The sequence below is a fragment of the Meles meles genome, chromosome 11 (assembly GCF_922984935.1).
Source record: "Meles meles chromosome 11, mMelMel3.1 paternal haplotype, whole genome shotgun sequence".
Classification (NCBI taxonomy): Eukaryota; Metazoa; Chordata; class Mammalia; order Carnivora; family Mustelidae; genus Meles; species Meles meles.
In genome coordinates, this window is record NC_060076.1 from 12,005,618 (window position 1) to 12,066,565 (window position 60,948).

The window sequence follows — 60,948 nt, forward strand, 5'->3', positions numbered from 1 at the left end:
TCTCTTGTTCTTTTGTTTGTGGTGATTTTTTCCGCCTTGTCATTTTGTCCAGATAAGAGGATATGAAGGAGCAAATAAAATGCTAAAAGGGTGGCAAAGACCCCAGAAAAATGCGCTGTAACTAAATGAGAAGAGACCCCAAATTGTGGGGGGGAGAAAGGGGATAAAAAGAGGTTCAGAAAAAAAAAGAAAAAAAATTAAAAAATAAAACAAATAAAGAAAAAATATAAAAAAGAAAGATAAACTAGTCAAAAAACGTTAAAAAAGAAAAGGGTAAAAGTTTTTAAAAATTTAGCAGAAGAAGAAAAAAGAAAAAAAATTGAAAAAAGAAAAAAAAAATTGAAGTAGCCGCAAGACTAAAGAATCATGGGGAGAAAGCCATGAGTTCCGTGCTTTGCTTTCTCCTCCTCTGGAATTGCGCTGCTGTCTTAGGAATTGAACCTACTTTTCCTTGATAGATGAACTTCGTCCTGGCTGGATATTTTGTTGATCTTCTGGGGGAGGGGCCTGTTGTAGTGACTCTCAAGTGTCTTTGCCCGAGGTGAGATTGCACCGCCCTTACCGGCGGCCGGACTAAGTAATCGGCTCAGGTTCGCTTTTGGGAGCTCTGTTCCCTGAACGCTTTCCGTAGAGTTCCGGAGGACGAGAATGAAAATGGCGGCCTCCTAGTCTCCGGCCTGGAGGAGCCGAGAGCCTGGGGCCCCACTCCTCAGTGCACCCCCAGAGGACAGCACCCAATCACTCCCATATCCCCAGCCTCTAGCCGCGCTCCGAGCTCACCCAGCCCGCGACCAGTTCAAGGTAACCCCGAGCTGAGAGTTCAGTCCTCGGCTCTGTCTCTGCAGCCGGCTTCTCTGTTCTAATACCTGCGAGCTCTCCGACACTCTGACACCCCCGATCCTTCTGTGACCCTGCGGGGCCTGGGGCCACGCTGACCCCGCGTGGGCTTCACCCTGGTTTAGCCTCTGGAGCAATGTCCCTCAGTGGAACAGACTTTTAAAAGTCCTGATTTTGTGCTCCGTTCCTCCGCCGCTTGCCGGGAGCTGGCCCCTCCCCCCGCGGTCTATCTTCCCGTCGTTTTAGATTCACTTCTCCGCCAGTCCTACCTTTCAGAAAGTGGTTGATTTTCTGTTTCTAGAGTTGCTGTTCTTTTCTTCGATCTCCCATTGGATTTGTAGGTGTTTGCAATGTTTAGATAAGCTATCAAGCTGATCTCCTGCTACCTGATGTAGTCTCAGCCTGCTACTTTCCGCCATCTTGACTCTTCCCTGTTGTATTTTACTCTTATAATATCTTATTTCTTATAGTCTTTATTCCTTCTTTGAGATACAAAGTATTTTAAACATAGTTTATAATTCCTAACAGATTAGTTACTTTTATGATGTTTAGGGGGAGATAATTCTATTACTTGTTTATTGCTGATTATCTTCATAATAAATGGGTTTTGTGTCTGTTTAGTAATTTTGAATTGTGAGTACATCTTTTTGGTTGGTTTTTATTTGTGGGATTCCCATATGGTCTGCAGCAACATTGGGAGAAGTTTTATGTTTGCTTCTAAAAGGTACCCCAAGGATTTTACCAGTCTGGGAATGATTTTTATGTTAGTTTGTCAGTTTGAGGGGTCTAGGATCATATATGTCTTGTAAATAAGTGTATCCATTCCAGGTGCTGTCCAGACCCATATCTGCACTCCCATGGGAGACCTTTCCCCTCCATGAAGTACAGGATGAGAAATACGAGTTTTCTTTGGGTGTCCTGTAGACACTGGTATATATTCATTTTCCTGTTTGTGTATATTCTTTCACAGAGAGCTTACCGTTTCGATTGTCCTGAACTAATGTGGTGGTGTCTACCTTTTGCCTCACATAGGCCTACATTCTCCCCTCCTGCTCCACATGGGGCCTCTAGACAATGAGGACTGATGGTATACCCCTCCCACCTACCTGTTACCACCACTGCATACATCACAGTAGACAGTTGACTAATTGTTTTTTTTTTTATTATGTTCAGTTAGCCAGCATATAGTACATCATTAGTTTCTGATTTAGTGTAGTTTCCTTTACATTCTTAAACACTCATTTATGAATTTAAAAGGATGATTATTATATCTCCTCAACATTTCTACCTATGTTGCATGGGAAAGTGCTTAGTACCTCATATTTCTGCAAGCTAAAACTGTCAAAATAACATGTGATGATCTCCAGAAATGTGAGAGGTTACCATGTTCAGAAAACTAAAAAAAGAGTTGTCTAGTTTTAAACATACTGTGTAGGTGTCTCAGCATGAACTTGGTAAGATAGGCTAGTTATTGACAACAAAAGTTCTTCATAAGCCAGATGAAGCTACTTGGATTCTATTCTGAAGGCCCCGACTCTTTATTTATTTATTGATTGATTAAAAAAAAATTTTTTTTTCAGCGTAACAGTATTTTTTGTTTTTGCACGGCCCTGACTCTTTAAATAGGGAAGCATATGTCGAAAGTTTTCTTCTGGAATCAGTATGGAAGATCTACCAAGGGAGATAAGTAGAGAAACTAGTCATAAGGCCATGAAGTTAGCACTGGTCAGAGAAGCTGAATCTTAAAGTGTGAGTGGATTAAGGGCAAAGGATGAATATAAGGGGAAATGTAGAAGTCAAGGAGTGATTGAATATGAGAAGATGAGGGAGAGATTCCCCCCAGCTTTTGCTTTGGGCAATTAGATGGATGATAATGATGATGCCATTAACCAACAAAATGGAATAAAGAGTAAAGCCAAGTTATTTTATGACAACTTGAAGCAGTTTCACTATAAAAACCAAATACTTATAATGAACCATTTCTTTATATGTTACATATTAAATGGTAACATTATGTTCCTTACAGGTTCAGAGAGATGAAATCACAAGGACTGCAATGGGATGAAGTATGAATTGAAGATGAAGAGTTAGAGCCAGGGAGTATAGGAGTTTTTTCAGGACGTTTGCCATTGGAAGGAGAAAAGCAGCAGTAGGATGAAAAGACATTACTGAATGAAGGGTTTATAACTGGATGAGGGACTTTCTTAATGTTTATAGATTATAGAAAAGGAGCCACTAGAGTGGGTGAAAAGGAAGAAGTAGGAAGAAAATGCTATAGTAAATTACAGGAGTGAAGTCATAGACTTAGCAGAAGGGCCGTGGTGGTCAGTTGAATTGAAGTCTTTAGGGAACTTGAATAACATAAATAAATCAACTAGAACTATTATGATCCTCAGCCCTATTACCTATGACTGCTTTTTTGATTGAAACTCTCTTTCAGGCAGGCTTATTGTCACTTATCATGGGCTGCTCCCCTAATGCTTCACATTTTCCAGTCTTCTTACTCCTTGGGTTCTCAAGAGCTAGAATCTCTCCAGGTCTCCTTTTCTTCCTGTTCCTGGCTATTTACCTGGTCGCCATAATAGGGAACATGACTCTAGTGCTACTTATCTCCCGGGACTCCAGGCTCCACTCACCTATGTATTATCTGCTCCGTGGTCTCTCCGTCATAGACATGGGGCTGTCCACTGTCACCCTGCCCCAGTTGTTGGCCCATCTGGTCTTTAATTACCCAGCCATTTCTTCTGCCCGCTGCCTGGCCCAGTTCTTTTTCTTCTATGCATTTGGAGTTACAGATACACTTGTTATTTCTGTCATGGCTCTGGATCGTTATGTGGCCATCTGTAATCCCCTGCACTACCACTCAGTGATGAGTCGCCAACTCTGTGCCTGCCTACTGGCCTTGAGTTGGGTGGTGTCCATAGTGCACACCATGCTGCACGTGGGACTTCTCTTGCCTCTTTACTGGGATGGGGATGCTGAGGGCAATGTTAAACTTCCCCACTTCTTTTGTGACCACCGACCACTTCTGCGAGCCTCTTGCTCTGACATACATTCCAACGAGCTGGCCATATTCTTGGAGGGTGGCTTCCTCATGCTAGGTCCCTGTGCCCTCATTGTACTCTCCTATGCTCGCATTGGGGCCACCATCCTACGTTTGCCTTCAGCTGCTGGTCGCCACCGGGCAGTCTCCACCTGTGGATCCCACCTCACCATGGTTGGCTTCCTCTATGGCACCATCATCTGGGTCTACTTCCAGCCTCCTTCCCAGAACTCTCAGGAACAGGACATGGTGGCTGCTGTGATGTACACTGCCATTACCCCTTTGGCCAACCCTTTTGTGTATAGCCTCCGCAACAAGGATGTCAAGAGTGCCCTTCACAGGCTGCTTGGACTGGGGAGGGTGGACTCCTGATGAGCCTGCTGAAGAGCCATTTTGTTTGGTGAAGGAAAGAAGTGGGAGGGTTCAAGCATGGCTGGTTTTGGAGAGATGAGGGAAGCATGACCTGGCTAACTTATGGAACTCCAGATTCGACTCTTATTGTTGTGGCACCTGACAGAGCAGTGAACATGTGCCACATGTGCTCAGGGCTCCCATGTCAGCCTGTCTGAGGAACCTCTTCCCCAGACCATTTATCTTCAGTTATCAAAGTGGATACAAATGAGTCACTAGGCCTGGGAAGTTGAATCCCACAGTTTTGAAGAAGTGTGAGAATATTACTGTGAAATCTGAACTGAAACAGAGACAGTGAATTTAATTATGGTCACGTCTAACTCGGTGTGCTTGCTCATAGGAAGTGTGCTGGTGTGTGTCAGAAAGTTAGGGGAAGGGAGCAGGTTAGGTAAAATGGGATGGTAGTTTTATACCTGTTCCATTCAGTGAGCAAATATTGGCCCAAAAGTGAGTGTGAAAGATGCCATGATTCTGTTATTCTGTATCTTAGCCTCAGTTTCCATGGACTTGTCATAGTGTGAGCATCTTATTCTTTTTTTTCTTAAAGATTTTATTTATTCATTTGACAGATAGAGATCACAAGTAGGCATAGAGGCAGGCAGAGAGAGAGGAAGGGAAGCAAGCTCCCTGCTGAGCAGAGAGCCTAATGCGGGGCTTGATCCCAGGACCGTGAGATCATGACCCAAGCCGAAGGCAGAGGCTTTAACTCACTGAGCCACCCAGGTGCCCCAGTGAGCATCTTATTCTGATGTGTGTAAATTCTATTTCATATATTTTAAATTAATTTTCTTTACATTTTCAAGTAAGATATACAAAGAAAATGCAAAGCCAAAACTCTGCTGCATAAAACGAGGAACAGTGAACTATTTCAACAATGAAGAAGACAAATTGGCTGTGCTTAGCTTGTTGGGAGCTGGACATTGACTTCTATTTTGCCAGCTCTTATGAGGTTTGCAGTGATAAATAAAAATATTTGTTGAACTCTTTTTTATTGAAGTGTAGTTGACGCACAATTGTTACAGTAGTTTCAGGTATACAACATAATGATTTGATAACTATGTTTTGCTATGCTCATTCAATTCTCAGGTGAGAGCTACATCTCTCACCATACAACTCCATTACAATACCATTAACATTTCTTTTTACTAAGATATAATTGAAATATAATGTTGCAAGTTTAATAGTATGTTGATCTGATACATTTATGTGTTGCAATATTAGAGTAGTCCCCTTTACTTACCCTCAGGGGTTATGTTCCAAACCCCCCAGTGGCTGCATGAAACAGTAGATAGTACTAAGCCCTATATATACTATGTTTTTTCCTATACATACATAACTATAATGAAGTTTAATTTATAAATTGGGAAGATTAAGAGATGAATAACAAATAATAATAAAACAGGGAACATTCATAACAACATGCTGTAATAAAAATTATGTGAATGTAGTCTGTCTCTCTGAAAATATCTTATTATATGGTACTCACCCTTCTTTGTGTGATGATGTAAGATGATGAAATACTTACATGATGAGATGAAGTGAGGTCAGTGATGTAGGCATTGTGATACAGGATTACACTGCTGTTGACCTTCTGATAATGCATCAGGAGAGGACCATCTGCTTCTGGACTGCAGTTGACCACAGGTAGCTGAAACTGCAGAAAAGGAAACCACAGATAAAATGGGGACTGCTGTACCACCAAAGTGTGAGATACTACTTCTACCATGTCATGTAATTTTCCTCTTTTTTGTGGTGGGAAAAATGAAAATCTAGGCTCTTAGCAACTTTGAAGCTTATAGTACATTATTGTTGCTTATTATCATTACACTGTGTATTATTAGATCTCCAGGACTTATTTGTCTACTAGGTGCAGGTTGGTACCCTTAAATAACATCTCCCCAACTCCCCTATTCCTCAGTCTCTGGACTACAATTATACTCTGTTTTTATGTGTTCTCTGTTTTAAGTTCTCACGTATAAGTGAGATTGTCATTGTCTTTGTCTGACTTATCTCATTTAGCATAACCTCAAGATCCATCCATGTAGTCACAAATGGCAGGATTTCCTTCTTTCTCATGGCTGAATAATACTCAATTACATATATTATGTGATATATATATATATATATATATCACATCTTTTAAAAACATTTTTCTGTTGACAGACACTTAGGTTGTTTCCATATCTTGGCTATTGTGAATAATGCTACAATAAAATGAGAGTGGGTTATCTTTTTGATAACTTTCTTTCATTTCCTTTAGACATAGACCCAGAAATGATATTGCTGGTTCATATAGTAGTTGTATTTATTTATTTATTTATTTATTTATTTATTTAGTTTAAGAGAGAGAGCGATAGTGCGAGAGGGGCAGGCAGAGGGAGAGGGAGAGAGAAAATCTTAAGCATGTTCCATGCTCAGGGTAGAGGCCAACCCAGGGCTCAATCTCATGACCCTGAGACCATGACCTGAGTCAAAACCAAGAGTCAGACACTTAACTAACTGAGCCACCCAAGTGTCCTATATGTTTTATTTTGATATTTATTTATTTTTAATTTTTAAATTTTTTATTAAACATATAATGTATTATTAGCCCCAGGTGTACAGGTCTGAGAATTGCCAGGTTTACACATTTCACAGCACTCACCATAGCACATTGATTATTCTTTTTTGTTTGTGCTTTTGGTGCCATAGCCAGAGAATCATTGTCCAGACCAATGTGAAAGAACTTCTTCCCCGTTTTCTTCTAGAAGTTTTACATTATCAGGCCTTACATTTCTGTCTTTTTTTTTAAAAAAGATTTTATTTATTTATTTGACAGAGAGAGATCACAAGTAGGCAGAGAGGCAGGCAGAGAGAGTGAGAGGGAAGCGGGCTCCCTGCTGAGCAGAGGGCCCGATGCGGGACTTGATCCCAGGACCCTGAGATCATGACCTGAGCCGAAGGCAGTGGCTTAAACCACTGAGCCACCCAGGCGCCCGACATTTCTGTCTTTAATCCATTTTGAACTAATTTTTGGGTGTGTTGTAAGATAAAGGTTCAGTTTCATTTTTCTCGGTGTGGCTGGCCAGGTCCACCAACACTATTTGTTGAAGAAATTCTTTCTTCCCCACTGAGTGTTGTTCATGTCCTTGTCAAACATCAGTTGACAAAGTTAAGTGGGTTTATTTCTGGTCTTTCAGTTATATTGCATTGATCTCCAGATCTGTCCTTTTGTAAGTACCACATTCTTTGACTGCTATAGCTTTTTAAAAAACTTTTATTTTTTAAATTATTTATTTGCTTGTTTGTTTGTTTATTTATTTATTATGTTCAATTAGCCAGCATATAGTACATCATTTTTTAAAAGATTTTACTTATTTATTTGACAGAGAGAGAGCACAAGCAGGGGGAGTAGCAAGCAGAGGGAGAAGGAGAAGCAAGCTCCCCATGGAGCAAGGAGCCTGATGTGGGGCTCAATTCCAGGGCCCTGGGATCATGACCTGAGACAAAGGCAGATGCTTAACCAACTGAGCCACTCAGGTGCCCCTCATTAGTTTTTGATGCAGTGTTCAGTGATTCATTAGTTGCTTATAACACAGTGCTCATCACCATATGTGCCATCCTTAATATCCATCACCCAGTTACCCCATCCCCCCACCCCCTTCCTTCTATAACTCTCAGTTTGTTTCCCAAAGTCCAGAGGTGTTCATAAAAACAATTCTTTTAATTTCAGGTGTAGGACTTAGGAACTCATCATTTACGATACTTAGTGCTCATCACAAGTGCCCTCCTTAATACTCATGAAAAAGAAAAAAAATAAATTTAAATTTCATATTAAAACAAACTATTTTAATATTATCAAGTGGCCAGTCAATGTTGAAATTTCCAGTTGTCTCATAAATATAATAAAATGTTTTTGTTGTTTTTAAAAATTAGGACCCAAATAAGGTTTACATACTGTGATTGGTTATTTGGTCTTTTCAGTCTCTTTCTTCTTTCTCCCCCCATCCTTTTTTTCTTCCTCTTTCCCCCTACTCTCCTCTATCTCTAGCAATTTATTTGTAGAAGATAATCAAGTAATTTTCCTGCAGAATTACCTGCAGTCTGGATTTGTGTGAGTTCATCATTATATTGCAGTTTAATGTGTTCCTCTGTGCTCTGTATTTTCCGTAACCTGGAAGTTGGATGTAGAAGCTTTGTCAGATTCATGTTTGGCTTTTGGAAATGAGCGACAACTCCATAGGTTGTGTGGGAGAGGTAATGTCTGGTTAGGTCACTTCTTTGGTTAAATTAGCAGCCATTGCTATTCAATGTCTAGATCTATTCATTAGAGCAATAATTAGAGCAGAAGTATATGTGTGTGGAAGGGGAAAGAAATCAGGTGGAAGGAGGAAAGAACAGTCTAAAATCCAGGAATGTTTGCTCAGAATGAAACTGATAGAAGAGAATCACATTTATGGACATTGGGGAGGGTATGTGCTCTGGTGAGTGCTGTGAAGTGTGTAAACCTGGCGATTCACAGACCTGTACCCCTGGGGATAAAAATACATTATATGTTTATAAAAAAATAAGAAATAAATAAAAATTAATAATAATAATAAAAGAATCACATTCATTTGACAATGCATAAGCCTATATCCATTGTGGAAATATGTCACTTTCCCAAAGTAAGGAAAGCTGTTAGAAAGTCAAACAGATCCTCTGCAAACAAAAATAAATGTATTACATTTTTTGAGGAAGTTGATATTATTTTTTTCCCCATTTTATTTATTTTTTCAGAGTAACAGTATTCATTCTTTTTGCACAACACCCAGTGCTCCATGCAAAACGTGCCCTCCCCATTACCCACCACCTGTTTCCCCAACCTCCCAGCCCTGACCCTTCAAAACCCTCAGGTTGTTTTTCAGAGTCCATAGTCTCTTATGGTTCACCTCCCCTTCCAAATTTTTTTTTAATAAACATATAATTTATTTTTATCCCCAGGGGTACAGGTCTGTGAATCACCAGGTTTACACACTTCACAGCACTCATGATAGCACTTACCCTCCCCAATGTCCATAGCCCCCTCCCCCTCTCCCAATCCCACCTCCCCCCAGCAACCCCCAGTTTGTTTTGTGAGATTAAGAGTCATTTATGGTTTGTCTCCCTCCCAATCCCATCTTGTTTCATTTATTGATTAAAATCTCTTTCTTTCCACTGAATTCTGATCATATTCATCAGTTAATAATTTGGTTTTCTAGTGTGACTAAGCTGCTTTTCCGCAGGTTAATGGAGGAAAGTACTGGTTATGCATCCAATTTATAGTCATTTCCACATATCTAATCCATATCAATAAGCCACATGTCATTATTACTTTATAGTAGGACAAAGACAATTTGCATATAATTTCAGATTTTTCAGGGTGGTGCTCCACTTCCTGCTGCTGTTTTTATACTTAAAGTGTTGTTCAAATCAGGTATTCTGTGGATGATAGTTCTAAAGTAGATAAGCAAAATGAGTAGATGAAATTCAGTGAAGGATGCACTTGGGTGAAGGCAGGAAATTTGGAACTCACTGGAGAGCAGAATAGAAACATAGCAGTGGTCAAAGTTGTCCCACTGATATCTCATAAAGCCTCGTGACTTGAAGCTAATTCAGCTGGGTTAAGATGTTTGGATTAATAACAAACAATAACAGGAAGGATAGTTTAGGAAAGCTGGCTTCCTGAAATGATGAAATGGGAATCAATTTCCTCTTGGGATTTTTTCTTGCTCAACTGTTGACATTATACAAAGAAGACTATGGTTTCCCAAAGGGTCGACCTTCCCTATAGACACAATTGTTTTCTGAAGCTCTAGGGTGACATCTGGGTATAAGGAAGGAGAAGGAGCAGACTCCAGAACTATAGTGCCAGCTGATAAAGGAAGGTAGACGGGCTCAGCCCATTGTAACTGCTATTTCATCTGAATACAGTTGGAGACTCCTGGGGTTGGTAGAGTCCCAGAATGAGTCCCTGTAAGTGATGCTGCTTCTTTGGGATGAGCAACCATATAGAAAAGCTTTTATGGAAAATGATGAGAAGACGATCCTTAATTTGTGAGTTTTATGAGAATATGGTGAAGAAGGAGCACAGCTCTATTCATACTTTCTATCTTGAGTGTGTGGGGTTAGATACAGAGAAAAGGTGAGAGTAAGATTATACTCTGCCCTCATAGTAAATAGAAGGGGCACAGAAAATAATCATAATCCTCAGAGTCCACAGTTTCTCATGGTTTTTCTCCTCCTCCAGTTTCCCCCAACTCCCTTCTCCTCTCCATCTCCTCATGTCATCTGTGTTATTCCTTATGCTCCACAAATAAGTGAAACCATATGATAATTGACTGTCTCTGCTTGACTTATTTCAATCGGCATAATCTCTTCCAGTCCCGTCTATGTTGATACAAAAGTTGGGTAGTCATCCTTTTTGATGGAGGCATAATACTCCATAGTATATATGGACCACATCTTCCTTATCCATTCGTCCATTGAAGGGCATCTTGGTTCTTTCCACAGTTTGGTGACTGTGGCCATTGCTGCTATGAACATTGGGGTACAGATGGCCCTTCTTTTCACTACATCCGTATCTTTGTGGTAAATGCCCAGTAGCGCAATTGCAGGGTCATAGGGAAGCTCCATGTTTAATTTCTCGAGGAATCTCCACACTGTTCTCCAAAGTGGCTGCACCAACTTGCATTCCCACCAACAGTGTAAGAGGGTTCCCCTTTCTCCACATCCTCTCCAACACATGTTGTTTACTGTCTTGTTAATTTTGGCCATTCTGCCTGATATAAGGTGGTATCTCAATGTGGTTTTGATATAAATCTCCCTGATGGCTAGTGATGATGAACATTTTTTCATGTGTCCGTTAGCCATTTGTATGTCTTCTTTGGAGAAGTGTCTATTCATGTATTCTCTCCATTTTTTGACATGATTATCTGTTTTCTGTGTGTTGAGCTTCAGGAGTTCTTTATAGATCTTGGATATCAGCCCTTTGTCTGTACTCTCATTTGTGAATATCTTCTCCCATTCCGTGGGTTGCCTCTTTGTTTTCTTGACTGTTTCCTTTACTGTGCAGAAGCTTTTGATCTTGATGAAGTCCCAAAAGTTCATTTTTGATTTTGTTTCCTTTGCCTTTGGAGACATATCTTGTAAGAAGTTGCTGTGGCCGATGTCAAAGAGATTACTGCCTGTGTTCTCCTCTAGGATTCTGATGGATTTCTGCCTCATGTTGAGCTCTTTTGTGCATTTTGAGTTTATATTTGTGTATGGTGTAAGAAAATGGTTGAGTTTCATTCTTCAACACATAGCTGTCCAATTTCCCAGTACCATTTATTGCAGAGACTATCTTTTTTCCACTGTATATTTTTTCCTGCTTTGTCAAAGATTATTTGACCATAAAGTTGAGAGTCCATATCTGGGCTCTCTACTCTGTGGACTCTGAGAAACAAACTGAGGGTTTTGGAGGGGAAGGGGGTAGGAGGTTGGGTGAGCCTGGTGGTAGGTATTATGGAGGGCACATATTGCATGGAGCACTGGGTATGGTGCATAAAAGTGAATTCTAGAACACTGAATAGAAATAAAAAAAATAAAAAATTTTAAAAAGGTATAAAAGAATCATAATCCTCTTTTAGAAAATGGTGTGATATGGTGCCAAGAAGATCAAAGAATAGAATTAGAATAAATATTATAGTAAAGGGAAGCAATGGAATGAATGGAAGAGTTATTAGTTTAACACATAAAAAAGCAGGATTTTAAATGAAAATATCAAGGCTTAGATGGAGAATATAGTCATGCAGTCAGAGAGGGAATGGAAAGATATTTCACAGTTCCCAGGTGCAAGAAATGTGTGGCAAAGGCCCTAATTTATTTTGTGAGAATTTGGAAAATACATTTTTGAGACAGAGAAAAGGAGGTTCTGTTCCTGACCTTAACGGAAAACTGAAAGCTTTTCCGTTAAGGTCAGGAACACGGCAGGGATGTCCATTATCACCACTGCTATTCAACATAGTACTAGAAGTCCTAGCCTCAGCAATCAGACAACAAAAAGAAATTAAAGGCATCCAAATTGGTAAAGAAGAAGTCAAACTATCACTCTTTGCAGATGATATGATACTATATGTGGAAAACCCAAAAGACTCCACTCCAAAACTGCTAGAACTTGTCCAGGAATTCAGTAAAGTTTCAGGATATAAAATCAATGCACAGAAATCAGTTGCATTTCTGTACACCAACAACAAGACTGAAGAAAGAGAAATTAAGGAGTCAATCTGATTTTTAGATCTCAAATTCAAACTTTGTGATTCCTCATCACAGGGGAACAGAATAGAAATAGAATTTAGACCAAGAAGGCATTTAATAGAGCATATTCCTAATATTTAGATATTGATGAAACAGTGAATGATCTCATATCTTTTGGTTCTTCCATCAAAGAAGAAAGATGAGAATAAGAAGGATTAAGGCTTAACACCCTAGCTCTGTTCCTTCTCAATGATTTTAGATGTCTCAGAAGCACCAGGTGGGAATGAGGAAACCTGAGATGCTTTTGTTTCAATCCAGAGGTTTTTCCAGGGGATCTTCTTTTTTTTCCCCCCTCTCCCATTTCAATTTAGTTTATGGCTCAAGGTGTTCAAAATCTGTATATGTGTATATCTTAATACCTTTCCTAAATGGACTATTCTTTTCTCTATCTTCCCCTAGCATCAGCATCCTTGATCCCTCAAAGCTGTCTAAACAGGACTTCTAGAGCTTAGACTCTGAAGAGACTAATGTTGAGATACTGGGAAATAGAAAATATACAGAAACGGGTCTTGAAGAAGTCAGCCAACAAGAGCACTACCACTGCTTAGTACCCTTTTTGCATATAGTTAGTTTACAAACACAGTTTTGCTTTTCTTCAAAGAAAATGGACTCTATATTATTACGTTCTTCCCATAATGGATAAATCTATATGCTTTTCCAATTTTTCCTTCTTGGAGATCATTTTTTTTCACCCTTTCCCCATGAAGGGGCTTATCCCTTCTCTCTTCCTTCCCATCCTTTCTTGTTCACCTTCATCTATATCTCCCTGGGGAAGTCTTTGTATGGCTACTGCCTTGAATGAGTAATAGGATTGCAAGAGGGTATAGTTTGATCTATATCCATGGACATAGAGAAGGCTACAGGAAGAAATAAAAACTAACAGACACTGGAAAATAAAAGTTTTTGTTATCTTTTAATAAAAGCTCCTGTTCCATGATCTTTAAGTAAAGAAAATCACCAAGAGAGTTGTCCTTAAAATAGTTTTAATTCTTTATCTGAATATTAGGAACACTCTCCTTTAGTGGGTAGAGCATTGGAGCATCAAAGAATAAATATAAATGTAGCACATCATTTGGCTCTGCATGAAAAATATTTATGTAGTTACTGATGTAAATGTAGTCTACTAATTTTTAGCTTTTACCTGGAAAATTAGCTGTGGTTACAACTCAATTTATATTCTTCAGTTTTGACAATGTATAAATCAAGACACAGCTTTCCAAAGGTTGGGAGGGGGTGCAGGGATGAGGATGAGAAGTGGAGTCTGAAGTCGATGGAATAAGAACGTGTTGTGGTGAGCACGGGGTGTTATACACAACTAATGAATCATTGAATACTAAACTAATGAGGTATTATATGTTGACTAACTGAACGTAATAAAAAATAAAATAAGTAAAAAATTTTAAAAATTAGAAAAGATAAGTACAAAAACAAAAAATGTATAGATTTAAGTATACCATTTAAAAGCAGAAAAGCAACTAATTTAAGAACTAAAATAACCATCAAAAATTGGGGAAAGGAGGAGAGAAGAATGGGGATAATGTGAACAAGATAAAAACCTCATCTTTCATAATAGCCAGAAGATAAATTGATAAAACTGGTATATAGATTCATAAACAAAGATGTAGGGACTCCTGGGTGGCTCAGTTGTTTAAGCGGCTGCCTTTGGCTCAGGTCATTATCCCAGCGTCCCGGGATCGAGTCCCGCATGGGGCTCCTTGCTCAGCAGGGAGCCTGCTTCTCTCTCTGTCTCTGCCTGCCACTCTGTCTGCATGTGCTCACTCGCTCTCTCTCTCTGACAAATAAATAAAATCTTTAAAAAAATTTAAAAAAAGATGTATATGATTTAGAGGCATAGAGGTGTGAACCACTGGAAGAGATAAAACTAAACATAAAGCAGACTTTTAAAAGTCCTGATTTTGTGCTCCGTTCCTCCGCCGCTTGCCGGGAGCCGGCCCCTCCCCCCGCGGTCTATCTTCCCGTCGTTTTAGATTCACTTCTCCGCCAGTCCTACCTTTCAGAAAGTGGTTGATTTTCTGTTTCTAGAGTTGCTGTTCTTCTTCTCTTCGCTCTCCCGTTGGATTTGTAGGTGTTTGCTGTGTTTAGATAAGCTATCGAGCTGATCTCCTGTTAGCTGATGTAGTCTCAGGCTGCTACTTCTCCGCCATCTTGACTCCTCCCCCCTCGTACCCGAATGTTTATAGCAGCAATGTCTACAATAGCCAGACTATGGAAAGAACCTAGATGTCCATCAACAGATGAATGGATCAAGAAGATGTGGTATATATACACAATGGAATACTATGCAGCCATCAAAAGAAATGAAATCTTGCCATTTGCGATGACGTGGATGGAACTAGAGCATATCATGCTTAGTGAAATAAGTCAATCGGAGAAAGACAACTATCATATGATCTCCCTGATATGAGGACATGGAGAAGCAACATGGGGGGGTAGGGGGATAGGAGAAGAATAAATGAAACAAGATGGGATTGGGAGGGAGACAAACCATAAATGACTCTTAATCTCACAAAACAAACTGGGGGTTGCTGGGGGGAGGTGGGATTGGGAGAGGGGGAGCGGGCTATGGACATTGGGGAGGGGAGGCGAACCATAAGAGACTATGGACTCTGAAAAAGAACCTGAGGGTTTTGAAGGGTCAGGGGTGGGAGGTTGGGGGAACAGGTGGTGGGTGATGGGGAGGGCACGTTTTGCATGGAGCACTGGGTGTTGTGCAAAAAGAATGAATACTGTTACGCTGAAAAAATAAATAAAAAGGGAAAAAAATAAAATAAAATATACCCACTTATGCAAAAAAAAAAAAAAACATAAAGCAAATTTAGGGACAGAGACTCTGCTTTTTATTGTATGTTCCTTTTACTCTACTAGTTTAACAATTTTTCTCTCATTCATGAAAAAATATAGTATTTCACCAAATAGTAGCTTCTTTGGTATACCATGTACATCTGCCAACAGGGAAAACCTGAACTGAAAGGAAACAAGATTTACATCCACTGGCAGATTACATTATTTATTGAAAATTAATCATTAATAGTATTAATGATGATGTTAATCATTTTTACTCTCATCCCAGGTAAGTTCAGTTGACTTAATGGAACAAGAATTCCCCTACCAAAGGAACAATAGCTTCTGGACATTCAAAGTTAGGACCAGATCTTCACTGTAGGGCTCCATCAAAGATGCAGAGACTCGGACATCTACCTGGAGCCTTGACATAGTTCCCTTTTCTTTCCAACTCTGACAGTCAGCAAATTGTGGTGCTTATGTCTAATAAAACTATATAGGGTTGAGTCCAAGTTTTGTCTCTCAGAGCCTATAAGACCTTCAAAAAGTAGTCTCTTTGCTTTAGCTCTCTCATCTGTAATATAAAAATAGTTTGTATCATACGGGATTGTTGTGACAAATGTATGGTGTTTAGTATGCTCTTCAGCACATTGCAAACACCAAAGATATTCTGTGTTTAGTGATGCCTTCTTTGGTATACAGCAACCATGTGTGATTTCTCCTGCTTACCTTAATATATATCACATCAAGAGATTGTAAGTGGTCAGCAAATGAGCCTGAATAAACTAAAGAGTGTGGGTGGGTACTTCAGTGGATAGATAGAAAGATAACGACAAGGGAAAGAGTTGAAAGAAAAAAAGCTCTTTTGAAAACTGGGGGCATCCATGCAAGAAAAGATGTTTCCTAAAGGTTATCTCAGAGTAAACTTCAACATTATTTAGTCCTAACACTTGCTGTTGGTGGGTAATATTGATCCTGTGTATGGCCACTAGAAACAGGACAGAAGTAACTGAATTTGTCTTATTGGGCCTGTCCAGCTGGCCAGAGATGCAGCCAGTTATTTTTGGGATTGTCCTTGCCATGTACCTAGTGGCCCTTATGGGCAATGCCCTATTAATAATTGTTGCCTTCTCAGACCCCAGGCTTCAGACCCCAATGTATTTCCTGCTCAGTCAGCTTTCCTTCATTGACATGTTTCTGACAACCATCACTGTTCCCCAGATGCTGGTGCACACACTGTCTGCGAGTAGAACCATCTCCTTTAATTGCTGCATGATCCAGCTGTTCTTTTTTATGGCTGTGGGCAGCATGGAAGGCCACTTGCTGGCTGCCATGGCCTATGACCGCTATGTTGCCATCTGTGACCCCTTAAGATACTCTGCCATCATCAGCCGTAACCTCTGTCTGCGCATAACCTTGACTTCATGGGTGGTCGTCAGCCTCAACAGCCTCCTTTATAGTGTGTTGGTCACCCGCTTAACCTTTTGTGACAACCAGGTCACCCACTTCTTTTGTGATATCACACCCTTGCTGAAGCTCTCCTGCACCCGACCAGTGGTCAACGAGATGCTAATATTTACTGAGGGTGTAGCTGTGGTGGTCAGCCCCTTCTTCTTCATTTTAGGTTCCTATGCCCACATTGGCATTGCCATAGTCCGCATGCACTCAGTTTCTGCCCTGCGCAAAGCCCTGTCCACATGTAGCTCCCACATTCTGGTTGTGCTGCTTCTGTATGGCTCTGTGATCCGCATGTACCTCCGGCCATCTTCCAGCTATGACTTGGACCAGGATCGCCAAGTTGCCATCTTTTACACAGTAGTTACCCCTATGTTAAACCCACTAATCTACAGTTTGAGGAACCAGGAAGTTAAAGGGGCTCTGCGAAGGCTTTTCAGGAAACTCTGCATCTCAGAAAGCTTCCAACCTGGTTCCCAGGTGAATAGGAAATGTCAGCACGTCTCCTGAGCTTAAGGAGTTAAGGTCTAACTTGAAAATGCCTCAGATAAATGGGTTACATTCTTAATAACTGGTATGGTTCACAATCCTGTGGAATAATTTTCCTTGTTGGCTTCCTCCTGCCTGGATTTGGGAAGAAATAAATAAATAAATAAATAGTTCTGATCCTCATTGACTGACCTAGAATCTCATCATATTGGAACTGGACAGATATTTTTTTCTTTTTTTTTTATTTGTTTATTTTCAACGTAATAGTGTTCATTGCTTTTGCACCACACCCAGTGCTCCATGCAGTACATGCCCTCCCTATTACCCACCACCTGGTTCCTCAACCTCCCACCCCCCCCGCCCCTTCAAAACCCTCTAGTTGTTTTTCAGAGTCCATAGTCTCTCATGGTTCATCTCCCCTTCCTGTTTCCCTCAACTCCCTCTCCTCTCCATCTCCCCATGTCCACCGTGTTCTTTGTTATGCTCCACAAATAAGTGAGACCATATGATACTTGACTCTCTCTGCTTGACTTATTTCGCTCAGCTTCATCAAGATCAAAAACTTCTGCACAACAAAGGAAACAGTCAACAAAACAAAGAGGCAGCCCACGGAATGGGAGAAGATATTTGCAAATGACAGTACAGACAAAAGGTTGATATCCAGGATCTATAAAGAACTCCTCAAACTCAACACACACAAAACAGATAATCATATCAAAAAATGGGCAGAAGATATGAACAGACACTTCTCCAATGAAGACATACAAATGGCTATCAGACACATGAAAAAATGTTCATCATCACTAGCCATCAGGGAGATTCAAATTAAAACTGCATTGAGATACCACCTGACACCAGTTAGAATGGACAGATATTTTTATTGATTTACTTTATTTTTTAAAAGATTTTATTTATATATTTATTTAAGAGATTGAGAGAGAGAGGGAGGAGAGAGAGAATGGGTGGAGGGTCAGAAGGGGGGTGAGAGAGAGAATTTCAAGCAGACTCCACACTGACCATGGAGCCTGATGTGGGGCTCCATCTCATGACCCTGAGATCATGACCTGAGCCAAAATCAAGAGTCAAATGCTTAACCAACTGAGCCACTTAGGCACCTCCTGAACTGCTGTTTTTAGATCACCAAACCTGAACCTCTCATCTTTTAATACTAATATGGGGCATAGGGGATTGCTAAGCCAAATTATACATCAGTGAGGCCTGTAGAACTTTGATCATTGTAGTGATATTACGGCAGTGTCATGTACTTGCCGTTGTGACAGGTGTAAGGTGATATCTCATTGTAGTTTTGATTTGAATTTCTCTGATGATAAGTGATGATAAGTATCTTTTCATGTGTCCAGTGACCATCTGTTGGTCTTCTTTGGAGAAATGTCTGTTAATGTCTTCTGCCCATTTTTAATTGGATTATTTGTGGTTTTTTGGTGTTGAGTTGCATAAGTTATTTATACATTTGGGATACTAAGCCCTTATCAGATATATCACTGGCAAATGTCTTCTCCCATTCAGTAGGTTGTCTCATTGTTTTGTTGCTTGTTTCTTTTGCTGTGCAGAAGCTTTTTATTTTGATGTAGTTTCAATAGTTTATTTTTGATTTTCTTTCCCTTGTCTCAGGGGATTTATCTAGAAAAATGTTGCTATGGCCAATGTCAGAGAAATTACTGCCTGTGGTCTCTTCTAGGATTTTCATAATTTCCTGTCTCACATGTATGTCTTTAATCCATTTTGAGTTTATTTTTGTGTATGGTGCAAGAAAGTGGTCCAGTTTCATTGTTTTGCATGTAGCTGTTCAGCTTTTCCCAACACTATTTGTTGAAGAGACTTTTTTCCATTGCATATTCTTGTCTCCTTTGTCAAAGATTAATTGACCATATAATTGTGAGTTTATTTCTGGGCTCTTTATTCTGTTCCATTGATCCATGTATCTATTTTTGTGCCGGTACTATACTGTTTTGATTATTATACCCTTGTAGTATATCTTGAAATCTGGAATTGTGATATCTCCACTTCTGTTCTTCTTTTTCAAGAATTCTTTGGCATTCAGGGTCTTTAGTGGTTTCATACAAATTTTAGGATTATTTGTTCTAGTTCTGTGAAAAATGCTGTTGGTATTTTGGGAGAGATTGCATCAGATCTGTAGATTGTTTTGGGATGAACATTTTAAAAAAATTTGTTCTCCCAATACATAAGCATGGAATATCTTTGCATTTATTTGTGTGATCTCCAATTTCTTTCATCAGCATGTTATAGTTCTCAGAGTATAGGTGTTTCACCCAGGAGAGTGTTTTTTGAGTAGACCACAGAGTAGCCTAAATCTCTTTTAAAATTATAATAATTTTACATTCTCACATTATTTTAAACTCATAATAATAACTAGCAGTTTGGTAATTACAGTGGCTAAATTATTCTATCTGAGCTTTCATGTCCATCCATAAAAGACAGTATAGGGTATAGGGCACTGGTAATAGAGATTGGGAGAGAGAGTCTTCACAGTGGCTCTAACACTAGAAGTATGTGGTCCTATATGGGACATATGTCAAGTAGACTGTTTAAACACACTGATAGACTTGATGTAATATGTAAGGGGAAAAGAAGAATCAAAGACGGACTATGGAAATGGTTGGAATCATTGTGCCATTTATTTATATGTGATGGTGTCTGTATTGTTGCTGTAAAGAAACACATACATTTGAGAGATAAAGGGAGCAGTATTTATAATTATACTGAAATAATAGAAGTAAGTAGCTCTTTTGTACAAACATGATTTTCCAAATATTCTTCTTGAAGATGTCCGAATGAAATAGAGTGCAGAAACCCAAGGGAAAATCAAGATCAAAAGCTTCTGCACAGCAAAGGAAACAGTCAACAAAACAAAAAGGTAACCCACGGAATGGGAGAAGATATTTGCAAATGACAGTACAGACAAAAGGTTGATATCCAGGATCTATAAAGAACTCCTCAAACTCAATACACATGAAACAGATAATCATTTCAAAAAATGGGCAGAAGATATGAAGAGACACTTCTCCAATGAAGACATACAAATGGCTATCAGACACATGAAAAAATTCTAATCATCACTAGCCATCAGGGAGATTCAAATTAAAACCTCATTGAGATACCATCTTATACCAGTTAGGATGGCCAAAATTAGCAAGACAGGAAACAACGTGTGTTGGAGAGGATGTGGGAAAAGGGGAACCCTCTTACACTGTTTGTGGGAATGCAAGTTGGTGCAGCCACTTAGGAGAACAGTGTGGAGATTCCTCAAGAAATTAAAAATAGAGCCTTCCTATGACCCTGAAAATGCTAAAAGTTTTTGTTGAAGGTGGTGTGGGGCCATGTTCAGGGGGATGGACTCTGGAACCAGATACCATGAATTAGAATCCCACTATTGTCATTACTTGCCATGTGATATTTTTCCTCCCGCTGTTGGTAACCAGTTTTAGCTGGACCTGCCCTGGTAGTTATTATGATTACAAAATGCCCTCAATAACAATCAGGAAACTTTGAAAAAAATATTTATTACTCTCAGGTCCTGGAAAGCATATTGTACACCTGGCACCCCATAGTGAGGTCACAGGTACAGAGAAAGCATAGGAGAGCATGGGCTTAGTGTTCTGCTTTTATTGGGGTTGAGGGAAGGGGCCTTGGGTTTCACAGGTTGATTCTATTGGTGAATTTAAAACATAAGAGCAAGAATTTAAAGTGTGGGAAGAGAAAAAAAAAATGGCCCAAATGGTCAGTTAATCTAAATTAGCCAAGATTTCTGAAACAAATGAGCAGGGGGTGGTGGCATAGGAGGTTGGAGAGTTCTGGCTCTTTACTAGTCAGTGTGGCTGGCAGTGTATTTATTGAGATAGCCTTTTTGAAGTGGAACCCTCCAGAATCAAAGCTAAATCAAGCACTTAGTCTACAAAAAGTAAAACTGTTTAGTGTTCTTTGACAATGATTCAACTACTCTGCCTCGGTTATCCATCTGTAAAGAAGAGAGAAACAGTATCTATAATTTCGGGTTGTTGAAAGGATTTTATGAGTAAAATATATGTAAAGCACTCATAATAGTGACCAGTTCATGAAAACAATATGTATGTGTCCTATTATTACTATTATTCTTATTACTATCAATAGCATACAGATGAAGAAATAATGGGAGAAAAGAACAAAGAGTTAGTAGTTAAAGGTTTGGATATCTGTATGTACCTAAAGGCTACTGATGAAGTGAGAATAAGGCCAGTAATTATTCTGCCTCATTTTTTTTATTGAGTGCACCTCAGTTCCTAGTTGGTTGATATTTTCTTCAAAGTACTGAATAAGAGATAATCCAAACCACAGTGGCTTGTAACAACAGACATTTATTTCTCAATCAAAAGTCTATAGGTTGACATATCTTGAAAGAAGTTGCTGTGGCTGATATCGAAGAGATTACTGCCTATGTTCTCCTCTAGGATTCTGATAGATTCCTGTCTCACATTGAGGTCTTTTATCCATTTCGAGTTTATCTTTGTGAACGGTGTAAGAGAATGGTCGAGTTTCATTCTTCTACATATCGCTGTCCAGTTTTCCCAGCACCATTTATTGAAGAGACTGTCTTTTTTCCATTGAATATTTTTTCCTGTTTTGTCGAAGATTATTTGACCATAGAGTTGAGGGTCCATATCTGGGCTCTCCACTCTATTCCACTGGTCTATGTGTCTGTTTTTATGCCAGTACCACGCTGTCTTGGTGATCACAGCTTTGTAGTAAAGCTTGAAATTGGGTAACGTGATGCCGCCAGTTTTGTTTTTGTTTTTCAACATTTCCTTAGCAATTCGGGGTCTCTTCTGGCTCCATACAAATTTTAGGATTACTTGCTCCAGCTCTTTGAAAAATACCGGTGGAATTTTGATCGGAATGGCATTAAAAGTATAGATTGCTCTAGGCAGTATAGACATTTTAACAATGTTTATTCTTCCAATCCAAGAGCATGGAACAGTCTTCCATCTTTTTGTGTCTTCTTCAATTTCTTTCATGAGTGTTCTGTAGTTCCTCGAGTACAGGTCCTTTACTTCTTTGGTTAGGTTTATGCCCAGGTATCTTATGGTTCTTGGTGCTATAGTAAATGGAATCGATTCTCTAATTTCCCTTTCTGTATTTTCATTGTTAGTGTATAAGAAAGCCACTGATTTCTGTACATTGACTTTGTATCCTGCCACGTTACTGAATTGCTGTATGAGTTCTAGTAGTTTGGGGGTGGAGTCTTTGGGGTTTTCCATATAAAGAATCATGTCATCTGCGAAGAGAGAGAGTTTGACTTCTTCCTTGCCAATTTGGATACCTTTTATTTCTCTTTGTTGTCTGATTGTCGTTGCTAGAACTTCTAATACTATGTTGAACAAGAGTGGTGAGAGTGGGCATCCTTGTCGTGTTCCTGATCTCAACGGGAAGGCTGCAAGCTTTTTCCCATTGAGGATGATATTTGCTGTGGGTCTTTCATAGATAGATTTTATGAAGTTCAGGAATGTTCCCTCTATCCCTATACTTTGAAGCGTTTTCATCAGGAACGGATGCTGGATTTTGTCAAATGCTTTTTCTGCATCAATTGAGAGGACCATGTGGTTCTTCTCTCTTCTCTTATTGATGTGTTCTATCACACTGATTGATTTGCGAATGTTGAACCAACCTTGCAACCCAGGGATGAATCCCACCTGGTCATGGTGGATAATCTTTTGAATGTGCTGCTGGATCCTGTTTGCTAGGATCTTGTTGAGAATCTTTGCATCCATATTCATCAGTGATATTGGTCTGAAATTCTCCTTTTTGGTAGGGTCTTTGCCTGGTTTGGGGACCAAAGGCCAAGGAAACAAAAGCAAAAATGAACTTTTGGGACTTCATCAAGATCAAAAGCTTCTGCACAGCAAAGGAAACAGTCAACAAAACAAAGAGGCAACCCACGGAATGGGAGAAGATATTTGTAAATGACAGTACAGACAAAAGGTTGATATCCAGGATCTACAAAGAACTTCTCAAACTCAACACACACAAAACAGATAATCATATCAAAAAATGGGCAGAAGATATGAACAGACACTTCTCCAATGAAGACATACAAATGGCTATCAGACACATGAAAAAATGTTCATCATCACTAGCCATCAGGGAGATTCAAATTAAAACAACATTGAGATACCACCTAACACCAGTTAGAATGGCCAAAATTAGCAAGACAGGAAACAACGTGTGCTGGAGAGGATGTGGAGAAAGGGGAACCCTCTTACACTGTTGGTGGGAATGCAAGTTAGTGCAGCCACTTTGGAGAACAGTGTGGAGATTCCTGAAGAAATTAAAAATAGAGCTTCCCTATGACCCTGCAATTGCACTGCTGGGTATTTACCCCAAAGATACAGATGTAGTGAAAAGAAGGGCCATTTGTACCCCAATGTTTATTGCAGCAATGGCTACGGTCGCCAAACTGTGGAAAGAACCAAGATGCCCTTCAACGGATGAATGGATAAGGAAGATGTGGTCCATATACACAATGGAGTATTATGCCTCCATCAGAAAGGACGAATACCCAACTTTTGTAGCAACATGGACAGGACTGGAAGAAATTATGCTGAGCGAAATAAGTCAAGCAGAGAGAGTCAAGTATCATATGGTCTCACTTATTTGTGGAGCATAACAAATAACATGGAGGACATGGGGAGATGGAGAGGAGAGGGAGTTGAGGGAAACTGGAAGGGGAGATGAACCATAAGAGACTATGGACTCTGAAAAACAACCAGAGGGTTATGAAGGGGCGGCAGGAGGGGGGGGGTGGGAGGTTGAGGAACCAAGTGGTGGGTAATAGGGAGGGCACGTACTGCATGGAGCACTGGGTGTGATGCCAAAACAATGAACACTGTTATGCTGTAAATAAGCAAATAAAAAAAAATAAAAAAAAAAGTCTATAGGTTGAAAGAGGGAACTGCGCTTCAGATCCTGGCTCAAGATCAGGTCTGGTCTATGTGTTTCACATTCTGAGATTCAAGCTAAGGGGCTTTAGATACATGAGATGAGCCGGAGATCAAGAGGGCAAACAAAACGATCTGAACCCAGTCAAAGCTTTTAATTGGAAACAATATTTATTATGCCTGTTCATAAAGTAGTTAAAGCCAGCCCAAAGTCAATGGGATGGAGATGTGTATTCTGCCCCAGCAAAGCCATGGCAAAGACAGGAAAGCAAGGAAGAACTGTGAAGAGATAACACTACCTATCTAACTGCCAAACAAAATGAACCAGAATTCCAGTAACATGCGTGAAGATGATTTATAATTTTTCATTATCATAAACAAAAGCATATTGAACATAAAATATATGAGTATTCTTATATATATAATGACTATATATAATAATATGTGAATAATGAATAATGAGTATATATATAATGAATGATATATAATATATCATTCATATTATATTCATTCTTTGAGATAAACTCCTAGAAGTGGAATTGTATCATCTAATACCAAATTGTTTGATAGCATTTTCCAATTGTCCTTCAATTATTAATATATTAATTTACTTTCCTATCCATTTCTTTAAGAAAGTTCTTTCAGTGGGGGCATTTAGTTAGAAGAGGCCATAATGGTAACAGATGAGGCAAACCATTTGGTAAAGTAGGTTCAGCCATGAAACTGCCACCTAAAGACACAGAGAGGAGGAAGATGGACCAAGGAGGCGGGAAAGAAAATAAGAGGAAACAGTGGAATCCAGAAGAAGAATATTGGGTATATAAGATACTTTCAGGCAAATGTGAAGAACCAGAGTTAAGTAAGCAAAAGTTGTTTTCATTTCCTTATTATTATCATTTTATAAATGTCAGGCCCACTTTATCTTGGAAGAATTTATTATCCTGATGCAGCCAAAGACTTAAGGAGTATAGCTCCTCAAAGCAGTTTTGGTGGTGACCAACATATAGGTCCCAAGAAATCTTTCTACCTCATTACACACACTCAATGTGAACGGCCTAAATGCGCCCATAAAACGACACAGGGTTGCAGATCGGATAAAACGACAGGACCCATCCATATGTTGTCATTACACAAATTTACAACAGTTTTAGCTTCTTCTCAAGTCAGTGCCATAACTGCTCAGATCCTACAAAAGAAACTTTCACTGTCAAATGGCCTATAAGTCAGCCTGAACTTGCAGCTTCTGCTCCATGTCTTAAGAGGTTGGTCCTTCTCATATTTTCCTTTTGAAAAGGAAACTGGAAACACCCATGAAACTAGAGAATTGACATTTTAGTAGACATTTGGGCTCTTGGACCTTTTTTTTCATTTCCAGCACTGATTTGTCAGAAGACAAATGACCGGTGAAATAGTCAGTTTCCACATATCAACTACAGAGAAGATTAGGAGCATGCTGAGACAAAAGGAGTTTAAGTTATCTCTGAATGGTGCAGCTAATGAAGGTTAAGAAAATGCAAGTTGAAGAGCCCTTTACATTATCTCACTGATAGAGGCAACTGAATTAACTCATACAAGTACAACGGATACACAAGAATGACAGTGCTGAATTCTAGAACATCTGTAACTTGTGATCCTATGCAGTAGACTCTTGTCATTATGTCCTCTTCCCATACTGGAGTTATTCTGCCATTTCATTTGTGGGAAGCAGAACCTCTCTCCCACTTACAGAAAATAAAAGCAGCAGTATTGCTTGCCCAGTTTCCCTGGGAAATAGAGCATGGGCATATGGACCAAGTCTTGGCCAGCTGCATGGATCCCCTTATTTTGAATCTAGATGTATTGGTATAAGGAATGAGAAGTGGGCATTGTTTTCCTGAGAGTGGCCACATTTTCAGGCCTCTGGGGGTTCTGCCCAGTGACTATTGCTGGTAGTATGGGTGGCAGTATAAGTGGCAGTGAAAAGAGTTTAGCGTTTACAGCAGTGACTTCATCAGACAATTCTGGGATATCATTTTGACTGTGGTTCTGACTATACGACCCTTCTTAGTCTTGTCTTGTCTTAGTCTTGTTCATTTGATTGAGCCTTCGTGGAAATTCATGAGTTCCACATACACTTTCAATAAATCTATGAATTAACCAGAATTGTTTTCTGCTGCCTACATCGAAGTATGTTACAACCCTGTTGTTTACTGGCAGACCCAGAGAACACTCTCAGTTATAACTAAATACATAGTTTCATGTGCTTTTTGGTTTAAGGGATAGCTCAGGACAATATTCAGTGGGAAAATCCATAATATGTACCTAATTTGGATATTTCTAGGAAGTTCTAAAGGAAACAGATATATGAGGGACAAATTGTTTTCCCAGAATCATAGATAAAACTAGGAACTGTGTTTTGGGATTTTAGCTGAAGAAAGAAGTCCATATTCTGCTCACCCATTTTCTGAAGGCTCCCTTGACATCCCCATTCCTCAGGCTATAAATGAAGGGGTTCAGCATGGGGGTTACCACTGTGTACATGACTGCCAGGATGCGACCCTCAGTCACCAAATAGCTGGTAAGAGGCCGGAAGTACACCCATGTGAGTGTGCCATAGAAGATAGCCACCACAGTGAGGTGGGAACCACAGGTAGAAAAGGCTCTCCATTTGCTCTTGGCTGAGGGGCTCCGGAGGACCACTGAGATGATGCAGGCATAGGAGGCAATAATGAAGGCCAGAGCTCCATTGATGACAATAACACCCTCTGTATGAATCATCAGGGTGTTGAGGTAGGGGCTGGAGCAGGAAATCTTCATCAGAGGGTAGAGGTCACAGAAGAAATGGGGGATCTTGTTATCTGCACAGAAGATCAATCGGCCCATGAGAAAGGTGTGCAGCAGGGCATGAAGATGGGAGAGGATCTGGCACAGAGCCACCATCTGTGAACATAGCATTCTGGTCAGGATCCTAGTGTAGCGGAGAGGGTAGCAGATGGCAATGTATCTGTCATAGGCCATTGCAGCCAGAAGGAAGTTTTCCAGGGCTGCAAAGCAAATGAAGAAATAAGTCTGAGCTAAGCATCCTATGTAGGAAATAGCCTTGGTAGGAGAGAAAATGTTCTGTAGCATTTTGGGGACTGTGGTGGAGCTGAAGCAAATATCTGTCAAAGCCAAGTTACTGAGGAAGATATACATGGGGGTGTGGAGGCGTGGAGTAGAGATAATCAGTGTGATGATGGCAAAGTTCCCAGAAATGTTGATTGCATACATCAGTAGAAAAAGAAGGAAGAGTGGAATCTTCTCTTCTGGCTGGGTAGAAATGCCCAAGAGAACAAAATGGGATACACTGGTCCAGTTGGTATTGACCATTTTTGCTATAAGAACAAAGAGATTTAATACTTTTTATTGAGGTATATAATTGCCATATAACATTATATTAGTTTCAGGTGTACACAATAATAATTCAGTATTTGTATATATTGCAAAATGATCACCACAGTAACTCTAGTTAACATCTATCCCCATACACAATTATAATTTTTTTCCTGTGATGAAGACTTTTTGAAGATATACTCTCTTAGCAAATTTTAAATATGTGATGGAGTATTATCAACTGTATTCACCATGTTGTATGTTACATTCTCATGACTTATTTTATAACTGGAAGTTTATACCTTTGAACCCCCTTCACTCATTTCACCATTCCCTGCCCTCTGCCTCTGGCAACCACCAATCTGTTCTCTGCATCTATGAGGGTTTTTTTTTTTGTTTTGTTTTTGTTCTTTCTTTTTTTTAATTATTATTTTATTTTCATATACAAAAAGATAAAACTTGAAATAGCTCTAGATTTTTCCTCCTATTCCTTTGGGGTGTGGCTGCTTCTTCACACAGGGGGAAAAAACTACATTCACATCAGTTTATTTGAGGACCCAGTGCAGAGTTCAAGCAGCAAAACCCCAACTTAGCAGATCTAATTTCAAACTTGACACTCATTTCTAAAATTACCACAGTAAAAAGGAACAAAGATCCACTGCAAATGAATGAACTATGATAAAATGTTCTTTCCAAATGTTTTTTCGTTTTTTTAATGAGAGAGAGAGAGCGCATGCATGTGAGCACACGTTAGCAGTGGGGGAGGGGGAAAGAGAGAGGGAAAGAGAAAATATTTTTATTTACTTCTTTTTAATTTTAATTAACATATAATGTACTATTTGTTTCAGGGGTACAGATCTGTGATTCATCTTCAGCAATTCACAGTGCTCACCATAGCACATACCCTCCCCAAAGTCCATCACCCAGCCACCCCATGCCTTCCACCCCCTTCCACTCCAGCAACCCTCAGTTTGTTTCCTGAGATTAAGAGTCTCTTATGGTTTATCTCCTTCCCTGCTTTTGTCTTGTTTCATTTTTCCTTCCCTTCCACTATCATTCTCTGTCTTGTTTCTTGAATTCCTCATCTCAGTGAGATCATATGGCAATTGTCTTTCTCTGATTGACTTATTTCACTTTGCGTAATAACCTGTAGTTCCATCCATGTCGTAGCAAATGGCAAGTTTTCATTTTTTTGATGGCTGTATAATATTCCATTAATATCCGCATCTTTATCTATTCATCTGTTGATGGACATCTAGGTTCTTCCCATAGTTTGGGTATTGTGGACATTGCTGCTATAAATACTGGGTGGATGTGCCCCTTTGTATCACTACATTTGTGTCTTTGGGGTAAATACCTGGTAGTGCAATTGCTGGGTCATAGGGTAGCTCTGCTTTCAACTTTTCGAGGAGCCTCCATACTATTTTCCAGAGTGGCTGCACCAGCTTGCATTCCTACCAACAGTGCAGGAGGGTTCTCTTGAGAGAAAGAATCTTAAGCAGGCTGCCCACCCAGCACAGAGCCCAATGTGGAGCTGTTCTTACAACCCTGAGATCATGACCTGAGTTGAAATCAAGAGTCGGATGCTTAACTGACTGAGCCACCCAGGCACCCCAGAGATTTTTTCCCCCTTTAAGTTCCTCATATAAGTGAGATCATATGATATTTGTTTTTCTCTGATTTATTTCACTTAGTAGTGCCCTCAAGATCCACTCACATTGTTGTAGATGGCAAGATTTCATTCCTTTTAATGATTGGATAGTATTCCATTGTATATATATACCACATCTTCTTTATCATTCCTCCATAGATGGACCAGCTAGGTTGTTTCAGTGTCGTGGATATTGCAAATAGTGCTGCAGTGAACATAAGTGTACTTATATCTTTTTGAATTATTGTTTTTGTTTTCTGTGAACAAATACTCAGAAATGGAATTACTAGATCGTATGGTAGTTTTAGTTTTATTTATTTATTTAGGAACCTCCATACAGTTTTCCAAAAAAGGATTATATAATAGGCTTGGACATCTGAGCAGGCTGTTTGGTAACTATCACTTTTGTGCTCCACTATAAACTGCTCACAGTGTTGATAAAGGGATCAAGGACTTAACAATTTTCCAAAATAGTGAGATATGGATTTTTCATTATCATCAGCATCATCACTATTACAAATTGTACAGATTACCACTTTTACAAATTAGAAGACTAAGGCCTGGATACTTTAACTTTTTTTTTGTCCTTGAAGGGCAAAATCTGAACTTAAAGTCATGCTTATCAGACTCCAAAGTCTAGGCTAGTGACACTATATAGTGTGACTCTTCAAATTAAAACCAAGGCAACTTACTCATGGTAATAAGACTTCTTGATGGACTCTATAACCAGGTAATCTGCCTACTAAAAGGGATTTCAGAGGTTATTTGGTCCAACAACTTCTGTTTTGGGGAGTGCATACTCCTGGTGGTGCCCAAAGACTCAAAGAGTGTACAGACACATCTTAGGACAAACAGTTTCCAGGTTCTCAGCTTCTAGATTTCTCTTTTCTGAAATCATTTTGTCTGCAATATATTTTGAACATGATGCATTATTCTGTCTTCTGATTAGCAAGTTAAAGACATGCTTTCATCCAAAATCCATACTTTCATCCCAAATCTTACTAGATGCACTGGCTCATAATAGAATAACCTCATGAGTAATCTCAAAGGAGGTTAGAATAACATCAAAGGAGTCTAAGGACAATCAGAATATGAATAAAATGGATGACTTTAACAACCCATGGTAAGTCCCTTTTAAAAAAATTTTTTTTTTTTCTGCCAGCCATCTCCCCTGGCTGCCTCTGGCTGGGAACAAAGGAGACTTTTTAATTTAAACTCAATTTGGGGGGGGCGCCTGGGTGGCTCAGTGGGTTAAAGCCTCTGCCTTCGGCTCAGGTCATGATCCCAGCATCCTGGGATCAAGCCCCACATCGGGCTCTCTGCTCAGCAGGGAGCCTGCTTCCCCCCCATCTCTCTCTCTGCCTGCCTCTCTGCCTACTTGTGATCTCTGTCTGTCAAATAAATAAATAAAAATCTTAAAAAAAATTTTACTCTAAACTCAATTTGGTTAATATATAGTGTACTATTAATGAGGGTAGATTTAGTGATTCATCAGTTGCATATAACACTCAGTGCTCATAACAAGTGCCCTCCTTTTATTTTTTAATTTTTATTTATTTGTTTAATTTCTTTTCAGTGTTCCAGAATTCATTGTTTATGCACCACACCCAGTGCTCCATGCAATACATACCCTCCTTAACACCACCAGACTCACCCAACCTCCCACCCCCCACCCCTCCAAAACCCTCAGATTGTTTTTCAGAGTCCACAGTCTCTCATGGTTTGTCTCCCCCGCCAATTTCCCCCAAATCCCTTCTCCTCTTCATCTCCCCATGTCTTCCGTGTTATTCCTTATGCTCCACAAATAAATGATGGATGTTAAGGAGGGCACATGTTGTGATGAGCACTGGGTGTTATATGCAACTAATGAATCACTGAACCCTATGTCAAAAACTAATGATGTACTATATGCTGGCTAACTGAACATAAAAAAACAAGCAAAAAAACAAAAAACAATAAAAAAAAACAAAGAATCAGATGCTCAATCGACAGAGCCACCCAGATGCTCCTCAGTGTCTATGCTCTTGACCACTGGACTATGCCATCCCTTAAACATTCTCTAACTATTCCAGTTCCTACTTTCCTCTTTGTTTCTTCCTTTTCTACTGAGCTATCTTGTGCCTTTGGCCATTGATAAGTGTCTCTCATGTTTTTTTCTAGTTTAATTCTCATTATAGAATTAGAGAGTGGATATTATCATTCCCATTTTCAGATTATTAAATTGAGAATCAGAGGGATGGATTAACTTCCATGGGGCCACAGAGCATAGGGTTGGATCATAGAGCTAACTCAGAAGTGATGTTCTTTCTGTCCTCACTCACCCATTTAGCACCTATGTTTTATTCTTGTCCTGTCCTTCCTTCCCCTTACTAGTCTGTCATTGTAGTTGGAGCCTCCAAATCAGAGCAGGGGGTCCTGAGTTTATTTAGGAAACATGAGATGTCTCCCCTCCGTTCTTAGGGGAGTTGTAAGAAGAGAATGACCTCTGCCAGACAGTTTACAGCCTATTGGTGCTACCACAGGCCCATCAAGCTCCTGTGACAAAGCTGCTTATAGGACTGGAAAAAGCCCAGAAGTTGTTGGAGGGCAGGCTGCCTGAAACCTTACAGTCCTCCTCATCTCCCTCCTAGCTGGTGGAGATGATCCCTCCCGACACATAGTGCAGCATATCAGCTCATTGTGGGCAAAGGAGAATAATGTGGTATGGGGCAAGGCATGGGAAGCCAGGAATGGGGAACTACTAGAGAAGAATCTTTATATAAGGATGTGGACAGAGAAAAAGTAGTGTGGCATGTGAAAAAGTCTTAATTGAAGAATGGTAAGATTTGGGCTTTGGTGTCAGATTGCCATGAAACTCTTCTTGGGGGGTCTTAGGAAAATCACTTCATTCTTGAGAGCCTCAGTTTCTTCATCTGGGAAATGGGAAGATGAACCCCTGCTTTCAATACAAGAGGCTTTGTAAAGAAAACAAAAACAAAAATAAGAGCCTGTGGACTTAAAGGCCCTGTAACAAGTCTGTGAAATAGTGCAAAGTTGTTTGTTTTAAATTCCTGTAGGAACTTGGCTTCCCTATCACAGAATAGGTCCCCACAAGTCCTGGCACTCAGATCCACAGACTTCCCTGATAACACTTTCCAAAATGACCTTGATAAACAGAAGCTCTTGGCACTTGTATAACATGACTTAGTCTATTCTCTGGGTTTTTCAGTCTGATCACTAATTCCCAGAAGTGGAAAGAAAAATCCAGGTCAGTTAATAAGAAAGACAAAGTTGACAGCTATGTCCAGGGTTTCATTTTAGAATTATCCAATCCTGATTACCCATAACACCTCCCAAAGTGACTAAAGCTTTCTGGAATTCCATCAGATATTTGACTCAGGAAAAGTTCCCTGAAAGGAAACACTCTTGACTGTTTAAATCATTCAGTTTGATTTTTGTTTTGGGCTTTTTTTTTTTTTAAATCTGTGGCTAGGTTTCATAAAGGGAGGGGAAAGTCCATGAAGATATATAGCATGTCTGAGGATGGCATAAGGAAGAGGCACTATAAAGGGAAAGAAAAAGAAAAAAAAAAGAAAACTTAGGGAGTCAAAGACAGACTTCACAAAATGCACAATACTGTGCAAAGGATCCAATTTGAGAAAGATAGTTATCCCTCCAGAAATTTCAGAGAGCAATTCCTGTGAAGGAATTACCTGAGTGGCTCAGAAATTGCAGTGTGAGTGTGCATTCTTGTGTGAGGAGACTCAGCTTCTTGTGGGCCTCTGACTTTACTGGAATGGGCTGGGCTGGACACTTCCTTCCTCCCTCAGGCAGCGTGTGTCGTCATGTCTTCTTTTGACAGTAGCATCGAGCTATCCACTCCGGGAAGACAGGGGAAGTTGCCTGGCATAGCAGAAAGGAAGGCATTGGGAAGGAGTTGAAGGGAGAGTGCAGCCAGCCTCATGGTGGTGCTTCTGCTGGTCAGGGGCAGGAAGGCATGCCTGGGAAAGGCACTGGGAGATTTTATCACATGCTTCTGCATGACTCCATGGTTCTCACTAGCACCGAGACCCAAGTGTGTCATTGTCCAAATCTGAGGCCGTCCCTGGGGAGTGGGGCCCAGGAGGCGATGCTTCCAGTATTAGCATTAGTGACTCCTGTGGCCTGGCAGGTGATCCCGAGAGTGGTCAGAACTTGGGAGATCATCCTGGACCTGGGGTTCTCTGTCATGTGCTCCAAAACTTGACTCTGAGAAGTCCTCGAAGATGTAGCCTGTTACTTTTACATTTCATTGAAGTGATACAACCTTATTGAAAAATATTTTGCAGTGAAACACGTATCAAGTGAAAAGTGGGAGTCTTGTTTCCCATCTTCCCCATTCCTCTCCAGGAGTAATCGCTGTTCATGTTTTGACATGTACTCACCCAGACACTTTTCTATGCACAAATATACATGTATAATTGTGTTTTTACAAAAAATAGGGTCATTTGTTCTGGAGCTTTCTTTGTTTCTCTCATCAATATATCACAGATCTCCTCTGTTACCATCAAACCTACCTCGTTATTTTGAAGTATTTAATGCTTATTGGATGTTCCACAAGTTATAGACCATCCTTCCTCATGCGATGTATCTCCTTTTTAGGGGAGGCTATCACAAAAGCAGTGCTATATGGATATTCTTTTACAGATTTACACGTATTTTTCTAGAAATGGAAATGCTTTATGAAACTATACGTGCATTTTTAATTTCAGGTGGCAGCACCAGATTATCCTCCAAAAAATTGGAGTCAATTTATACAGTCTCCAAGAGCATATAAGAGTGTCCTTTTCCACACAATCCTAACAGCCCTGTTTGCCAACTTTTTTCTGTCAGTCTGATGACAGAAAAAAAAAACCCACAATACTTTATTATCGTTTTACTTTTTTTTTCCTAGTTGTGGGAGACAATTTTTTTTGTATTTTTTTCCCATTTTATTTATTTTTTTCAGTGTAACAGTATTCATTGTTTTTGCACAACACCCAGTGCTCCATGCAAAACGTGCCCTCCCCATTACCCACCACCTGTTCCCCCAACCTCCCACCCCTGACCCTTCAAAACCCTCAGGTTGTTTTCCAGAGTTCATAGTCTCTTATGGTTCGCCTCCCCTTCCAATTTTTTTTTTAATAAACATATAATGTATTTTTATCCCCAGGGGTACAGGTCTGTATTTTTGACCATTTTTATATTTTCCTTCTTTGAGTTTTCCAAAGAAATCCTTCACCATTTTTTCTCTGTTATTGTTGTGTTTTTATTACGACTTTGCAGGGGTTATAATGTGCTTAAGAAATATTCTGTTATGTTTTCCTTCCTGATCTGACTCATTTCTTTGTTCTCAGTATGAGGCTTGGATGGCTATTTTCCCTTTTACTTATGCTGTCCTCAGTCTGGGAACACAAATCATTCATTTCCCTAGAATGAGCAATGGACCATTCTTATCAGCTCTCATGTCCATCTGCTCCCAAACATCTGAAACTCACATGGACACAGATGTCGTTGAAGGCACATAGTTGGCAATCATAATAGGTTACATATGTTGAGTGTTTACTATGAGTCAGACATTCTGTTTAAAGTGCTCAAATGCTTTTATGTCATTTATTCCTCGCAGTGACCAAATGAGCTATTCCCATGTTCACTGTGACATTAGTCACCATAGCCAAGATATGCAGACAACATAAGTGCTGTTGACAGATGAATGGGTAAAAAAATGTGATATATAAACACCCAATGGAATATTACTCAGCTATACAAAAGAAGGAAATCCTTCATTTGTGACAACATGGATAAAGCTTGGGGCTATTATGCTGAGTGAACAAAGTCAGGTAGAGAAGACAAATACTATATGATCTTGCTTATATGTGGAAAAAGCCAAACTCATAGAAACCAAGAGTTAGATGGCGATTTCCAGGAGCTGGAGTGGGAAATGGGTGAATGGGGAGAGGTTAATCGAAAGTATATCCTTCTAGTTATTAAGATGAGTAAGTTGTAGGGATGTAATGTACAACGTGGTGACTGTAGCTAACAATACTCTTGTATATTTTAAAGTTGCTAAGAGCATAGATCTTAACTGTTCTCACCACACACACACATACACACACACACACACAGTAACTGTGAGTTAGTGGATGTGTAAGCTAACTTTATTGTGATAATCATTTCACAATATATGTATACCAAGCCATCAAATTCTACACCTTAAACTTACACAGTGTTACAAGTCCATTGTATCTCAATAAAACTGGAAAAATAAACGATAAAAAAATCTTAAGTGGGAAAAGTTAAGTTGTACCGTTTGCACACTGATGTGTATGTCATAAAATTAAAAGAGAAATCAAAGAAGTAATTAGCATAAAAAGTAGGAATAGTGGGTATTAAGGAGGGCATGTATTGCATGGAGCACTGGGTGTGGTGCATAAACAATGAATCCTGGAACACTGAAAAAATAAAATAAAATAGGGATAGTGGCACTTTCATGCGGGAGAGAGGAGCCTGTAGTTTCACAGAGGTACAGAGGCAGTTTCTGGAAAGCTGGCAATGATCTATTTCCTCAACAGGTGGTAGATACTTAGGGTTTCGCCTTGTGAGAAATCATCAAACAGTAAAAACAAAAGTTAGAAATTAAAATAAATTTTTCAAAATTTCAAAAAATTTTAACATTCCAAATAGAACTCATTCACTTAATCATTAATTTCTATATTAATTTATTCATTCTTTTATTTAGCTAAATCCTATGGGGTATGGTAGTGTTTAAGACAGAGCTCCTCCTTTCATAGAACTTACAGTAAAGCATAAGAGATGTTATACACTAGACTACAGGCTCTATGAAGTCAGGGGCAAGGTGTATTTTTTTCTTCGTGGTAGCCCCAATATCGAGTGTTAAGCACTTAGTAGGAACTTAGTACATATTTGTAGAATGAATGGAACAATAAGTAAAGTAGTTTCTTAGGCAATTACTTGTTAAAATATCATTGAATAAGCGCATTGAAAGAGAAACACGGGGAGTTTGGAAAATGTAAATCACAAAGATCTAACCTAACCTTCCTGAGGAAATGATGCTTCAGCTGAGATCTAAGGAATGAGGGAGTGTTAGGGAGAAGAGGAGAAGAAAACATTTTAGGCAAAAAGAATTTTGAGGGAGACAAAAGCATTCAGACTACAGCAGTGCTTTATCTAAATTATTACAAAGAGATAAGATTGCTGCTATTTAATGAGGGCAAGGAGGTATATGTTTGGAACTTGTGGGATTCACTGGGACACCAGCAGGTGCTTCCATGAATGGTTGCAATGAGGTAGACCTGTAATGGGTACTGTAGGCAGAGAACCTTGATTCTGATTGTTCACTGAGGACCCAAAGGTATGATCTAGCACAGCTACAGAGTTTCAGAGTGATAAAGTAAATATTATAGAAGAAAAATGCAGGGATATAGCCCAGGTACAGAGTTTCAGGGTGATAACGTAAATATTATAGAAGAAAGCAGGGCGTCGCTAAGAGTGAATCATTGTTAGATGAATTCTATGAACAATACAGCATAATTCGTAAAAAGACTCCTGTGCTTATGACACTCACCTGAGGCTGCCGGGGGTGTCTTCTCCACACAACCTCCGCTTGAAATGCTTAGGGAGGAGGTAATTTACACAGGGAAGAAACAAATATTTTAATTGGGGGGGTCCCCAGCATTACTGGAATTTAGATCCACTTCAATCCACAGATTTCCTCTGTCAGGTAGTTGTACTAAAGACCTTTATTTTTTTTCTGTTTTTAAATAATTTTTTTATTATGTTAGTCACCGTAGAGTACATTGTTAGTTTTTTTTTCAGTGTTATTCTTTTTTTTTTGTTTGTTTGTTTACAGCATAACAGTGTTCATTGTTTTGGCATCACACCCAGTGCTCCATGCAGTACGTGCCCTCCCTATCACCCACCACCTGGTTCCTCAACCTCCCACCCCCCCACCCCTTCAAAACCCTCTCGTTGTTTTTCAGAGCCCATAGTCTCTCATGGTTCATCTCCCCTTCCAGTTTCCCTCAACTCCCTCTCCTCTCCATCTCCCCATGTCCTCCATGTTATTTGTTATGCTCCACAAATAAGTGAGACCATATGATACTTGACTCTCTCTGCTTGACTTATTTCGCTCAGCATAATCTCTTCCAGTCCCATCCATGTTGCTACAAAAGTTGGGTATTCATCCTTTCTGATGGAGGCATAATACTCCATTGTGTATATGTACCACATCTTCCTTATCCATTCATCCGTTGTTAGTTTTTGATGGAGTGTTCCATGATTCATTTTTTGTATATAATACCCCGCATGCAATACATGCCCTCCTTAATAGTCTGGTGATGTGTACGAAGACGTTTAAAATTGTAATAATGTTCTGCAACAACAGAGACCTGCACCAAGTGCAGCTAACAAGGAAGGGCATGGCCAGTAGAGTCAGAGCACCTGAAGTCAGACCTGAAAGACACCATTGGACAACCAACCTAGAACAGCAGAAGCTCTGAATGTATAGAAGGGAGATCTGGTGGAGGAGATGACATGTTAACTCTAATCTTGAGGCAAACTGCAGCAGTGGGCACTACAGCTTGTCCTACTAACCCTCCTATTATCTTTTTTTTAAAATTTCTTTTCAGCGTAACAGTATTTATTGTTTTTGCACCACACCCAGTGCTCCATGCAATATGTGCCCTCCCTATTACCCACCACCTGGTTCCTCAACCTTCCACCCCCCCCTGCCCCTTCAAAACCCTCAGGTTGTTTTTCAGAGTCCATAGTCTCTCATGGTTCATCTCCCCTTCCAATTTCCCTCAACCCCCTTCTCCTCTCCATCTATTATCTTTTTTTAAAAAGGAAAATGGCACTCAGCCACCACTTTAAAGAAGCAGTGTCAAGGTGTAGTGAACTTAATGTGGGGGCGAGAGGGTCTGAGCAGCGTGAGGGGTAAACAGTAGTAGATGCTGTTGTTGCCTCATTCATGTACCCTCAAGTCTTATTAGTGTCCTGATACCGACAGGATGTATGGATTTCCCCCACATACTTTCAGATACCAACAGATCCATCTCTCTGAGAGCTATTTCTGTCTGCTGGAGGTGTCCCAGGGTATCCCATGAGTTCCAGATAGACATGCATAGCAGAGAAGAAGTGCTGAGGAATTAATGCCCCCTGGGAAAGCCTTCAGTCTTAGCTGGTGGGAGTTGGGTGGGGTAACTTAGAGGTGTGTGTTCTGCACTGGTTCCAGAGTTCTCCAGCGGTAGTAAGGTCCAATTAGGCACGGTGGTAACTCGTGGTAGTGTCCCTGTATTGTCTACCTTCCCTCTTCTGTCTTCATTCCCCATTCCCTCCTGTTGTTTCCTAGGATCACCTCCCAAAGGAACTGCTTATATTCAAATTCTTGCCTCAGAACCTGTTTCTAAGTGAACCCAAACCAAGATAGATTCCAATATTATGGCTTAAAAACACCTTGTAAAAGGCCCATCTCTCTTCATAAGCACTGGGCCAGGACATTTTAAATCTCTCATTTCATGGTGAATACTATTTGGCAATAAAATGGCCTAAAATAGGCTTGCCAAATTCTGTGTGTCTTATTTTTGGTAAATGTGAACAACTACAACCATTAAAAAGCATATGAATGGATAAGGAAGATGTGGTCCATATACACAATGGAGTATTATGCCTCCATCAGAAAGGACGAATACCCAACTTTTGTAGCAACATGGACAGGACTGGAAGAAATTATGCTGAGCGAAATAAGTCAAGCAGAGAGAGTCAAGTATCATATGGTCTCACTTATTTGTGGAGCATAACAAAGAACATGGAGGACATGGGGAGATGGAGAGGAGAGGGAGTTGAGGGAAACTGGAAGGGGAGATGAACCATGAGAGACTGTGAACTCTGAAAAACAACCAGAGGGTTATGAAGGGGCGGCGGGAGGGGGTGGGGTGTGGTGGGAGGTTGAGGAACCAGGTGGTGGGTAATAGGGAGGGCACGTACTGCATGGAGCACTGGGTGTGATGCCGAACAATGAACACTGTTATGCTGTAAATAAGCAAATAAAAATAAATAAATAAATTAAAAAAAAAGCATATGATTCAATTGGCTTCATGATTACTCGGCAGGGAGGGGTCAGGCTCACAAGATCTACAACAATGAGAAGAGCAACTGTGAAAACAACAGCAGCTATACAACAAGGGCTATGGTTATTTTCTGAGTCCCTTCTATATGTCAGGGATCATGAGAAGCACTTCGGATATAGTAATTCAGTTATTTACTATTTATCAAAATTATTAAAACTTAGATTTTTACCTCATTATTACATACAAGGTGACTCGGAGATGTGAAATAACTTACTCTAGAGTCTCCCAGACTCTAGATATGTGCTGAGGCTATGATTTTCAGACTGTTGGGGGTGTTTGAGGAGCTCAAGAAACAACACCCACTTTCCCAGTTGAGTTCTCAATCAACTACTGAGTAAGACAAGGACACACAAAAGACAGGGGCTATAAAGCCACTTTACTCCTGATGAAGTCTAGGTTAGAAACATGACTTGAAGTGAGAACCTAAATATTTTCCTGACCAACCCCAGAAGCAACTATTGCTGGATTCAGGAGGGTTCTCAGGCGTATATGAGTGTCCACTTTGCCCTTGGAGGTACATTGCAGAGCACATGTCCTTGTGAATAGGCTGGTTCTCAATAAGAAACAGGGTTGGTCTGGGCTGAGTGTGCCCAAATTTCTGTTCTGGGGCAGAGTGAGTAAGGTAACAAACTAGGGCAGTTATTAGATGAATTAAATCTCATCCACTTGCAGGTACAAGTCAAGCTGGGTGAGAAATATTCCTCCCAAGACTAGCACACTCTTCGACCTACATTGAATCAACAATTGGTGACCCATGTGAAGCAAATATGGAGGAATTAAATAATCATTGGAAGAATTCTCTTTAACACAGTTTCTACCTCCATATTCAGAGACATCTAAAATATGTACCAGAGAGAGAAATCACCTAGAAGAGTCTTCATAAACAAGAAGACTGGAAACAGGGCTTCCAGAGAGGGAGTGATTGAGGGTTTTCCCAATAGAGAGAAGGGAAGTACTAAGATTAATTAAGATAAATAACAGAACTGAAGATCTGGATTCCTTAAGCATTTATAGAGCACTTACTGTGACCCAAGTAAGCTTATATATAACTTATTATTTATTACTCTTATGATGTAGTTGTTTTTCCAGTTTTACAGATAAAGAAACCAGACCTCAAAGAGGAAGAATGTTCCCCAAATTACATAGTGTGAGAGTGGAAGGCTTTTGGTCCTGATTTGTAACTTCTGACTTCAAGTCTTTAGTTCTTGTCACTATAACACTAAATATTATTGGAACTGGGCATATGCACATAGGGTTTTGACTAACATAATTCAGTCACTTTATTTTATAAATGTTTCAGGAAACCAAGGCTCAGAGGCAATCAAGTGATTATCTAGCTGTCACATAGTTCATTTCTAGCAAAGCCAACCCTGGAACCCAGGGCTTAAACTATGCCCCATTCTGATGTTTCAATAGAACACTGCCTATTTAAATATAAAGTATCAGGACTTCCTTTGTGTTTCTTGCTACCAGACATAATGAATCCTGTATTCATGGGCCAATGACACCTTCCATAGTTCTGTCATAACCTGACCTAAACAAAAATTTTGACTTTCATTGTTGTTTTATATGTATACAAGCCCCCAGGCTTTGCTTAGAGATAGTAAAAATAACAAGAGCCATTTTGAGAATGGATAGTAAACTACTCAGAGCATGGGCATTTCACAGAGACAATCTGAGGTTACTGTTATCACTTGTCCCTCCCGGTCCTTAGATGTCAATCTGTACTTTGTAATACAAACATAAGAAAAAAGAAGTCACATGTTCAGGGAAGCTTCAGTGGTTAGGCCATCCAGAGGCCAATTTCAACTCCCAGCTCTGAGTCTTGGAGTCAGGATCACAGGGTCCTGGGAAAGAATGTTAGAGTGTTTTTCTTCTGAGTAGTTTTCCCAGAGCCCCCTTCATATCGCTGTTTCTTAGGCTATAGATAAAGGGGTTCAGCATGGGGGTCACCACTGTGTACATTATTGAGAAGACTCTGTCCTTTCCACCTGAGGGGGATGATGGAGGACATAAATAGACCCCGATAGCTGTGCTATAAAACAGAGAGACCACAGAGAGGTGGGAGGTGCAGTTGGAGAAGGCCCTTTGCTTACCCTTTGTGGAATTGATTCTTAGGATAGCCAAAGCAATATAAAAGTAAGATGTAAGGATGCAGATGAAGGGTCCAATTAGCAGTGTTCCTGCCACAAGGATGAGCACCAGGTCATTAACATACCTACTGGAGCAGGCCAGATTCAGGAGTGGGACCAGATCACAGAAGAAATGGGGGATGATATTGGGGCCACAGAAAGAAAGCCTCATCACCAGGAGGGTATGCACTAGGGCATGGAAGGTAGTGACCATCCATGACCCAGCCACCAACAGGATACACCATTGGGAGTTCATGGTCATGGCATAATGGAGTGGGTGGCTGATGGCCACATAGCGGTCAAGTGCCATCACAGCCAGGAGAAAGTTGTCCAGATCTGCAAATAGGCCAAAGAAATAAAGCTGTGTCAGACACCCACCATAAGAAATCAGTTTACTTCCTGAGCTAATATTATCTAGCATCTTGGGAATTATTGTGGAGATGAAACCAATGTCAGAAAAGGACAGATTAGCTAGGAAGAGGTACATAGGGGTGTGGAGGTGCTGGTCAGAAACTATGGCCAGGATGATGAGCAGGTTCCCCACAATGGTGACCAGGTACATGCCCACGAAGAGCCCAAACAGGAGAGGCTGCTGCTCTGGCCGCTCAGAGAGTCCCACGAGAAGAAATTCATAGATGCTGGTCTGGTTTCTTCTGTCCATGTCTAGAATTCTGTATGAAGCAAATTTTTATGATAAGTAACAAAAAAGTAAAATAATGCTGTGTGGAAAGTATTTCATATTCCTATTAGAAACATCATGTGGTTTAGTCAGTTTTGTTTCAGCAAAACTCAAATTTATAATAGTGTGTGTTATAAAAGACCATTTGGATCACTCTTCGTATAGTTACAGATTGGTGTAAGCACCCGACCAGCTATCCAAGGCTCTTTCAAACTATTCCAGCTGTCCCCATACAAATGGCAGTACCTTGTGAAAAAACAAGTGTGCTCTGATCACATAGATCCTGTTAGTTTTTTTTTTTACTGAAAAATAATACAATTAAGTAAATAATGTTTTACTTACATTTAAAAATTAATTTAAATGAAATGAAAATATATATGTAATATATAATTATATATAATAATTCTAAATAATTATATAATCAGATTAAGATTTTTTAAGGTAAAGTTTCAGAACAACATATGTATTTATAATTCCATTTTTGTTAAAATTAAATTTACTCCATTCAGGCCCTTTTTTAAAGTTCCCAGCTCTTTGGGGCGTCTGGGTGCCTCAGTCAATTAAACCTCCTACTCTTGATTTCCCCTCAGGTCATGATCTCAGGGTCATGGTATCCAGCCCCATGTCTGGCTCCAATTGGGTGTGGAGCCTGCTTAAGATTCTCTCTCTCCCTCTCTCTCTGCCCCTCTCCCCTCTCTACCCCCTCATGCTCCTTCTCTCTCTCGCAAATCAATGTTTAAAAAATCTTTAAAAATAAATTAAAACCACATTGAGATACCACCTTACACCAGTTAGAATGGCCAAAAATTAGCAAGACAGGAAACAACATGTGTTGGAGAGGATGTGGAGAAAGGGGAACCCTTTTACAGTTGGTGGGAATGCAAGTTGGTGCAGCCACTTTGGAGAACAGTGTGGAGATTCCTCAAGAAATTAAGAATAGAACTTCCCGGGTGCCTGGGTGGCTCAGTGGGTTAAGCCTCTGCCTTCGGCTCAGGTCATGATCTCAGGATCCTGGGATCGAGCCCCGCGTCGGGCTCTTTGCTCAACAGAGAGCCTGCTTCCTCCTCTCTCTTTATCTCTGCCTGCCTCTCTGCCTACTTGTGATCTCTCTCTGCCAAATAAATAAATAAAATCTTAAAAAAAAAAAAAAAGAATAGAACTTCCCTATGACCCTGCAATTGCACTACTGGGTATTTACCCCAAAGATACAGATGTAGTGAAAAGAAGGGCCATCTGTACCCCAATGTTTATAGCAACAAAGGCCACGGTCGCCAAACTGTGGAAAGAACCGAGATGCCCTTCAATGGACAAATGGATAAGGAAGATGTGGTCCATATACACGATGGAGTATTATGCCTCCATCAGAAAGGATGAATACCCAACTTTTGTAGCAACATGGACGGAACTGGAAGAGATTATGCTGAGTGAAATAAGTCAAGCAGAGAGAATCAAGTATCATATGGTTTCACTTATTTGTGGAGCATAACAAATAACATAGAGGACATGGGGAGATGGAGAGGAGAAGGGAGTTGAGGGAAATTGGAAGAGTAGGTGAACCATGATAGACTATGGACTCTGAAAAACAATCTGAGGGTTTTGAAGGGGCAGTGGATGGGAGATTGGGGGAACGAGGTGGTGGGTATTAGGGAGGGCACGTATTGCATGGAGCACTGGGTGTGGTGCAAAAACAATGAATACTGTTACACTGAAAAGAAATTAAAAAAAAACTAGTTTTTTCACTCATTCCAACTTTATCAAGATAAAATTAATAGATGAAAACTGTATATATGCAAGGTATACAATGTGTTGTTTTAATATAAATATGCATTGTAAAATGATGATCACAGTCACATTAATTCATACATCTTTTGCCTTAGAGAATGTAAATATCCAATTTGGCAGTTACAGTTCTCATGGCAAATGAAGTTAATGATGTTTTTGGCTTATGCATCAGTCTCTTGTGAGTGTAATTGATGTGAGTCAGTCCATTTCAGTTTAACCCAGTGCTTGGATGAGATTCATTTTGTACTTGGCAGAGCTAATGGCCTCAGACTGTGATTATTACTCTGAGAGGCTTGGACTCTTCTTCCTGGTATCTCTAGCTCTTTAACCACCAACTGCAACCAAGTCCAGATTCAGGAGCTTAGCAACTAGCAGGATGTACAATGATATAATTCACTGTATTCATTTAATCATATCACTTTATGGTCAGAATTAGAAATAAAGGAACATTTATTCCAGTTTTTGCTTTTCTTTCTCAAAGGTAATTAACCTTCAGGAATCTAATTATTTTCCAGAAACATACAGCCCATCATAAACAGTTCCATTGATTCCAAACAAAAAATTTACAAAAACAAATTACTATTCTTAGAATTCTTCTGATATTCTGGGCAAATAAACTAAAACAACTTAAAACAATTGGCTTTTGGGAGAAAGGTCCTTTGGTTTAAACATTATTATGGCAGATGGTCTAACACTGTGCCTAGTGGTCAAGCTGTGGGAGGCTGTCACACCACATGGGAGCATTTCCTGTATTTCACAGAATTGAATCTCTGCTATATCTATATACTGAAAACCACTACATGAGACTCATTTATTTGTCTCCAAGCAGAGTATTTAGGTTGCATAGCATAAAGGGAAAAATTTAGTTTGTACTCAGAAAACTTTGACTCACCTTCCCTTTTTTTTTTTTTTTAGATTTAAAAAAATTATCTATTTGACAGAGATCACAAGGAGGCAGAGAGGCAGGCAGAGAGAGAGGGGGAAGCCGGCTCCCCGCTGAGCAGACAGCCCGATGCCGATGCCGGGCTTGATCCCAGGATCCTGAGATCATGACCCCAGCCAAAGGCAGAGGCTTAATCCACTGAGTCACCCAGGCACCCCTTGACTCACCTTCTTTATCAAACATTGTAATATGGCTTCAAATAATTCATTTAAACTGTCAAACTTTGGTTCCCCCCCCCCATGAAGAAAGATAACTGAATTGATGTCATAAGCTGTTGTGAGTCTCCTTCTCACCATCAGAAAAATGTCTAGGCTCTTTCTTATCATGACATTATTAGCTCTTCTTGAGTCTGTTTCCATCTTTCTGTCCGGTGACACTTCCCTGTTACGCCACACCAGTCTCGCCTGTGAAACCTCTCACAGTCCTCAGACAACTCACGTGTCTTGCCTGTGTGACTTTGGTATTTAGCCCTTTCACCTTCCTAGATGCTTCCTCCTCCTCTCCACCTGGCAAGAGCTTGGGTGTCAACACTGGACAATACTTCATATTCTCCTTTTGGAATCCATTGCTTTACCCGCTTTGCTCCCACAGTCCTGTATTTGAGTTTTGCTGGAACACTTGACATATTGTCTTATAATTAGTTGCTTATCCCCATGAGATGGTGTCTCCCTCAGTGCCAGGGACTCATTTTTCTTCATTTTGTTTCTTTTTACGTATGCACTTCATATGTACTATTGAATAAGATAGTGGATGGATGGATGGGCAGTAAAATGGCTTTTTAAGCTATGATGAAACTGTATGATGTTATCATTTAGCTATCAGCATTGGCTTTTATACTCTAAGTAAATTACAGTTAATGGAAGAGGTGTATGAAGAACTTAGGTTGCCTAGCATACATTCTAATACAATGTGAAAAAAATTTTAAAGTATTTGAATGTTGAATTAGTAAGTCTAATCAGTTGTGTTTCTTCCCAAGCACTGAATGTGTGGTTTATTTATATCTTATATTTAAACTAAATATTGTTGGGTTTTGATTTAAAAAGGCAGAGAAAATGGATGCTTGGAATTCCAATTTAGTAGGAATGTATCTTCTCATAGGTCTGAATCTGCTCCTTTGTACCCCTTCTGAGTGCTAAGAAATGTTCCCCTGAATCTCTTTGCTTTTCCATATTTGAAAACAGTCAATCTGACCTGACATGTTCCATCCATATATCAAGTCCCTTTCAGGAGTATGTGGAAGTTTCAGGAATGTAGTTTCAGGGACTAGAGGGTTAAATTCATAACCCAGTGAAGTAGACCTCTGGATCAAGGCTACCCTGCCCCTCCATCCTTTAGGGACTGACGGATATTAAGCCATCTTATACAACTCTTATTTTATGAATGAGTAAACAGAATCTCCAAGAGCTGCTGTAATCAGTCCAAGTTAAGTACCACAACTGATACCAAAAAACAGGATTCCTGAAACAATTTCCAAAGGACCATTCTGCTTCTCTTGACTACAGGGAAGGGGGAAGCATGGCCAATGACGTACTGTCAGTTTTGAGTTGGGCCCAGAAGAGCTCCTCATTTTTTCACATTATGGTAGATATTTGACTCTTCTGCTCTGGGTTCTCACTTGTCAAGAGTGGAAAAACCATATTTGATGACCAGATGAAAAGATAGCATCTTCACCTATATTTAAGGCATAAAGGACTCCCTGGGACATGGAACCCTCATCTCCTCCAAGGATGGAGAAATGAGAGCGGGCCATCCTAGATCCTGAGTCAGCCAAACTGACTAGAAATGCAGAAAAAAAAAAGAAGCTATCTCCTGTGGTTCCTGGAGCAATCCCCAGAGCTCCCTGCTGGAAGTTGCAGAGACATCTGGGAACACCGGTCTCTGAAGTATTCACTGTGGGTAAAACCTTGGTCTGTTGCCCAGTCCCCAAACTCTAAATGAACTGCTCTGTGGCTTTGGGAAGTTCACTTATCCTTTCTGGACTTTTCTCAGGTAAGTAAGTCAGAAAACAAAATATTCTCTCAAATAGAAATCTCAGAGTTCACATTTTTGCCATCCTAAGTGTATGAAGTGGTAGCTCTTTGTGCTTTTATTTCACATTTCCCCAGTCCTTAATGATCCAGAGCACATTTTCTTGTGCTTGTCAGCCATTCTTATATCTTCGTTTTATGAAAAGTCTGCCCATTTTTACTGGGTTGATTGTCTTCTGATACTGATTTGTAGGAACTTTAATTCTGATTTGTAATGGATATACTTTCTCATTTTTCCTTTAGTTTAAGCCTTAAAAAAAACCCCAAATTTTATCAAGATGGTTAGCCATCTTTAATTTCCATACATCTTGCAGCATTTCCTAAAAATGTCTGTCCTTTAAGGTGCCTGGGTGACTCATTTTGTTAAGTGGCTGACTCTGGATTTCACCTCAGGTCATGATCTCCGGGTCCTGGGATCCATCCCTGCATCAGGCTCCCCAATCAGCTGGGAGCCTGCATAAGGATTCTCTCCCCCACCCACATATTCACACATGCTCTCTTTCTCTCTAAAATAAATAAATCAATCCTTTTTAAAAAACATTTTACTTTTTTTATTATGTTCAGTTAGCTAGCATATAGTACATTATTAGTTTTTGATGTAGTGTTCAATGATTCCTTTAAAAATGTTTATCTTTTAATTTGAGTGTTTCCTTCACAAGTTTCAGTGAGGCAAACCTTCTGAAGCTTTATGCAGATATACAAATTATCTTTATTTAGGTATATAAGAATATTTATAATATGTTTTTACATTTGAGTGGCAACTTTGCTGGATATAAATTATTGATTTTAAAGCTATATTTTTATAATTTTATATTATTTTAATAAAAATATTCATTAAGCATATACTACATTAATACAATACCATAAGGTATTGTTGATACAGTTAGGCATTTTTTTTTGAGATTTAACTTTTTATTTTTTTAATTTAGTTTTCTTTTCAGCTTTCCAAGATTCATTGTTTATGCACCACATCCAGTGCCCCATGCAATATGTGCCCTCCTTAATACCCACCACCAGGCTCATCCAACCTCCCATCCCCTGTCCCTCCAAAACCTCAGTTTGTTTAAAGCTATATTCTTTTTATGCATTACCCAACTTTTGTAGCAACATGGAATAGACTGGAAGTGATTATGCTGAGTGAAATAAGTCAAGCAGAGAGAGTCAAGTATCATATGGTTTCACTTATTTGTGGAGCATAACAAATGACATGGAGGACATTGGGAGATGGAGAGGAGAAGGAAGTTGCGGGAACTTGGAAGGGGAGGCGAACCATAAGAGACTATGGACTCTGAAAAACAACTTGAGGGTTTTGAAGGGGCGGGGGTGGGAGGTTGGGGGAACAGGTGGTGGGTAATAGGGAGGGCACGTATTGCATGGAGCACTGGGTGTTGTGCAAAAACAATGAATACTGTTACGCTGAAAATAAATAAATAAATAAATTTTTTAAAAATTCATTGCTTTTTTACATCCAGTATAGCTATTAAGAAATCTGATATGAGTATGATTACTGCAGGCAAACTCCCCTTTGTCTCAGAATTTTTCTCTGACTTTGAAATTCTTAAAATTTATTAAAACCTGTGGATGTGTGAGCTTTTCATTTTCTTTCCTCTTCATAAATCTCTAGACCCTTGAACTCTGAAGTCATTAATATTTAACTCTGAATAACTTGTCTCCATTATTTTTCCAAATATTTCTTCTCCAATTTTATTTTTTGTTCTGAGATTCATATGATTTTTTTCACTAATCCTTTTATTTTGCTTAGGAGATAAATTGCATTGTTTGATTATTTTTAATGTGCTAAAATACACATAACATTTACATAAATTTACCATTTTAAACATTTTAACATGCATAAGCCATTGGCATTAAGTATATTCACAGTGTTGTGCAACCATGACCTCTATCTTGGCTTCCCCTTTAAGTTCAGTAGCAATATCACTTCTAGTCAATGTTTGCTGGAGGTTCTGGCCAGGGCAGTCAAGCAAAGCAAATAAATTAATAAAAGGCATCTAGACTGGAAAGGAAGGAGCAAAACTCTATTTTTTTTCTGATGATTTTTGTATATATAGTTGATCCCTGAACAACTCAAGTTTGAGCTGCACAGGTCCACTTATATGTGGATTTTTTTTTTGTAATAAATACAGGACAGTACTATAATGTGTTTTCTCTTCCTTATGACTTTCTTAATAACATTTTCTTCTCTCTAGCCTTCTTTGTTGTAAGAATACAGTATATAATCATGGAACATATAAAATGTGTGTTAATTGACTGTTTATGTTACCGTTAAGGCTTCTAATAGTCGACTATTACTAAAGTTTTAGGGGAGTCAAAAGTTATACAGGGATTTTTGACTGCATGGTAGAGGTCAGTGCCCCTAACATCTGCATTGTTCAGTGGCCAACTGTAAAAGATACTAAGGAATCAAAAAACAAACTATTAAAATGAATAAGTAGGTTCAAGTATTGCAAAGTACAAGGTCAATATACAAAAATTGATTTCTATACACAATCTGAAAATGAAAGTAAGGAAACAGGTCTAGGGTCATATGCACCCCAGTGTTCATAGCAGCAATGTCCATAATAGCCAAACCTTGGAAAGAGCCAAGATGCCCTCCAACAGAGGAATGGATAAAGAAGATGTGGTCCATTAACGAGTAATGGAATATTACTCAGCCATCAGAAATGATGAATACCCAATTTTTTCATCAACATGGATGGGACTGAAGGAGATTATGCTGAGTGAAATAAGTCAAGCAGAGAAAGTTAATTATCACATGATTTCACTTACTTGTGGAACATAAGGAATAGCATGGAGGACATTAGGAGAAGGAAGGGAAGAATGAAGGGGTTCAGGAATTGGAGGGGGAGAAGAACCATGAGAGACTGTGGACTCTGAAAAACAAATTGAGGGTTCTAGAGGGGAGGTGGCATGGAGGGATGGGTTAGCCTGGTAATGAGTATTAAGGAGGGCACGTATTGCATGGAGCACTGGGTGTTACATGTAAACAATGAATCTTGAAATACTACATCTAAAACTAATGACGTACTGTATGGTAACTAACATAACAACAAGAAAAGAAACAATTCCATTTACAATAGGATAAAAAAGAATAGCATATTTAAGAATAAATGCATCAAAACAAGTGGAAAATTCATAATATAAATACAACAAAATATATTGTTGAAAGAAATTAAACACATAATGAATGGAAATACATCCCATGTTCATGGCTTGAGATAGTTCATATTATCAAGATGACAATACTTTCCAAACTGATCTATATAGTCAACATAATTACTATTAAAATCCCAGCTTTCTTTACAGAAATTGACAAGCTGATTTTAAACTATATATAGAAATTAAAGGGATCCCAACTAACAAAAACAATCTCAGAGAAATAGAACAAAGTGTCAGGATCCATATGTCCTGATTTCAAATCTTACTACAAAAGCACAGTAATCAGGATAGTATGATATGGGCATGAAAATAGATTTAGACCAATGGGACAGAGCTGAAAATCCAGAAGTAATCCCTCATATTTATATCCAGCAGGATTTTTAAAAGGTGCCAAGACAAATCAGTAGGGGAAAGAAATATTTTTTTAAATAAATGGCTCTGGGAACACTACATGCAAAAGAATGAAGTTGAATCTTTTTTTGTGTATTAATTACTCAAAATTAACTCAAAATAGACCATAAAAAGCAAGCTACATAATGAAAAAAATCCTCAATACATATATTTAGCAAAGGACTCCTATCTACAATATATAAATAATTTTTACAAATTAATGTTTAAAAAGGAGAATACCTAATTAAACAGCAGCAAAAGAATGGGAACATGGTTGTTATGAGAGAAAATGGGCAAATGATCAATAAGCATATGCACAAGAGATAAACTACATGAGTTCTCAGACAAATTCACATAAAAACCACAACACATGATTTCTACAAACACAGAAGAATGTGTCCAGTGGAGAAGATGGACAGTATAAGTGTAACTGAGGAAGTGCACCACACTTATTCATATATTGCAGGGATGAGTGTAATTGATAAAGCACTTTATCTAACTTTCTGATATAAACTACCAATGCCAAAAATATGCATACACTCTGCCCCCCCATCCCATTCTCCAGTATGGCATCATATGCATACAAAGAGTGGAAATGTTCCATTTGGGATTAGGCTGAAGCAGGTCCAGAGAGCACAAGGCAACAGGAATGGTCAAGATCCCCATGTCCTGCACCTAGATTTCAGTTTCTTTTCACTCAGCTCACACCGTTGGTCTTTTGGGGTGGAAAACACTTGAACCTGGTTCATGGATAAAATCATGATATGGTGTAATGAATTGAAAATGGACGGATGTCCACTGCCTGGATGTCCACTGCCATATACAACCCCACCCGGGAGTGATTCTAAGGAAGAGAAACAAGGAAAAAATCCAGTGTGCAGAGCATCCACTTGCTTGCCTTTTTTGAACAGAGGTAGAAGCCCAAAGATAAGAATATAAGCAGATTCTTTGAAAGTGATGAATGCCTCACTCGGATAATATTGTTAGTATAATTGGAAATCATGCATAAAAGTAAACCAAGCATTATTCAAAGATAGCAGGTCCAGAAGGGTTTTATGGAAAGCTAGTAAATTACAGCAAACAAAGAATAAAAAATTGAGTAAGATATAAAAGGATTCAACCAGGGCTAAGTATTCAGGAACTTCTTGGTGCTGTCAACATGCTCAATCCCTCACTGATTTTTACCTTGAAAGGGTAAATAATGAGGTAAGTATTTTCATACCTTATTTCATCTGCCCTTTTGCTGCCATGAAGGATGTCCCAGAACAGGATTGTCAAACCTGGTTGCACTAGAATTATCTGTTTGTTTTGTGTTTATAAAAAATACTAGGATCTTTCTCTAGAGAGTTCTAAAGCTCCAGAAAATACTAATCTACAGCTAGAATTCAAAAGCACTGACAATGACAGATGGCTACAAGGAACGAAACTGGCCGAGAGAATTGGCCAACAGAACTGGGAAAGAAAACCTGAGACCCATATTTAGAGAGACCACTACGAAACACTTCCAAGGTTGGGCTGGCATGGCTCCAACAACATGCATGCCCCCCATTGTAAACAGCCTGTCCCTGTGGAATCCTCACTTTTCTTTCCTCCCGGGTTCCAGTGAGCTGACAAAATGTCACATCATGGATAAAACTATGCCTGACCATGGTTATGCAGGTTACTTTTTGTCATTGCAACTATCACCATCTGACTTGATTGGTCACCATCTGAGTAAATTGGAGACGTGTATGTCTATACCATGTATAGGGACTGACAATATCTCATTCATTTTTACATTTTACCAGTAGTGCATAGCACAGTGCCTGGCATATGGTAGGCATCAGTGTACATACTAGCTTAAAGTGAATATGTCTCTTTCCACAAACATTAGCACCAAGAAGCAGGACACTAAAGTATGCAGGATTTTGAACACCAGAGTCAGACTAGGAATAAATTTAATATTTCTTTCCCCACTTATTAGCTTTGGTCTCCATCTGTAAAATATAATGATCATAGCATTTAACCCAAGATCATTATAATTGGAGAACTAAATGGCATAATACATTTAGAGAGTTAAGAACATAGAATAAAAGAGATAATAAGCTTTATGGAGAAATCATGATGATGGAACTTGTATTTAGTTAATTGCATGTAGGTACAGCTGCATGCCATGTTGAATTCTATCAGGGAATTCCATAAAGGCATGGAATCAGTGCCTCCTGTGCCAGATATAGTATTTGGAGATCAGTTATTTCTGATTGAATCATAGGTTAAAAAATATACATGCATTAGGATAATAGCAAACAGAAGTTCTAATTGACCTTAGCCCCGTGTAGCTTAGATCACCCTACACAACACCAGGGAAATATTCACATTTATAACATAGCACAAGTACTTTATGAAATATACCCATTACACACTGTTATATTTGAAGTTTAAGAGAATGATCTTGGATCCCTTCTTTTGAAACCTAAGCAAACGTAATAGGTGATGGTGTTGCTTCACAAACACATGGGTTTTCCAGAGCGCAATGTCAAAATATGGACATAGGCTCAAAGTCCCTGAGAAGACAATGTATGGATTCCAAAAAGGTTTCTCAGTGCAGCCTTCATATCACTGTTCCTGAGGCTATAAATGAAGGGGTTCAGCATAGGAGTCACAACGGTGTAAAATACAGCTGCAACCCTGTCCTTACCCCCGGAGTGAGATGAAGGGGGAAAAAGATAGACACCAATTGCTGTGCCATAAAACAGGAAGACAACAGTGAGGTGGGACCCACAAGTAGAGAAGGTCTTCTGCCTCCCAGAGGCAGATGGGACCCTGAGGATGGTGGAGATGATGTGTGCATATGACAAAATGATCAGAGAGAGAGGACCAGTAAGGATCATGGAGCCCACAGCGAATAGGGCTACCTGGTTGGTGCTGGTGTCTGAACAAGACAGTTGCAGCAGAGGGACCACATCACAGAAGAAGTGATGGATGCTGTTGCCTGCACAGAAAGAAAGCCTAGCCATAAGCAGAGTGTGCAGGAGGGCAGCGAGGTTGGTGAGAAGCCAGCATGCCACCAGAAGGAACACATACACCAGGGGCCTCATGAGTGTGGAGTAGTGAAGAGGCCTGCAGATGGCCACATAGCGGTCATAGGCCATCACCCCCAAGAGGAAGTCATCCAGTGCTCCAAATGTCATGAAGAAGTGCATCTGGGCCAAACACCCTCCATATGGGATGGTCTGACTTTGTGTCTGGATGTTCACCAGCATCTTGGGGACGGTGGTGGAAGAAAAGCAGGCATCAGCAAAAGAGAGGTTGGCCAGGAAGAAGTACATGGGCATGTGGAGGTGTGGGTCAAAGCCAATGGCCAGGATGATGAGCAGGTTCCCCATGATGGTGACCAGGTACATGCCCACAAAGATAGCAAATAGGAGAGGCTGCTGCTCTGGCCTCTCAGAAAGACCCAAGAGGAGGAATTCAGTGACACTGGACTGGTTGATTCTGTCCATGCCACTACTCCTTCTGGAAGGAGAGAAAAAACAAGTTAAATAGTGTTAAAAAAAAAAGTTGGTACTTGTAGCCTTCTCTAAAAGAAACACCCCCCACCCACTTCACATATGTCTCTATTCCAATTTCCTGGACCTTTGCTCCAAGGTCTGCATTGCTCCCTACTTTTCAATCCACCCAAGAAGGGAGAGCAAGCTGGCTGAGAGGTTAAAATGCAGAAGCGGGGATGCTTGGGTGGCTCAGTTGGTTAAGTGCATGTCATCTGCTCAGGTCATGACCTCAGGGTCCTTGGATGGAATCCCACATGGGTGTCCAGGCTCAGTGGGGAGTCTGATTCTCCCCCTCCCTCTGCCTCTCTCCTCTGTTCATGCTCTCTCTCTCTCTTTCTCGCTCTGTCTCAAATGAAAACAAAACAAAAAACTTTAAAATGCAAAAGCAAGGTGATAGGTAGCTGTTGGAGAGATAAGTTTCAGGATACCTCCGTCACTTCTATATGTTCACTGAGATCCTCATCCCTGACTTCCAGGTCCTAAGCCCATTTAAACTGTGAACAGTAAGAGCCAACACTTTGAATTCTAAGCACTACACAGTGCAGCATCTAATCGAAAACCCATTCATTTTATTACATACATTTCACTAATGAGTTACTGAAATTCAGTGAAATTAAGTCATTTGCATAATACTGCAAAGAAGACGTGAATATAGCATGGGGGTCTGAAGCCATTTCTCATGCTCCTCGACACCCTGAATCAAGGCCAACTCTGCTTAACCCCATCCTCTGCCGGGGCAGATGGAGGTGACTTTCTCTCTAAGGAAGTAGTTTCCACTGCCCATCCCAGGATGGGCAGGAGACAGGGACTCTGACTGGTATCTTCTGTGGGTATCAGAAGGAACAGACAACCCTGTCTTTTTCTTGGAGCACTCACCACAGGTATCTGGCCCAGACCAGCATCCACCATCAAAGTCAACCCCCCTGCACCTGTTCTCAGTTTGGTCTCACAGGACCTTGCTTTGGGCCTGCAGGTTCTTCTTAGCCTACAGCAAATGAGAGAGCAGTGGCCCCAGGACCACGGGCTACACCAGGCCAGCCAGAGAGCAGCAGCCCAGACTGCAGAGGGGGAGGTTGGATGTGCTTCCCACATTGTCACAGAAGTATTTCTAGGTTCTGTGCCCCAGGAATGTGATTCTTCAGGCTGGTCCTCAGAGACAAATCTGAAGTAATTGTTGCAGCTTCATGGTTTGGCTCCCTAGGCCAGCACTCACCGAGGAGCATGTGCAGAGGGAACGCATGGCATGTTGCTGGGTTTGCATTTGATAAATTTTGTCCCCAGGGATGTGTGTGCATCTCCATTCTTAGTGTGGTGGCTGCTCTGGGGAATCTGCTGGAAAAGCTGGTAACTGGGGCAGAAGGGGCTCCAAATGGGAGGTGGAAAAAAACAAACTTTGATTCCAACCTGGACAGAAGGTGTCCTGGCCTTGCTGTCCTGGGGTGGGTTGTTTCAATTCTATGAGCCTTCAGGTTTCAAGTTCCTGCTAAGAGGGTGATCAGCTTTTTAGACTGCCAGCTCCCACCCACCAAAATAATCCTAGACAAAAGGAGGGGATCAAAAAATCTAGACAATCACAAGAATATTAAAAGTGAGAGTCCCATGGGACTAAGGAAGATGACTCTGAGCGGGAATGTGGTGTGGGGGCAGAAGGCTGGGTGGAGACTCACTGTGAGGAAGGCAACTGTTGTCTCTCAGAGCAGATCTTATCAGCTGTCAGGTGCTGTGTAACAAAACACCCCCAAACTTAGTGTTTAGACAACAACCACCACCTTTTACTTAGTTTACATTTCTTTGGGTTAACATTTCAGATTTGGCTCAGCTGACTCTTGGGTTTTGGGTAGGCTCACTCCTGCTCTGTGGTCACCACGCCATCAATTGGGTGAGGCCACTTTAGGAAATGGGAGGCTTGTTCTAGTGAATGAATCTCTGATACCAGAACCTTAGCCTCCAGCTTTCAAAAGATACCAGGGATGTGTCTCAGCACTCAGTGGCTCTGGACCACCTCCTCTTTGAATGGTGCCTGCAACTGCAATTCTCTGCTCCTACCTGTGCCTTCTGGTGATGCCAACCAGGGTTACAACAGCGGCAGCAAATCCCTGACTTTTCCTGCTGCCTGAAGTCTACCAGATGTTTATTTCATCACCCTTCTTGCTTTCTAGTATTTGAAGATCATGTGAACCATAAGTATGCACTGACCAGTGAGTTAATGGCCAGGGACCATTTTAGGTGGCAGTACCCAGTCTGTGTACATTGTAAAAACTGACTACATCAGGAAATGTTTGGATGCCCCAAGATCAGGAATATTACATCCCCATGTCAACACACCTACAGACCAGTAACTTCTCATTTCCTGTCTTGACATAAATTTGTGCTTTTCTGTATTCTTTTCCTCCTGCCTTGAAAAACTTCTCTTTTCTGTTTTGCAGTAACAAATCCATACTTCAAAACCCATCACAAATGTTACCCCCTCAGTGAAGTCCTCCTGGATTCATCTGTCCAGGAGGACAAGAGAAACTTACATGTGATTTGTGTTTTAAGCAGAACTTGAAGATTGCAGCATATGTGTTAAAGACAGACTAAGCACTTTACATGTGTTATCTTTTTGATTTCTCATAACAGCCTTAGATGGTAGTTACTATAGTTACTAATACTATTCACTTGTTTATATTTGGAAAAGGGGCATTGGTGGGTAGCTAGAAGTCATTCAGGAAGTGAATACTGAAACTGATACATAAACCGGGTATTTGTGATTCCAATGTAAGCCTTAGTTTTGCTTAAAAAATTATTGAAAAAATCTGAGTTTGTCAGAGAATGAGATTTCAGTGTCATAATTATGCAGGGAAGAAATTGATGGAGTGTAGTGACGTTTCCAAAGTTTCTCCTGTGGGTTATTGAAAAATCCTCTGCAGGTTGTTAGGATAGACCCTCCCCCCAGGGGGGATGCAGTAATGAAATCGATGTATTTAAAAATGTATCTGAACATAGGTTGTTGGCATTGTACTGACTGAAGAATGATGGCCTCATAAAAGAAACGTGGTGAGAACCCAACTAATGTGGTCCAAGGACCTTTCTCTCTGATCATGTGGCTTGATTCCTAAGTCATTTCAGAATAGCCGGTTACTCAAGCTTTGTGCTCAAAGCTCAAGCAGAGGGCCTGGTCTCTTGGGGAAGTCTGAGGATCTCTGAGGCTGTTTAGACTTCTGTCCTAGGTTCTGATTTGCCTTACCCCATCCTCAAGTCATCTGGTAGTATTGAGAGAGAAGTTGCTGAATGGAAATGTATATGTGAACAATGTGACAGAAGCCAGAAAAGAAAACAAACTAGTAATTGAGAGAAATTTGTGATTTCATATCCATTTAGGCGTAGTGTAACCATTAAGGGTGTGCATTTTGGAACCAGATACCTGGGTTCAAATTCTGGCTCTGCCACTTAGTAGCTGTGTTACATCCTATAAGTAATTTAACCTTTTTGAGTCATTGTATTCTCTGCTGTACAATGCAAATATTTACCTCAAAGAAATATGTTGAACATTGCTAAAGAGAATGAAGATCTAAAATGCCTAGAAGGAGAAAATTTGCATATTTTTCTCCTGATTTTTCCAGAAACACTGCATGATGGAGAATATATTTTTAAATTTTTTAATTTTAGTATAGTTGACATGATAGAGAATATTTTATTACCTTCTTTTGTGAGTAGGGAAATTGTGGCTCACTGAGGTTACTTAATTTGCTGTAGGTTGGAAAGCTGGCAGGAAGCAGATGCAGGATTTGGATAGGCACCAAGATAACTCTATTAGTTGATATCCCCTGAATTCCCAGGATGATGTCCTTGGTCCCATGGAGATCACAGTGCCCTTCCACTCAAGAGTCTCCCCAGGGCACTCTTCATGTCTTTGTTTCTCAGGCTATAGATGAACGGATTCAGCATGGGAGTCACCACAGCCTACATCACTGCTGCAATCCTGTCCTTGCTGGCTGAATCAGCAGAGGAGGGAATGAAGTAGACCCCAATAGCAGACACATAGAACAAGCAAACGGCTGAGAGGTGGGAGCTGCAGGTGGAGAAGGCCTTCCACTTCCCACTCGCTGATGGGACTCTCATTATGGCAGCCATGATGCGGACATAAGAAATGATAATTAGCAAAGGGATCAAGATGGTTAAGGCCCCTCCCCAGTACATTAGCACACACTGGTTGACATAAGTATTGGAACAAGAAAGCTTCAACAGGGGGAGAAGTTCACAAAAGAAGTGGGGGATAATATTGTCAGTGCAGAAGGATAACTGAGCCAGGAGAATGGTGTGGGTCAGAGAGTATGACTGAGTGAGTATTAGGGACATGACCAACAGCAGAGTACAGCATCTGGGAGTCATGACCAAGGTGTAGTGAAGGGGGTGGCAGATAGCTACAAGCCGGTCATATGCCATCACTGCCAGGAGGAAAACATCTAGACGGATGAACCATAGGAAGAAGTAGATCTGAGACAGGCATCCACTATAAGTGATGGTTTTCCTATCAGCCTGGATGTTCGCCAGCATCCTGGGGACTGTGGTAGATGCTAAACACAAGTCAGTAAGGGAGAAGTTTGCCAGGAAGAAGTACATGGGGGTGTGCAGGTGTGAGTCAGAGACAATGGCCAGGATGATGACAATGTTCCCCAGCACAGTGACCAGGTACATGCTCAGGAAGATGCCGAAGAGGAGGGGTTGCTGTTCCTGCTGCTCAGACAGGCCCAGGAGGAAGAATTCAGAGACACTCATTGTGTGGTTTCCTGGTTTCATGTCACTGGTGTAACTAAGGAACAAAATGAAGGATGACACTTCACAAACGTTTCCGGCCCTGGTATTGTCTAGATAGAAACAAAGACTTAAAATAAAGATGGATATTCTCATTAACATCTGAAAGAATGCTATGAGATAGTCATTGTTATGCCCATTTTATTGATGAAAGAACTGAGTCACCTGAGAAAGTGGTGGAGGTAAAGTTTACATCTGGCAATTCTGACTTTAGAGTCTGTGATGATAACCTCTTTACCAATCTGCCTCTGATCAGGCACCCAGAACTAATTCATTTATTCATTCCACATTCAACCAGTACTTACTGTGTGTCAGTCTCTGCTCTCAAGGACTAGAGAGACAACGGTAACAAATACAGCAGGGCCCCTGCCCTCGTGTAGATAGTATTCTAGCTGGAGGAACCAGGAGCCATGTAACAAACACTTAAATAAACAAGAATGGGTTGCTCAACTGAAAACAAAATGTAGCAGTGACTAGCAGATTACTCTAAATGTTGTGGTCAGCGAAGGACTAGGGAGGAATGCGTACGATGGGGCCAGCCAAGTAAAGAATTTCGTGGAAGAGTGTTTCAGTTGCAAGGAACCGTAAGTGCAAACATGGGAAGGAGCACATACATTTGGAGAAGCAGGAAGAAGGCAAGGGGGGTCAAGTGTGGTGAGTTAGGACAGGAGCGGCAGACAAGTGGGTGAGGAGGTGGGCAGGTTAGAGAATGGCATGGAGTGCAGATTCTTAGAGCCATCAGAGAGCCGTGGGTGTGGGGGCTGTTTAAGCAGCAGACAACCATGATCTGACCTCAGGTATGGAAAGAGCATCCTGCTGCTCTGAAGAGAACTGCTGTAGGGACCAGAAAACAAGACAGGCCAGTAAGAAAGCACATGTGGGGCTCAGAAAGGCAGCTGGGGAGATAGAGTGAAGTGGATGGATTTGGGCTTGGTTTTGGAGAGTTTGGGGACCTTGCGCAAGGAACCACAAGCGGTAGATCTGGGCCCTAGTAAATGGCCCTTGACTTCCCCGGCTGCACCTGCGCCTTCAAGGTACAAATAGTAAAACTGTGTGAAGTGAACAGGAAAGAATTAAGGTGATTTCTTTTACCCACAGGGGCTGTTTAAAAGCTGTACAGCTACAAGAATAACAGAAATGATCTCTAGACTATTTCTTAATTGGCAGAAGCCCTGGAATGTCCTGGAAATGTTAAAAGACCAGGAAGAGAGGTGCCAGAGACATGGATAACTCTGTTATCCCCAGCTGGGGAGAGAATGAAGGGGAAAAGGCATTTACGGCCCATTTGCAAAAATGTATGAATAAAAGTCATTTATGATGTGTCTACAGTATGCCAATGACTAGTGTCATTTAATCCACACCACCCCTGTGCTAAGTATTTCCCTCACACTTTTCAGATCAAGAAACAGGGCTCAGAGAGGCTAACTGACCAGCCTGAGATCACACAGCTAATAAGATCTCTTTTCTGCCAAACCCGGAAGTCAGTCCACTATGCAATTCTCCTTCCTAAGACAGGCAGATCTTTGTTTTCTCATGGGTACTATAGATACTTGTCAACTTTGGGAGTACTTTGGGTATTTCTCCATACTTTGGGAATGTACATGTGGTGTTGATCCATCCTTTAGAATGCCTCTACAGTGTCTACAGGGTCTAGGGAGCTGTGTTTGCAATTGTTCCTCTATTCCGACATCTGCTGATCGCCTACCTTATGGCAGAAATGCTTGTGCGCACTGGATATTTAAGGCTAATCAGAACAGGCACAGTCCCTGGGCTTTCAGGCTAATTGAAGGGACTGACAATGAACAACTTAACATGTGAACATATAGTCAGAAACTCTGATTAGTACCGAAAAGCAGAGGTATGGTTGTATCACCAAGAAAGTATAATTGGAGGACCTAATTTAGATCAGAGGCCAGGGGATCATTCTTTGAGAAACTTAGATAAAACTGAGGCTCTGAAGTAGTAATTAGCTCTGACAGTAGGATAGTAAACTACCCAGCACCTGTGACATTCGTCACGTGGTAAACGGTCTGGCAGGCAGGAGAGGACCATGTGTCCTGAGAAC

At 40.2% G+C, this 60,948-nt stretch overlaps 6 protein-coding genes across 6 annotated transcripts; 2 read left to right on the forward strand and 4 right to left on the reverse strand.

Moving 5' to 3' along the window:
* Positions 1-3,298: 3,298 nt before the first annotated feature.
* On the forward strand, positions 3,299-4,252 carry LOC123952694 (olfactory receptor 1B1). Its single transcript, XM_046022023.1, has one exon. The coding sequence runs from the start codon at positions 3,299-3,301 to the stop codon at positions 4,250-4,252; it is 954 nt and encodes a 317-aa protein (XP_045877979.1).
* Positions 4,253-16,369: 12,117 nt separating this feature from the next.
* Positions 16,370-17,353, forward strand: LOC123952531 (olfactory receptor 1361-like). The gene has a single exon (XM_046021811.1). It carries the CDS (start codon positions 16,370-16,372, stop codon positions 17,351-17,353), a length of 984 nt encoding a protein of 327 aa, XP_045877767.1.
* Positions 17,354-26,685: 9,332 nt separating this feature from the next.
* On the reverse strand, positions 26,686-27,630 carry LOC123952532 (olfactory receptor 1Q1-like). Its single transcript, XM_046021812.1, has one exon. It carries the CDS (start codon positions 27,628-27,630, stop codon positions 26,686-26,688), a length of 945 nt encoding a protein of 314 aa, XP_045877768.1.
* A 13,659-nt stretch (positions 27,631-41,289) lies between these two features.
* On the reverse strand, positions 41,290-42,222 carry LOC123952533 (olfactory receptor 1361-like). Its single transcript, XM_046021813.1, has one exon. It carries the CDS (start codon positions 42,220-42,222, stop codon positions 41,290-41,292), a length of 933 nt encoding a protein of 310 aa, XP_045877769.1.
* Positions 42,223-53,093: 10,871 nt separating this feature from the next.
* On the reverse strand, positions 53,094-54,041 carry LOC123953146 (olfactory receptor 1N2-like). Its single transcript, XM_046023117.1, has one exon. The coding sequence runs from the start codon at positions 54,039-54,041 to the stop codon at positions 53,094-53,096; it is 948 nt and encodes a 315-aa protein (XP_045879073.1).
* Positions 54,042-58,031: 3,990 nt separating this feature from the next.
* Positions 58,032-58,868, reverse strand: LOC123953394 (olfactory receptor 1G1-like). The gene has a single exon (XM_046023597.1). It carries the CDS (start codon positions 58,866-58,868, stop codon positions 58,032-58,034), a length of 837 nt encoding a protein of 278 aa, XP_045879553.1.
* Between the last annotated feature and the right edge of the window lie 2,080 nt (positions 58,869-60,948).

Coding starts and splice junctions, on each gene's coding strand:
- LOC123952694 (XM_046022023.1), top strand. CDS start 3,299: ATGGGCTGCTCCCCTAATGCTTCACATTTTCCAGTCTTCTTACTCCTT.
- LOC123952531 (XM_046021811.1), top strand. CDS start 16,370: ATGGCCACTAGAAACAGGACAGAAGTAACTGAATTTGTCTTATTGGGC.
- LOC123952532 (XM_046021812.1), bottom strand. CDS start 27,630: ATGGTCAATACCAACTGGACCAGTGTATCCCATTTTGTTCTCTTGGGC.
- LOC123952533 (XM_046021813.1), bottom strand. CDS start 42,222: ATGGACAGAAGAAACCAGACCAGCATCTATGAATTTCTTCTCGTGGGA.
- LOC123953146 (XM_046023117.1), bottom strand. CDS start 54,041: ATGGACAGAATCAACCAGTCCAGTGTCACTGAATTCCTCCTCTTGGGT.
- LOC123953394 (XM_046023597.1), bottom strand. CDS start 58,868: ATGAAACCAGGAAACCACACAATGAGTGTCTCTGAATTCTTCCTCCTG.